General features: G+C 41.5%; 1 protein-coding gene across 1 annotated transcript; it reads right to left on the bottom strand.

The window, feature by feature from the left end:
* Nucleotides 1-903: 903 nt before the first annotated feature.
* KERA (keratocan) lies at nucleotides 904-37,762 on the bottom strand. Its single transcript, XM_040408757.1, has 3 exons — nucleotides 37,534-37,762; nucleotides 35,460-36,352; nucleotides 904-1,607 (listed from the first exon to the last, which is right to left on the bottom strand). The coding sequence occupies exons 2-3, from the start codon at nucleotides 36,343-36,345 to the stop codon at nucleotides 1,438-1,440; spliced, it is 1,056 nt and encodes a 351-aa protein (XP_040264691.1). The 5' UTR covers nucleotides 36,346-36,352; nucleotides 37,534-37,762; the 3' UTR covers nucleotides 904-1,437.
* Between the last annotated feature and the right edge of the window lie 34,327 nt (nucleotides 37,763-72,089).

Consider the following 72,089-nt stretch of genomic DNA (forward strand, 5'->3'; position numbering starts at 1 on the left):
TGTTTTGTTTTTTGCCTTCCTTAACTTGCAGCATAACAGGCTGGATGTACAGATGTCTTTTTTCAGCCTTATAAACTATGTTACTATGTACATGATGTAAACTGTAGTGAAGGTAATCTTCTTACAAGTGACAGAATTTGTTCTGCCTTCTGATCCTGAGCTGTGTCATGTGCCCAACTCTCTGATCTCCAACTTACACAGGACAGGAAGTTAGTTACTTCTCTATTCTTTACTCTGAGACTGACATTGAGGCTCCTATAGGAACATATAGAGAAACTGGCTTCCTGTCCACACATGACACATGGTCACATGACATCGCTGAAAAGCAGAATGGAAGGGATAACTCACAAATACCGTCACTAGGAGGAAACGTACCTTCACCACAGTTTACATCATGTACCTTTCTAACAGGTCAGATAATAAACATTTTTGTGGGAGTGTTACCTTGATAAACTGAAGTCATTTCTGTGTTCTTTCTGTTTAATAATCTGAATTCAACCTGAATCCAAAGTGCTCTGATAGCCTCAAAAACTCTTTCTCCTCTCTCTTTTTCTCTTCCCCCAAATTAAATTGCACAAAATTCAGGATTGTTAGAATCCAAATTTTTGGATAAATTGGGATTGAATTTCTGAATTTTAGAGTCAATTCGCTTATCTCTATCCTTACCTATTTTTCCTAGAGCATAGCCCAAATGTTCTAATCGAATAATTTACTCTAGGAAATGTCTTCATTGTAATGTATAGTTTTTTGTATACTTGCTTTTGTATAACAAAGCTTAATAAAAGAAGAGAATATAAACAAATTATTTTCTTTTACTTTAATTTTGTACAGATTTGCATGTCAGTTGTCACCATTTACACAAACAAAACAGATAACAGAGTGCATAAACATTAATCTATTAAATTACCGTGGTGCATGCTTTCCATATTCAGTACATCATGGTAAAACACCTAGTCAGTCAGATATATATTGCCCTACTACTAACATCTGTATTGAATTCCTAGCATTAATACATAATTATTGTACAGAGTCCCATAAGGAAATATGATTTTAACAATGATGAAAAATCACTAGTATACAAAGTGAGGGATACCATAATTACCATGGTTTAATCTAACACAATACCTAACATTACATAATAAAACAATAGTCTACACTCTTGGAACCTCACTGTTTATAGCATAATCTAAAAAAGCTCACACCTTTTGAATATACAGGACCTGGAACATTTGGATCCAGGAAAGCTGATTTCTTGGATGATTTAGATGTTTTAATATATGATTATCCTGAAAGCAGAGCAATTAGTATACAAAAATATGTTGCCCCTCCCCATTAAATTCATACAAAAATCGCATGGTAGATTACTATGAACCTCAAATGATCTACATTTATCTAAATTAATTAACTGGTCAATTAGTTTAATGTAATTGTAGATACCTAAATAACTATGGACTGAAGAAGTCTAAAGCAAATCATAATATCTAATGGTATTGGTGGTTGAATTTCATTTCCATCCAGACGTAAATAACGAAGACGGGGTCCATGTGGAAAATGTGGGTCGTGTTCATCTTTCACTACATTAGGACATATTATTGTTCCATTTATGTCTGAAAAACACAAGACAGTTTAATAAATAATTTTTTTGTTTTTAAGTGTTGCATTTTGACAATATCTGTTCAAACATTACTCTACAGTTTCTTTACCATGACCTATGGCATATACAGAAAGTCTGAGACAATATATAAAGTAGCGGATATCTTTTTGATTTTTTTTTACAATGTCTGTAGATTATTAAAAATCATAACATACAAAGCAGCTAGCAGCTATTTGGAGAATTAAGAACAAGCAACTACAGTACTGTGTAAAGGTTTTAGGCAGATGTGGTCAAAACGCTGCAAAATATTATGTCCATAGTGTGTTGTTTCCAGCTCGCTTATATCTCAGCACCTCGTGTGCATGGAACAAACAGGTGAGACCTTGATGCATAAAGTTCAGCCTGCTATGATTAAGAACTGTTTGTTCGAATAGCGTAAACAATGGTCGTAAGGTGGATGAATTGTCCTTGTCTGATGTATTGAAGCAATGAATAAAGATAAAAACGACACATCTTGAAAGTGAGTACTGGAACTTCCTTTTTTTCAAAACACTGCAGTCTGAATGCTTTCAGAAGTATAAGTATTACCCGTATTTTTTTGTCAATTTTGAAAATGTAAAGTGAATGAAAAATAGACAAATCTAAATCAAATCAATATTTGGCGTGACCACCTTTCACCTTCAAACCGCATCAATTGCTCTAGGTATACTTGCATATAGATTATTGAAGGAACTCAGCTTCCTTAGATCTTTCTGTCTCGTGATCCCAGATAGACTCTATGATTTGAGATCAGGGCTCTATGAAGGCCATATCATCACTTCCGGGACTCCTTGCTCATCTTTACTCTGAAGATAGTTCTAAATTACATTGCTTGCATGCTTGTGGTCATTTTTCTGCTGCAGCATCAATTTGGAGCCAATCAGACACCTCCCTGATGGTTTTGCATGATTGATACGTGTCTGTCTGCATTTCTCAACTCTGAGGACACCATGAATCTTGACCAAATCCCCAATTCTATTTGCTGAAATGCAGCCCCAAATGGAACTGCCATCATGCTTCACTGTTATCTGTAGACACTCATTATTGTACCACTCACCAGCAAACAAAACTTCCCTCTGTTACAGCTAAATATTTCACATTTTGACTCATCAAGTCAGAGCACATGCTGGCATTTTTCTGCACCACAGTTCCTATGTCTTATTGCATAGTTGAGTCACCTGGCCTTGTTTCTATGTCAAAGCTCTGACTTTTTCCTCGCAATTCTTCCATGAAGACCACTTCTCTGAGCTGATGGCAATGCTGAACATCTTCTGATTTTGAAGGGAAGTAAGCACTAAGCATGATGTGTCTTGCAAGTTTGCAGCTGCTGTTCAGAAAATAGAGTTGGGGATTGGGTCAGGATTACTGATGTTCTCAATGCTGAGAAATATAGACAGATACTTATCCTTCATTCAATACCATTAGGGAGGCTTTTGATTAGCTCAAAATCTATTTGGCAGAAGGATAATGACCCCCAAATATAAATATCAATATTATTAAGAACTACCTTCAATATAAAGAAGACCAAGGAGTCCTGGAAGCTATAATATGGTCCCCCACAGAGCCCTGATCTTGAAATCATCACATTTTTCTGTGATTACATTAAGAGATGGAAGGATTTGAGCAAACATACATCCACAGAATACTTCTCCCGGCATTATATAGGCTTTGTGTTCCTTTTTGGAAGAAATTCTAATTTAAATATCTTTACCAGAGACTCAAAGGTAAGCAAATTAGCTTCCCTTTGTGAAAAAGCAACAATTAAAAAATTCAAAGCTACCACCAAGTCAAAATCTTATTATAAAAAAGCACTGATTGAACAGTTTGAGGCTACCAAAATGGGGAAATCTTATTATAAAACACACTGATAGAACAGTTTGAGGCCACCACCAGGGGAAAATCTTATTATGAAAAATACAATACACCTATCTATATGAATTGGTCTCCATAATAAGAAAGAGCAGCACAAGACCCCAACAAAGGCTGCTCACTAAGCTAACCAGGGCAACCTTCTCTTGAGACACTAATTTTTTTGTCCTTTTGGAAGGAGAACTGACTTGCACATCCCATTCAGTGAAACATAGAAACATAGAATGTGTCGGCAGATAAGAACCATTTGGCCCATCTAGTCTGCCCAATATACTAAATACTATGGATAGCCCCTGGCCCTATCTTATATGAAGGATGGCCTTATGCCTATCCCATGCATGCTTAAACTCCTCCACTGTATTTGCAGCTGCCACTTCTGCATCCACTACTCTCTCAGTAAAGTAATACTTCCTGATATTACTTTTAAACCTTTGCCCCTCTAATTTAAAACTATGTCCTCTTGTAGCAGTTTTTCTTCTTTTAAATATTCTTTCCTCTTTTACCTTGTTGATTCCCTTTATGTATTTAAAAGTTTCTATCATATCCCCTCTGTCTCGTCTTTCTCCCAAGCTATACATGTTAAGGTCAAGTTTTATCCTGCAATCCATGTACCAGTTTAGTAGCTCTTCTCTGAACTCTCTCCAAAGTATCAATATCCTTCTGGAGATATGGTCTCCAGTACTGAGCACAATACTCCAAATGAGGTCTCACTAGTGCTCTGTAGAGCGGCATGAGCACCTCCCTCTTTCTACTGGTAATTCCTCTTGCTATACACCCAAGCATTCTGCTAGCATTTCCTGCTGCTCTGTGACATTGTCTGCCTACCTTTAAGTCTTCTGAAATAATGATCCCTAAATCCCTTTCCTCAGATACTGAGGTTAGGACTGTATCACTGATTTTATATTCTGCTCTTGGGTTTTTACACCCCAGGTGCATTATCTTGCACTTATCAACATTAAATTTTAGTTGCCAGATTTTTGACCATTCCTCTAGTTTTCCTAAGTCCTTTTCCATTTGGTGTATTCCTCCAGGAACATCAACCCTGTTACAAATCTTTGTGTCATCAGCAAAAAGACACACCTTACCATTGAGGCCTTCTGCAATTTCGCTGACAAAGATATTAAACAATATGGGTCCCAGAACAGATCCCTGAGGTACCCCACTGGTAACAAGACCTTGGTCTGAATATACTCCATTGACTACAACCCTCTGTTGCCTGTCCCTCAGCCACTGCCTAATCCATTCAACAATATGGGAGTCCAAGCCCAATGACTGCACTTTATTGATAAGCCTTCTATGTGGGACAGTATCAAAAGCCTTACTAAAGTCTAGATAAGCGATGTCTACTGCACCTCCTCCATCTATTATTTTAGTCACCCAATCAAAAAAATCAATAAGATTAGTTTGACATGATCTCCCTGAAGTAAACCCATGCTGTTTTTCATCTTTCAATCCATGGGATTTTAGATGGTCCACAATCCTCTCCTTAAGTATGGTTTCCATTAATTTCCCCACTATTGATGTCAGGCTTACTGGCCTATAGTTGCCGATTCCTCCCTACTACCTTTCTTGTGAATGGGCACAACATTTGCTAATTTCCAATCTTCTGGGACGACTCCTGTTGCCAGTGATTGGTTAAATAAATCTGTTAATGGTTTTGCTAGTTCACCGCTGAGCTCTTTTAATAGCTTTGGGTGTATCCCATCAGGCCCCTGTGACTTATTTGTATTAATTTTAGACAGTTGACTTAGGGTAATATGGAGCGCTCTCTCTTTTTTTTTTTTATCAGCCTGTCACTCGAGTCATGTTTATTGTACTTATTTTTGTAGTATATTATGTATGTAAATTCATTTTAATATGTACAATGCAAGTGCATCATGTTTTAAAATATGTGATGATCAACTTCAAGAATAGTGTGAATGAAACCTTATTCAGATGAAAAGCACTGATATTATATGGCCTTGCATGAAACCATAGACATTAAGTACATTAAATGCAAACACTATTGGGAAAGTCAAAAACATTGTAAATGCCATCCTGGCCAAATGGTTTGCCAAGATATCACAGGAATCAAAAACATTCAATTTTCAGGCAGAAGACCTATGGGATTAAACATATTTTACCACTCAAAAAAAGATATAAGTAATAGATGACAGAGTAGACGTTTTAATATGACAACAGAAAGGAACACATATAAGACAACCAACACAGAGTGAATTGTAAAAGGAGGGACAGTACAAAGGAAGGTTTCCGAAGTGTTAATGACAGTGAGTCTGAAGTTTAAGTCTACTTTCACACTCGTGTTTTGGCTTTCCGTTTGTGAGATCCGTTCAGGGCTCTCACAAACGGTCCAAAACGGATCAGTTTGCATTCTAATTCTGTCCGTTACCCCTGATGAAGCCAGATTAGCTGGCGAAGCATGTTGGGGGACAGTGTTTAGTGTTTTAGTTTCTGATGCCTTTGTCAGCTCAAGCAAGTAGTGCAGCTCAATACTAGCGGTATCTACTTTCACACTCGCGTTTTGGCTTTCCGTTTGTGAGATCCGTTCAGGGCTCTCACAAGCGGTCCAAAACGGATCAGTTTGCATTCTAATTCTGTCCGTTACCCCTGATGAAGCCAGATTAGCTGGCGAAGCATGTTGGGGGACAGTGTTTAGTGTTTTAGTTTCTGATGCCTTTGTCAGCTCAAGCAAGTAGTGCAGCTCAATACTAGCGGTATCTGTCAAAGAGTGAACAGTGTTTGATACATAGAATCACCTATCAATATAGGACGGTGCTGTACTGGTCTGTTAATACAAAGTCCAAGTGTGTGACGATATGGGGAGTGCACCCCGGTGGACATTGCAGTCACAACAAATAAGCTTTACAACTGACAGGGCATTAGATAGTTTTACCCCTTTTCTAGCTCACATTCACTTATACTTAGGACTTTTAAATAAAGTTAGCAAAATTTAAGTTTTAATATCTGGGACAAGTGAGGTTATTAGCCTAGCAAGGCGTTAGTTTGGTGGTTTATGTAAACCCTTCCCAGATAGGGTTGTGTGTGATTATTATAGAACGCATCAGTTTGCATCAGTTCAGTCTCCATACGGATCCGTCCTGGCACACAATGTAAGTCAATGGGGACGGATCCGTTTTCTATGACACAATCTGGCACAATAGAAAACGGATCCGTCCTCCATTGCCTTTCAATGGTGTTCAAGACGGATCCGTATTGACTAAGGTAAAGATAATACAAACGGATCTGTTCAGAACGGATGCAGACGGTTGCATTATCTGAACGGATCCGTCCATGACGGATCAGCACAAAACCCGAGTGTGAATGTAGCCTAAGACAACTAATAGGTAAAGCTATTAATTAAGAAATCCTAGAAAAGTCATCAAAGAAGGTCAAAAGGACAATTATTTGAGCCTGTGATCTTTTCTCAAATTCATCCTTTTAAAATGGATACTGAGGAAATATATTGAAGACATTTGTCTGAAGAAAACTTGCTTTAATATGAGCATAAACTCTACTGGTGTCACTTTCTGGAATATACAAATGACATTTGCCACAGCCTCTATTGTAAGGTCTTATATCAGTCTGAACTGCTTGAGGCTATTGAAACTTGAAAAAAATACACAATTACTGAGCTCAAGAATGAACATGTCCTTATACTAACTTGTTTGTATTTTTTATGGAGAACTACGTATGTCAACACATTAGATGGATGGGGGTTATGGAAAAGCACAAATGACTACATGGCTACTACTACTTTGAACTGGGAACCAGGTCAGGGCCAGGAGCCTCTTGATGCTTTGGTTTATTGCGGGTTTCAGGCCATATAAATTACTGAATTTAATTTGTTATATGACATGAGGACTAAGGTATATTATCATATTATAAACAGCATGAACAATGTAGCAGAACATGTGATTTTAAAGTGAGACAGATAGTGCCTATAAAATAATGGAGAATTATAAACTTTTCTTTGCATCTGTTATTTTTTTTTTGTAGACCCATTCTAACCATGCCTATTCTTGTCCGCAAAAGGAAAAAAATCTTTTTTGCAGAACGGCAGAATAGACATGCAGATGAATGGATCTGCATCCAATCTGAATAAAATGAATGGGGCCTTAAACTAATGTGAATACATGTCCTATTTAACCCATCTCCACGTCCTCACAGCCTCCACGCCTTTCAAGGGGGCCATTTTTAGAAGGGCATCTGTGAAAAACGGCCATGAAAAATGGACCATTTTGGCATTTTCCATCACTGTCATGTAACATAAATCTTCAATCAGAATCATGATTGAATGATTATGTGCAGTATTTTTATCCAGCTGAAGTCACATCTTCTACCTAAATCCTAAATGAGTAAATTAGACATGCTCTAATACGTTTGTGTAAGTTATAATTCATTTCAAACAATTTTAATGCATTGTGGTATCCATTGCAACACTTTGCTTACGTGTTTTCTAATACTGGTGGTGCTTCTCATGAAGAAAATATGAATATAAGCCTGGGGGACATGAGTAATCAGAGAGAACATCTCCCGTTCAGCCTTGCAAGGCATGAAAGAATGGAGAGAGAAAAAATACCATATCTCAGTGTTTGAATCTAATTGCTAATTAGCAACGGGACATATCTTCTTGCCCTTGGGTGTGTTTGAAAGTGGTTTTGTTATAAACTTGTTGAAAGATTATTAAATTTAGAGAAAAAATAAAGCCCTGTAGCTTGGAGGAATGCATAGCAATAGTTAAATGGAATGTGTCACCAATTTGTTTTGTCTGATTACAGATCTTTTTTTTTTTACTTTATTTTCTAAGCATGATTATGAGGGCAGCCATCTTGCCTGAACTGTTGCTAACAGCATTTAAAGATAGTCTTTACAGCAGCTACCATGGGCCATAGACTCAATGTACAGGAGAGGAGGACCTCACTGACTTCAATGGTAGAGTATTCTAGGTATGCTCATTGACCTATGCAGAGGTCAGGAGGGAGTAGGTAAGTTTTTATCTGTGTTATCTATCTATTAACTATAGTATATGTCTATCTATCTATCTATCTGGCTTAAGAAATGCTCCACTATAGAGCCGAAACGTTGCGCTTCTTGCATGGGTGAATAAACGCTTTTGTTCATTTTTCTATTTAAGCCTATTTCCATTTTTTGGCGAGTGTCTTGTCCCTTTGGGCTTGCACCTCTTTTTGCATATGTTCTCTCTTTATCATGTGCTGACATTTTCTCCTTTTTGTATCTATCTATCTATCTATCTATCTATCTATATATCTGTGATATCTATGATTCCAATCCTGCTTGTAATGATAAACAGATAACTGCAGTAAAGTGATCTGTGCAGACCAAGAAGTGGAGCCTATTATTATTAATATAGATATTGGTATAGAAAATTAAAAATGACCACCAAAACGTCTTTAAAACATATTTAACATAAAAACATGGCCAGTGTGATGACATCATGATGCACCGTGCAAGATTTTGCACAGGATCTTCAATGAAGATGGCCGCAGCACCCTCTTTACGCATCTGAGCGGTTTAAAGACATGGGGGGAGGCGCAATCGCCGTTCCCCATCATTGTGCCTGCTACTTACAAAGATATGCACTTTGTGATGAAGTAATTTGTAACAAAGCAAAATTTATTTGTGAAAGTCAGTGAAGCAGCTGAATCAAAGTTTTAATAACTTCACTTATCTCTAGTTTTAGCAATTTTTTAATAGTAGAATATAGGGGCAATGCAGGGACAGTGCAGGGACAGTGTAGGGAGATCATAAGGAGAATTTTTAGACAATGTAGGGAGAGCATAGGAAGACTGCAGGGACAGTGCAGGCTCTATGTAATTGCCCTGCACATCTAGTTTCACTGCTGTGCCATTGATTCTTAATCTGTTCTGTTAAACATACCGTATACTGACTGTGTTCAGACTTAGTCTCAATAGCCTGTCTAATATATATGTGAGTGTACCTAGTACATTTGCTGCGCTATTCATAATTAATCTGTTCTGTTATACATAGACTGATGGTGCATCATGCTAATTTTCAAGAGGCGGCGCCAGCCTCTTCATAACTTCGGCGGATCCTGCGCAAGTTCTAAATCTAAGACAGCTTCCTATCTGGCTTACATTCAGACCTTTTTCTACACCTAAAACAGGCGTAGAAAATGGTAAATGAGATGGGCCTACCGGTCAGTCCCGTCTGCTTCCCCACCCACACCATGCCCAGTTTTTTAGACCTGGTGTGAACAGGGAGAAGTCGCGGATTGCGGTGCAACTAACCATTGTGCCACAATCTGCGCCTCAAATACGCATAATATAGGGAAATTTCAGCTTATTAAATGACCCGCTATGTCCAACTTACAGTTGCTTGGGCCCTCAAAAGGAACAGGCAGTGGCAAAAATGTAGCACAGGTAGCAGTAGAAGAAGGGGTGGTGGTAGCAGCAGCGGCAGCAACAAGCCACAGTTGCCACTGTCATCAAGCGGTCGTGTTTTGACCAACAACCCAGCTGTACTGGAATAGTTGACTCACTCTTCAACATTGTCTCAGGTGACAACAGATACACATAGCCAGGAATAGGTGGGTTCCTTGGACACCACACTTAATTGGCATGGCCCAGGAACAACCTCTGTGCCCTCACCTGTTCTGCAACTGCCTCTTTCTTTTGTTGCTCCTTCTGCTCGGGAAGTAATGCATGCTGCTGACTCCACTTTTCAGCGAGGATGAGCTTAGTGAGGACAGTCAATATCTACAGGCCAGCACAAACTTGGTGGATTGGTCCGCTGCGTCCTCCCTTAGGTATGCAACTAGCGATGATGACAATTGGGTGGGAGCACATGTTGCGAGCGGTCAGGGACGTGGTCATGAGACTGGGGAGGGTGAAATAAGTGACGAACAGTGATGAGCGGCAGGGGCAATATTCGAATTTGAGATATTTTGTGAATATTTGGGCGAATATTCGTCATATATTCGCGAATTCGAGAATTCGTGATCTCCAGTCATTATTTTCTTGATTGCGAAAATCGGCAATAGAAAAATTTGCAATAAAAATTCACGATACGAAAATTTGCGATCAACACTACTTCTAAAGTCAAACATATTGCAGCCTTCTCATTGGCCAACAAGCAGGAAGCAGTGAGGGATCATGGATACTGATGAAAAGAAATCTAGAATATTTGCGATTATGAATATAAAGCACTATATTCTAGATATTCGCGAATTCTCGAAGTGGCAATATTTGTGATGAAAATTTGCGATTAGAATATTCGCGATCAGCACTACTGACGATAATGAACAGAGATTAGTGGATGATGATGTAGCCAATTGCATCATCATTATCAGGGTGTAAGGGTGGCAGCAAACCTGTGAGAGACCATCAGGGTGCAAGCGTGCCAATGATCCCGTAGTGTGGAAGCAGTGGGATATCTGGAGCCAAACGTGCCCAGGGTAGACCGTCTGCTACTCAGGTGCCTACCTGTTAGGAAAGAACTAGTAGTGCATGGGTTCATAAAGGCAGTGGCAGGCAGTCAGCAAGGAGTGTTAGGGGTAAAATACCATGCTTGACAGTGTGGGAATTTTTTATTAATTTGCTGGAGGACGTCAGCGTGGCAGTATGCATGATATGTGGGCAGAAGGTGAAGAGTGGTCAGGGTGCTAATAGAGTCACACCGGGGAGAAACTGCTCTGTGTTATCAACCAAGAAATCGAATCCTGGCTGTCCCCTCGCCAACTGGAGATAGGAACCATGGTTACCGATAATGGGAAGAACATTATGTCTGCTCTGCGTTAGAGACGACTGTCTTCAATCTGGTTGTAATCCGAAACAAGGAAAATGTACATGCACTTCAGCCACTCATACTGTGCAAAACGCACCCTCCTTTAGCTGCAAAGGCAGAATGGTGTTCCCCTACATCGCCTCATATGCAACGCTTCCACACGTTGGAACTCCACGCTCCACATGTTGGACCGAAGTTATGAGCAAAAGAAACCCATGACTGATTTCTTGATGATATAATAAAGATCACAGCAGTAGAGTATTTCTTTAGTTTGCGATTTATTTAATGCGACAATAACGTGTTAACGCGTTCTCGGCTGAATTAGCCTTCATCAGACACATTGCCGCTTGATGGTGGAAGTCAGACACATAAATAGATAGGGTGCTGTCAGCACCCTATCTATTTATGTGTCTGACTTCAACCATCAAGCGGCAATGTGTCTGATGAAGGCTAATTCAGCCGAGAACGCGTTAACACGTTATTGTCGCATTAAATAAATCGCAAACTAAAGAAATCCTCTACTGCTGTGATCTTTATTATATTACGATTGGGGTGGGAACCCTATACACAGCAGAAGCCCGGTGTGAACAAATTTGTTCTATATATTGATTTCTTGATGATGCAGATGGACAGGACTACTCCCCGGTGTAACTTTGACTTTAGCCAGTGGCAGCTCAGGCACGACACCTGTTGTTAGCTGAGGCCCTTTGAAGAGGCCACTTTATTTGTCAGTCGCCGGGACTATGGTATGAATGATGTCATTCCACTCTTTCATGTCAAGGAGGGGATGCTGATAAATCTGACTGGCGAGGGGACAGGAGATGTGGTGCAAACATCTCATGATCACCTGAGCCCTGTGGAGGCTGAACTGGCACAAGAGGAGGAAGAGGAGGAATTCTACACAGAACTAGGTGGTTTATATACCCAAGCGACAGGAGAGGAGAAGGAGGAGCATAAGAAGCTAGAGGGCGATCTAATAGACCATTCTCCAGGTCAGTATTAACCCCTTCCCTCCAGCCCTAGTGTTAAAGGCATACTTGGAAAACATTACATAGAGTGTTACAAAACATATAGGGTAATACAGAATCACATACATGTACCTATTACATCCATTGATTTCTCCTCTGATGTAGATATTCTCTTTTCCTTATATTCTCCATTCAGAGCAGGCAACCATGATGATTTCTTTCAGCCATCTCTTGTCTATGCAGAGTTTAGGACACAGACATCGTAGTTTCTTACTTTTCCATCCTCCTCCCCATCTTCTGAAAACCCTAACCTGCAACCCCTAATACTTTTCCCACTGTGCTCCCCAATACTATACTGCAGAAACAGTCCCCTGAAAATACTAGAACCACACAGATAGCCCCCCCTTTCAATAATTACTGGCACACAGCACCCTTAAAAATAACTGAGCCCAGCAAATACTTCCCCTGACACTTATAGTGCTGTAAACATAGTGTCTGCCAAAAATAATTGTGCTAAGCTGATACTGTGCCAGGGTGCTCTGTAACAGTCCTACCAAAAGTCCCACCAATAGTAATTATTCTCTGACAGAGTGCACTAGGTGGTAACATTGCCCCATCAATAATAATGTCCTTAATTTTGCCCCAGAAGTAATAATGCCCCGTAGTGCCCATACTAGTAATCATGTTCTCCGTAGTCCTCCAGTAGTAACAAAGCCCACCATAATGCCCCTCAGTAGTAATAACTCCCCCTTATAACATGTGCCAGTGCAAAAATGATCCCTTATAATGTGTTCCAGTCCAAAAGATACTCCCTTTTAATGCCCCCAGTAGAACGAATGTCCCCATAGTGGCTCCCTTATAATATGTGCCAGTACAAAAATGCTCCCTTATAATGTGTGCCAGTACATAAAGGACCCCCTTATGTGTGCCAGTACAAAAAATGCTCTTTTATAACGTGTGCCGGTACAAAACAATTACCCCCTTTTAGTGCCGCCAGTAGAACGAATGATCCCATAGTGGCTCCATAATGTGTGCCAGTACAAAAATGCCCCTTTTTAGAGTCCCCAATGTCCTCATAGTTCTTCCCCCAGGTTCAAAATAATGACCCCCACCCATTGTAGCTGAACAGCATGCTACCAAATAAAAGAATTACACCCAAATACTTATTGTACCTCTATTCTGCTGTCAGCAATGCGGTGCAGGTCACAGACCTCTTCCGGGCTGTGCCCTGAGCTGTATGCAGCCCAGCCTCTGATGACACCGGCCTCTGATACTAGGAGTAAAGCCTATTAGAGGGAGTGTCGGGGCAGGGATACATCACACCCATGCCCTGCTGCAGCATTAAATTATACCGCTGTCCTGAGAACAGCAATACAGTTGAATATGCAAAGATGAGCGCTTCCACAATGGAAGCACTCATTGCCTACGGTCCTTCAGCTGCCCCCCACTTGTCTGGCGCTGCCTGAGGCAATCGCCTCACCTCGCCTCATTGGCGGTGCACCCCTGCCCACCTTCTGCTCAACATACATGTGCAGGGCTGGTGCAGATTTTTAGAGAAGTAATGATGGCTTGGGACTCTCCACCTTGGCTCTGCACAAGCCATCAGTTCTCTGAAATGGGCAGAGTCAACCACATGGAAAGGACTGTAGCACCAGCAACTAGGCTTCTGTGCCATTGGATTGGAGCGCATGCATACTATTGTCTTTTTGCAATCATCTCTGTGATTGAATGCTGGTGAAATGCATGATGAGGAGGAGCATCAGGATCAGTAGATGATGTGAAGGAAACATAGCTCCCTTCTGCTGAGGTGGTGGAATCTTGACTGCTGAGTCTAAGTAGCAGATGCCACACTTGCACCCTCCTCGCTCAGCCGCACGCTGCCACCCTGCCACTGTTTCGTGTGCAGCTGCCACCCTCACCCACTGATGATGCCCCCTCTTCTTCCAGCTCCCACGTGTGATTGGTTACATCATCATCCACTACTGTCTGCTCCTCACTTATATCATGCTTACCAGTCCCATGGCCGCATCCCTGACCTCTCCCAATGCCTGTTACCAAGCGACTCTCATTGTTGCTACGTGCAAAGAAGAAGCAGTGGATCTCTCCTCCAAATCTGGGCTGGGTAGTAGCTACTGACTGTCCTTAATAAGCTTGTCCTTGCTGAAAAGTGGAGCAGACCCAGTAGCATACAATACCTCCCAAGCAAAAGGAGCAGAAAAAGAAAGAGGTAGGTTCAGGACAGATGAGGGCACAGAGCTCGTTCCTGGGCCATGCCAACTAAGCGTGTTGTCAGAGGAACCCACCGACTTCTGACTGTGGGTGTCTGATATCAGTTGAGATGATGTTGAAGACCGAGTAAACCATTTATGGACAGCTGGATTGCTTGTCAAAGCATTACCACTGGATGATACTGACAGCTGTGGCCTGTTGCTATGGCTGCTGCTACCACTTCCCTTCTTCTGCTGCTACTTCTGATGGCCCTGTCTGTTGGACATACTGTACTGTATCAGTAACTGTATATGTAAAATAAGTTATTCAATGTTAATGTTGACACCCCAATAACAGTAGTATTAGACAGCTTTTTCACCCCAACTAGAGAATCATGCCTAATGGGATTGCTTATCTAAGAAACAAAAGGGGCACCTCAATAACAGTAAAAATAGACGGCTTATTCAGTTTTAGAAAAAAGACGTAGTAGAATTGCTTATCTATTAAACAAGGTGGGCACCCAAATAATGGTTAGATTAAACAAGCTTATTCGCCCCAATTTAAGAATCAAAGCATAATATAATTGTGTACTACTAAACAAGGGATAAACCCCAATAACACTAAAATTACACAGCTTATTCAGTTTTAGAAAAAAGACGTAGTAGAATTGCTTATCTATTAAACAAGGTGGGCACCCAAATAATGGTTAGATTAAACAAGCTTATTCGCCCCAATTTAAGAATCAAAGCATAATATAATTGTGTATCTATAAAACAAGTGGGGCACCCCAATAGCAGTAAAATTACACAGCTTATTTACCCTAATTTGAGAATAAAGGTGTAATAGAATTGCTTTATCTATTACACAAGGTGGGCACCCCAATAACAGTTAAATTAGACGGTGTATTCACTCCAATTCAAGAAGCATGGAGTAATAGAATTGCTTATCTATTAAGCAATGTGGTCACTGTTCAATTAGATAGTTCTGTGCAGGGATTGATGCAAACTGAGCTTTCTCCAGTAAATTCTTTCAGCTTCTGATTACATATTCTGCACTGTTCCTGCAGTCTACTTATGCTCCCCTTACAGTGTGTAAAAACCCTCCCTATGATCTCCCTACACTGTTCCTACACTGTCCCTGCAGTCTCCTTAGCCAAGATTCTACAATTAAAGATTTATTAAACACTGTCCCTAGCTCTTGTCACGTCTCTCCCTATGCTCAGTTCACTGTAAAATGGGTGAGGTCAGGCGGGATTAGGATTTTTATAGGGCTGTGACATCACAGGGGTTGGCTAGCTACTCATTGGCTGACTGCACTGCATTATGGGTGATCTCTTGTTCCTGGACTTCTTGTTTTTACTTTGTAACACGTCGGTGCCAATATAGGAAAAAAGCGATTTGTTACCACGAAGCGGCAGGAAATTCGGATTCGTTGCGAATCAAATTTTTCCTAAACTTCAGATCGAATTCCACTTTGGATGCTTTGATTTGCTCAACACTAGTAGCCATGAGCGTTGTGATAGGGGCACTGGTAGCCATGGCAACAGAGGCACTTGAGGCAAATACAGAGGAGGGAATCAGGAGGGTAGCCAAGGAGCCCACAATGACATATCACAGTGTAATAAAAGTGGCAGAGAGGGTAAAGACTAAAATTATGATTGTGTGTTGGACAGGACCTAAGAGGTGGAGTAGGGTGCTCAGTAGCAGGTGACATCAGAGGAGGAGTATGGTTGCGGCAATAAAAAGTGGATGCAGCTTAGAGTCAAAATTTTAACAACAAAAAAAAATTAACAGGATTAGATTTGCTTTTATTGTGGTCGGATTAGAAAGTGGTGGTACTGGTGCTGATACTGTGGACATAGGCTCAAAAAGTGCCAGAACTAGGCTAAGCTTTTGCTGCTGTAGAAACGTGTGAATACCTCCCTTCTGGCAGTTAAAAACACTAATGTGTGCAAGATCTGCTGGATGAAAATAAACCATGGCCGTTCAAACACAAACATAGGCACCACAGCTCTCTTGTAGCACATGAAGCAACATCACCATATCTAGTGGGAAAATATAACTGACTACAAGCAATCAGGACTATCCTTCTCCCAGTCTCCTTTGTAGCAGCCAAGCCACATCTATATTCAGTACAGTGTGTTTGTCATTGTCATCAGTTATCTCTTCTCCCACACAGACTCCGCCTCCTGCTACTCTGCTCTGTTGACAAACATCTATAATGGAATGTGTAGCCATTAAAGAACTCTTTGCGCCCAGCAATCTGGGGAACAATAGTGAAATAATGTGAGCCACTGAGCCTCACTTAAAGCTACCTAGCCACCATTATTTCTCAAAAAAAAAAAACATTCCTGCCTTGTACGTTTATGTGGCAGAGAATGTGGGCTGCCTCTTTGCAATCGTCACTGTGCAGTAAGATGCATGCAAATTGCTGTATTACCAGAATACACTGTGTTTGCAGCTTGCCGCAGCTTTTGTCGAACAGATGCCTTCTGCCTAGGTGTCTGACCAGGAGAACCCTTTTTACCCCTCACCGAGTCATCCCCTCTGACTTTCTCTGCTACCACAAGTAGCAGAAGCCATATCAGCTAATTTAGTCTCATGATCATAATGGAGTAACTTTTTTATGTGCTGCTCTAGGCTGAAGTAAATCAGCAAACAGAGATGGGTCGCCTGAACAACCAGGTTCAGTCCTACCTGGACTGTGACCTTTCTTCAGCACATATAGTGTTCCTTGACTTTAGTCCAAATTAATTAGGCATGGATCCATGAGGATTTTAACAGTGACTGAGGAAATTGAATAGATTCACCATTGCTAATGGCGGCTATTTATCATGCCACTGCTACTGTCTGCCTGCCTACCATAAGTTTCCGTACTTTATTACCCCTAATACTACCGGTGCTGTTGCAGCTTCTACTCCCCCTACTGCCACTACTATTACCCTTACACAGTCAGCCACAACTACTACTACCCAATACAGACACACAAACATCTATTGCCCTTTCTGTTCCATGCTGTGTTGCTACTGCTGCCACTACTATTTCTGCCATATGTCACTATTACCTCTGCACACCTTACCCTTTCCACATTCACAAAGTACGCTTCTGCTCCCAAATAAAAGAGATAATTTTTCCAGGCTTGTTCAGAACAAGCTGCTGTATCTTATGACATTAACACTTGTATGCATATAAACAAGGGCAGACATCTGCCTCCATTAGGGCATAATGTTTGGATGCGTGTTCAGAACATACAATTTCTTCTGGCACTACTGAGTGTGTATAAATTTGGGCAAGCATCTACTCCCGTTAAGGCATACTTTTTAAATGTTTGTTGAGAACACTTATATTTCCAGATTAAATTGTGTGTGTTTAAATACTAGCTGCCCCCAAAAAGGTAAAATTTTAGGAATGTTTTTCAATTTTAAAAAGCATAACAAATGTTGTTCCTTTCAAAGTTATACTGTAGAGGGTGTTGTTCGATGTAGATTAGGTGTCAACCAACATTCCTATTCCTTCAGAATCCAACTTGGTCCTGGCAGACTTCCACCTATCACAAAGTGATGGTACATCATACCAATATCCGACAATATTCTGTTATTTGATAAATAGGGTTTTCTATCATCTCTAGTACAAAATTATATCTGATCCTGATTCTTAGCAGCCCAGTAAGTTATTCAATGAGGGGAAGTACTCACATGACTGGTATGCTTAAACAGTTTACTGGATAAAAAAGACTTTATCACAGCTGTGACTGCTAAGTATGTCTAAGTTTACAAAACCTACTCTTAAAGAGGTTGTCCGGGTACTGAACTGAACCTGGACATACCCACATTATCATCCAGGCAGCCCCCCTAATATGAGCATCTGAGCATTTCAGTTTTAAGTGGGCTTCTGAATAAGTGGAGTTTAAAGAACTGGAGTACTGGTGCTGAGTGTGATTTTGTTGGGGTGATTGCAAATTGTTGCATATATGTAGTTTGTAGAAAAGGTCCTTGTGAGTTTAGTGCTTGCATTTTGGTACTGACATTATTTGAACCCATTTTCTTTTCTCTGCTGTGTACCTGGTAAAGGGGAGTGGTTTGTGCTTCCTGGTGCTATTAATTGCACTGTTGGACTCTTCCTGAGCTTGCTCTACTGGGCTTGCTGCACTAAGTGAGCTTCTGAATAAGTGGAGTTTAAAGAACCGGAGTGCTGGTGCTGAGTGTGATTTTGTGGGAGTGATTGCAAATAGTTGCATATAGTTTATGGAAAAGGTCCTTGTGAGTTAAGTGCTTGCATTTTGGTACTGACATTGTTTAACCACTTCACATCCAGGCCATTTACCCCCTTCCTGACAGAGCCTAATTTTGCAAATCTGACATGTGTCACTTTATGTGGTAATAACTTTGGAATTCTTTTACTTATCCAAGCCATTCTGAGATGGTTTTCCCGTGACACATTGTACATCATGACAGTGGTAAATTTGGGTCGATATATTTCACCTTTATTTAAAAAAAATAATCCAAAATTTACCAAAAAGTTTGGAAAATTCACATTTTAAAAATTTTCAATTTCCCTGCTCTTAAAACAAAAAGTGATACCTCATAAAATATTTATTACTTAACATTCCCCATATGTCTACGTTATGTTGGCATGATTTTGTAAATGTAATTTTATTTTTTAGGACGTTAGAAGGCTTAGAATTTTAGAAGCAATTATTAAAAATTCTAAGAAAATTTCCAAAACCTACTTTTTAAGGACCAGTTCAGGTCTCAAGTCACTTTGTGGGGCTTACATAGCACTCCACCGGACACCATCAACACTGTAGTCCCCACTTCTAGCATTACAGCTTGGCTGGGGTCTCGCTGTCCTCCACCCACCCTGGGCCCAAGACCAGGATTCAGCTTCCAGTGGGTAGAACCGTGTTGTAATCCCAGGGGAGTATAATACCAATAGCAATCCCCAGAGTAGTCCAACAACACAACTCAATCAAACATGAACAGCATGCAAACAGACATCCCCTCCTCAGTGTCTTAATAAAAGAATAGTGAGAGAGGAGACACATGTCATGGGATTATCTCCTGAGTGTATCATAGGGTGATCTATGCCTCTACACCAGAGCCGGCTACTCCTTGAGTCAGCTATCTTAATCCCATTACTAACACAATAGAACAAAGGGACAAATAAACTAACACATTCATTGGGAGTCTCAGTGCAGAGTTAACCCTTTTTGCATTGCGGGATTCACACTCTGCACCTTTAATGGGCAATAGGAAAGATGTGGGCTATAACTCCACACATAAATCAGGGTTAATAGTTCCTTGTAACCCCAAGAGGTCTGAGGGGGGTCTCCATAGTTCTAGGTCCATAGTCCGTAGGAAGAAGGCTAGCCCTCAGGCTTCTCCAGCAGCCCCATTGACGGTTCAGTCCATCACAGAAACCCCCCATAGAAACATAGAAACATAGAATGTGTCGGCAGATAAGAACCATTTGGCCCATTTAGTCTGCCCAATATACTGAATACTATGAATTTCCCCTGGCCCAATCTTATATGAAGGATGGCCTTATGCTTATCCAATGCATGCTTAAACTCCGTCACTGTATTTGCAGCTACCACTTCTGCAGGAAGGCTATTCCATGCATCCACTACTCTCTCAGTAAAGTAATGCTTCCTGATATTACTTTTAAACCTTTGCCCCTCTAATTTAAAACTATGTCCTCTTGTAGCAGTTTTTCTTCTTTTAAATATTCTCTCCTCTTTTACCTTGTTAATTCCCATAAATGACCTCATTGTAGAAACTAGACCCCTCAAGTTACTCAAAACTTATTTTACAAACTTTGTTAACCCTTTAGGTGTTCCACAAGAATTAAAGGAAAATGGAGATGACATATCTAAATTTCATTTTATTGCCAGATTTTCCATTCTTATTTTTTTTTTTTTTAACACATCGAGGGTTAACAGCCAAACAAAACTCAATATTTATTACCCTGATTCTGAGGTTTACAGAAACACCCCAGATATGGTCATAAACTGCAGGGCGCAGAAGAAATGGAAGGCAGATTTTGCTGAACTGGTTTTTAGATGCCATGTCCCATTAAAGCCCCCCTGATGCACCCTTACAGTAGAAACTCCCAAAAAGTGACCCCATTTTGGAAGCTAGGGGATAAGGTGCCAGTTTTATTGGTACTATGTTGGGGTACATATGATTTTTAATTGCTCTATATTACGTTTTTTGTGAGGCACTGTTTTTATTTTTTATTTTTTACAACATTCATCTGACAGGGTAGATCATGTGCTATTTTTATAGAGCAGGTTGTTACAGACGCAATTATATCAAATATGCCTACTTTCTTTGTTTGTTTGTTTCAGTTTTACATAATAAAGCATTTTTGAAAAACAATTATGTTTTTTTGTCTCAATTTTCTAAACGCCTTATTTTTTTTATTTTTCTGCCGATCGTCTTGTGCAGGGGCTCATTTTTTGCAGGAAGAGTTGACGTTAATATTGGTGCCATTTTTGGATACATATGATTTTTTGATCATTTATTACTACACTTTATGGGGCAAGGTGACCAAAAAATTGGTAATTTTGGCACCGTTTTTACTTATTTTTCCAGCGTTCACCTGAGGGGTTAGGTCATGTGATATTTTTATAGAGAAGATCGTTACGGATGTGGCAATACCTAATATGTATACTTTTTCTTATTTATTTAGGTTTTACACAATAATAGCATTTTTGACCGATTGTCTTAGATTCATTTTTTGCAGGATGAGGTGACAGCTTGAAACATAGAAACATAGATTTATGTAGGGGCTGATTTTTGGGGGGCTGAGGTGATGGTTTTATTGGTATCATTTTGTGGGACATGCGCCTTTTTTGATGAGTTTACATGAGAAAACTGTATATAAAGGTTATTGAATATTATGTTAGAACAATCAGAAAACCTTTTGTCACCCTAATGATAATGATCTAGGTGCACAGGTCCACCCAAGCTATCCAACAGTTATGAAACAACTTTGAGGCTTACTGGCTCTCAGTCAGATAAGAGCTAGTTTTGAATGTCTCGTAGTGCACAAGGCTGCCATTGTAAGGTATGCTGACTGTATCTGTCGCATGGATATATTGTTGGCTTGCACATACCTGGTGTGAGGAATATGAATTAATATTTACTGTCAGCCATGTCCTCACACCCCCATTTGCTGACAGATAGTGGAGGTAGTGAACTCCACAGGAGGGCCCTGCTTCAAAGCCCCCAGCCCTGATTGTCATTTGTGCACCTCTTGGCATGTTCAGTGTACATGCAAAATACGTTTCCACCCCCCTAGCCATCTGAGTGTCAGTTGGCAAGGAAGAAAGCCCCAGGGGATCCAGGCTGAAAGGAGAAGGCACACCTCAGTCTACCAGTTTGGAGCCAAGCTGAATCCTGCAGGAAAACCCCCAGCATGGGGTATCCGCCCTTGCTCAGGATCAATGAGACCTCCCAGACATGTTGGCACCTACCTTTTATAAGGAATTATGAATCGCCTGGCCATCGTAGGCGCCAAACGGATACATATTTGTGTCCCGGTGGCCACTATGTACGTTCCCATGGTCTTTGTTTAATGGGACGAGGTCAGGGGAGGGAGATATCCATATCTCCCCATAGAAACCACATAACGGTACCAGGTTTGGGCTCTACTTGTAGCCGGAACCCAGTCAGGTCTATTGGTCCCAGAACCATCTCCCTGTGACCCTCTGGTCTGGAGCTATGAACCCTAAAGGGTTTTGTGGGTCATTTGCTGCCAGCCCAGAAGAGGGGGAGTGGACCCCTCCCTGAGGCCGGGAGGTCAGGGGCTGGCTACAGGTTAAAAGTCTGGTGCCAGCAAGCAGGCGGGTCTTTCTCTGAAGAGGGGTCACATCCTACAAATGTGTTTAGAGGGACCCAGGAAATAGCTGAGATCACGGCCCTTCATGTGGACTCCAGCAAAGAACATCTCACAACCAAAAGGAACTTCCATCTTACCCGGTAACTGACTTTTACACTGCTTAACCCTGTTGTAACCATATAACCTGTAATCTGTAACCTCAGACCACTGTATATATTCTCTGTGTATATTGTGTTAAATCTAGTGTGCCCTTACGGCGATTAAATCTATAATTTAATCTTGTGCTATCTTGTATCTCGATCACGAATCCCCATGTCCGTGTTTTGGCCTAGTTATAAGCTACGCGTGTTGGTTTCTGACCCTATATAATCCCGTTAGTGGACCGGGCTTATATCAACTGGTGGCAGATTTCCCAGGCTGAGACCGCGCTGTTTTCACTGCGGCAGTGAAAAGGCTCTCTCAGCTTGTTGCCTCTCTGTGCCCGCGTGGACAGGAGGTGTGTGTGTAAACTGTACCAACCTGACCTTGCGTGCTCCTCTGGAGGGCATAACTTCACGTTTTTGGTAAACTCGTGACCATACCACGTCTCGGGAGCTCGACGTAGTTGACGTCAAGCGGGCACGAGGTGTGGTATTCATCACACCTGGATTTTGTCATATAGCCTTTGTGTGGTTGTCTATTGTATGTCATAGGTAGTGGGAGTCCAAGATGGATCCAGACATCCTTCCCATGCTGTTTCTAAACCACTTTGGTGGTGTTTCCATCAATTTCTAACCTTTTTCTGTGAACCAGACACTCTCTCTTCTTTAGAGCAGGGGGTGTTTGGTTTAATCCTCGGGTCTCCCATTGATTTTCAATGTGCTCAAGCATACACAGTATTCGGCCAAACACTGTGATGTGCCAAGCATAGCTATGCTCGAGCTGGACTGCTGTTCGGCCGAATACTGTGTAGGCTGTGTATAACACAATAATAGCATTTTTGAAACAAAAAAATAATGTTTTAATGTTTCCATGTTCTGAGATCTATAGATTTTATATTTTTTGAGTAATTTTCTTATGTAGGGGCAAATTTTTTGCGGGCTGAGGTGATGGTTTTATTGGTATCATTTTGTAGGACATACGCCTTTTTTATCACTTGGAGTTGCACTTTTTGTGATGTAAAGTGACAGAACTAGATTTTTTTGACACAGTCTTTATATTTTTTTTTATGGTGTTTATCAGACAGGGTGGATCATGTGATATATTTATAGAGCCCGTCATTATGGACGCGGAAATACCAAATATGTCAATTTTTTTATTTTTTCTATTTTTTTATTTTTTTTATTACTTAATTGGGGAATTTTTTTTTTTTACATGTGATACCTTTTTTTTGTATTTTTTTTAAAAACCTTTTTTATTTTCTTATTTTTTATTTTTTTATTTTACACTTTGCGTCCCCCATAAGATCATACAAGACCTCTGGGGGACATTTTTAACTTCACTTTATTCATTTTTTTACTATTGATTTCTCCTGTAACTGGGGCTGACATAGTAGCACCAGTTACAGTGGAAATACGGCCCCCAGAGAGGCTGTATAGCAGTATACAGCGCTGTACTGACCACTGAGGAAGGAGTGAACACTGGGACCCCGAAACACATCTGGTGCTACATCCCCCACTTTTGCTGCACGGAAAGACTGAGTACCAACTATCGACTGCCATCGACCAGAGGTGTGTTGCTTTAATCGACGAAATTTGACAACATAGAAGTTCGGAGGACTAACAAACAGAAGGCCGGTAATTACTGACCTAGGTGTCGACGAAAGTCCACCAATGTGATCCATATTAGCAAGAATCTCCCGATAAAATAGTGATACAAATAACGGAGGCACGTTTGGGGAGTGAGAACATCTCGAGGTCTGGCAAAAAGTCAAGTCGATTTAAAGGTAAAGTGACTTGCAAGTTGTTTAGTAGCAGGACGCCGCTGTATCAGGTGTGGGCAAATCGCCATATGAACATTGTTTCTTGATCTCGAAAATTCATCGGACACTATTAACTGACTTTCTGCAGGACATTGTATAGAATCGATTTTTAGGATCGACTTTCATTACCATCGTTTTTTTAGGGCTATATATCCCTTCCATCGACATTGGGTCGAATATTTTATCGAATATTTTATCGATTATTGTATTTGTCATTTTTTGAGCATAAGTATGGTCTCCACTATATTGTTTATATTCGTATGAGGCTGTCATCTATTATCTATAGAGCTAATATTTGCATTTTAGGCTGCTATTCGTTATTGATTTTATTGTGTGCTGAGCCAATAGTGCCATTAAATAAAATTATATTCTTTGTGCATACATATGGTCCCGGATTTCTTTGAGTGCCCTGTCCATATTCATTAATTTTTCATATTTAATCCCTAATCGAGTGAGTGTTCTCGATTGGACAGGTGCACCTATTTGGTTCCCGGGTTTCTTTAGTGCGACATTCCAATTGCATATTGGAAATACCAAATATGTCTATTTTATTTTATTTTTTCTATTTTTAAATTTTTTTTATTACTTAATTGGGGAATTTTTATTTTTTTACATGTGAAACCTTTTTTTTGTATTTTTTAAAAACCTTTTTTATTTTTTTATTTTTTATCTTTTCATTTTACACTTTGCCTCCCCCATAAGGTCATACAAGACCTCTGGGGGACATTTTTAACTTCACATTTTTTTTTTTTCACTATTGATTTCTCCTGTAACTGGGGCTGACATAGTAGCACCAGTTACAGTGGAAATACAGCCCCCAGAGAGGCTGTACAGCAGTATACAGCGCTGTACTGCCTCAGTGCAGGGCTGATCGAGGTCTATGAAAGACCCGACAGCTCCTGCACTCTCCCAGCCTCGCCAATCACATGACCACCTGGCTGGGACAGGAAGCGCATAGACAGCGATATAGAAGGCAGAGACACCTGCGAACTGTCCCTGCTCTCTCCCTGGGGTGCCCTGATGTCACAGACAGCGGGCCCCCTGCTCGGCAGCTGCACAATTAGCGTGCAGCTGCCATCTCTGAAGGGACGTTCCAGAACATCCATTCAGAGATAAACATCCACCCATAGGAGTTTATATTCTATGGGCGGATGTGAAGTGGTTAAACCCATTTTCTTTTCTCTGCTATGTACCTGGTTAAGGGGAGTGGTTTGTGCTCCAAGGTGCTATTAATTGCACTGTTGGACTCTTCCTGAGCTTACTGTACTGGGCTTGCTGCACTAAGTGGGCTTTTGAATAAGTGGAGTTTAAAGAACCAGAGTTTAAGACAAGGGGCAAGAAACTAAGGTTTGATACATTTTCCTTGTGTATTGTTGGCTTGATTCTAGCAAGTTCTCCAACTACAGCAGACAGGGTCTAAATCTAAACTTGCATTTACTGTTTTCCTTCCTTCTTTACTGTTTATTTCCATTTAAACATGTGCTTCATAGACAATGCTTCTAAGTGTGTGTCCTTTGCAATGTATGCGTGCCTTGAAGAGCCATTTGGGGGAGAATGCATTTCCACTAGATACAAGCATGTTGCATATTTGGAGGCCCAGATCTTGGATCTAAATAGGCAACCTTAAATACTTAGGGGCATTGCAAACCTGGAAAGAGGATTAGACATCACTGTGCAGGCACTGACTGGGGTCAGTGAAATGGAAGTGGGAGGAGGAGGGCAAGATCAGGACTATCAGGTCAGCACTTGAGTCCTGAGTCCTAAGCTGGAACGCCCTAGTAAATATGCCTGCTTGGCTGATATTAGGGATGAAAGCCCAGGGCCAGCAACACTGCAGCAGGGCGTTTCTCCTAGCAACCAGGAAAATGACAGCTGAAGGAAGGATGGTAAAAGGAGTGCAGCAAAGGTCAGACAGATGCTGGTGGTAGGGGACTCTATTATTAGGAGGACAGACAGTGTCATCTGTCACCGATATCGTGAATGCCAAACAGTGTATTGTCTTCTGGGCGCTCGGGTTCGGCATATTGTGGATTGGATTGACAGATTGCTGGGTGGGGCTGCGGAAGACCCGGCGGTCATGGTACACATTGGCACTAATGACAAAGTCAGGGGGAGATAGAAGGTCCTTTAAAAATAATTTTAGGGAACTAGGAGAGAAGCTCAAGTCCAGGACCTCCAAGGTAGTGTTTTCACAAATACTACCAGTGCCATGAGTGTCACTAGAGAGACAACGGGAGCTTAGGTAGTTAAATAAGTGGCTTAAAAGCTGGTGCAGGAAAGAAGGGTTTGGGTTCATGGAGAACTGGGATGACTTCTCTGTCAGCTACAGACTCTACAGTTGGGACGGGCTGCACCTTAATGGGGAGGGTGCAACTGCTCTGGTGGAAAAAATGGTTAGATGGCTGGAGGAGCTTTAAAACGACGACCTGGGGGGGTGGGGGTCATACTAATAAGAGGGTAGATAGTGTATATAGAGAGTGGGATATAGGAGGGGACATTGTGTATTTAGTGGGGGCTGGGTTTAGTGAGAAAAGTAGGGAGAAGACTGGGCATGAATCTGAAGACAAGTGTGAAAGAGGCAATTGTGGGTGCGGATGGTGAGGAAGTAAAAACCCTATGGGTGGAAGTTCAAAGGGATATAAACACTGAAAAAATAATACTTGGTGTAATCTATAGACCCCCTAACATCACAGAGGAGATAGAAGCTCAACTGCATAACCAAATAGAGGAGGCTGCACAGGCTGGTACAGTGGTGATAATGGGAGATTTTAACTTCCCAGACATTGACTGGGGTTATAGTCCTGCCTCAACCGTAAAGGGGAGATTCCTCAACTTGCTGCAGGACAACTTTATGGGCCAGTTTCTAGAAGCTCCCACTAGGAGCAGTGCTCTATTGAATCTGGTAATCTCTAATGATGCAGAGCTTGTTGGAAATGTTACTGTTCGAGAAACACTAGGTAATAGTGACCACAATATAATTATATTCCCCCTAAATTATAAAAAGCAAATTCTGTCAGGCAGAGCAAAAACACTGAATTTTAAAAAGGCTAATTTCCCTGGGTTGAGGGTAGCATTTTAGAGCATAGACTGGGAGCAGCTACTGTCACATAATATTAATGAGTATAAATGGGAGAGCTATTAATCCACATTGAGTAATTTATTCCTCTAGGTAACAAGTATAAACGGCCAAAATTAAACCCTCCATGGCTTATAGCTACTGAAAAATAGGCAATACATTACAAAAAAGGGCAATTAACAAATACAAATCTGAGGGGTCAGCTGTAGATTTTGAAGTTTACAAAGGCCTTAATCAAATCTGTAAAAAGGAGATCAAATTTGCAAAAATACAAAATGAACAGCAGGTGGCAAAAGAGAGCAAATCAAATTAAATATATAAATGTTAAAAAACCAAGGTCTGAGCAGGTAGGAGTCCTAAATAATGGTAAAAGGGGGTTAGTCACTGAAGATAACGAAAAGGCAGAGTTAATAAATGTGTTTTTAGCTCTGTATATACAAAAGAAAATAAAGGAGCTGATATCTCTGGTGCTGGGGCTGTTAGTACATCCAATAATACTCAATTGGCTAACTGTAGATATGGTCCAAGCTAAATTAAATAAGGTAAATGTGAACAAGGCTCCAGGTCCAGATGGATTACACCCAAGAGTTCTTAAAGAGCTCAGTTCAATCATTGATGTGCCCCTGTTTATAATTTTTTAAGATTCTCTAGATACTGGTACAGTGCCAAGTGATTGGCGCAAGGCAAATATGGTGCCCATATTCAAAAAAGGATCTAGGTCCTCCACAGGTAATTATAGACCAGTTAGTTTAACTTCTCTTGTGGGAAAAATGTTTGAAGGACTCTTAAGGGACTATATACAGTAGTATGTGACTGCAAATAATATTATAACATGGGTTTAAAAAGGACAGAAGTTGTCAGACTAACCTGATTTGTTTTTATGAGGAGGTGAGTAGAAGCCTGGACAGAGGGGTAGCTGTGGATGTAGTGTTTCTGTATTTTGCAAAGGCTTTTGATACTGTCTCTCATAGACGTTTAATAGGTAAAGTAAGGTCTATAGGCTTGGAAAGTATAGTTTGTAATTGGATTGAAAACTGGCTGAATGACCGTGTCCAGAGAGTTGTGGTCAATGATTCCTATTCAGAATGGTCCCAGGTTATAAGTGGTGTGCCCCAGGGATCAGTGCTGGGTCCTCTATTATTTAATTTCTTAATGATATCGAGGACGAGATTAATAACACCATTTCTATTTTTGCAGATGACACTAAGCTATGTGGTACTGTGCAGTCTATGGAAGATGTCCATAAAATACAAGCTGACTTGAACACTCTGAGTGATTGGGCATCAACTTGGCAAATGACGTTCAATGTGGATAAATGTAAAGTTATGTATCTTGGTAGTAATAATCTCTGTGCTTCATATGTCCTAGGGGATGTAACACTGAGAGAGTCACTTATAGAGAAGGATTTGGGTGTCCTTGTCGATCGTAGATTAAATAACAGCATACAATGTCAATCAGCTGCTTTTAAGGCGACCAGGATATTGTCATGCATTAAATGAGGCATGGACTCGCGGGGCAGGGATGTAATACTACCACTCTACAAAACGTTGGTGCAGCCTCATCCTGGAATATGCAGTTCAGTTCTGGGCACCAGTACATAGAAAGGACGCTCTGCAGCTGGAAAAAGTACAGAGAAGAGCGACTAAACTAATAAGGGCTTAGTTATGAAGAAAGCTTAAAATAATTAAATCTATTTAGTCTTGAGAAGAGACATCTAAGGGGGGACATGATTAACCTATACAAATATATAAATGTGCCATACAAAAAATACAGTGAAAAACTGTTCCATGTAAAATGTGCTCAAAAGACAAGGGTGCACTGCCTCCGACTGGAGAAGAAAAAGTTCAGTCTCCAGAAGCGTCAAAGCTTCTTTACTGTAAGAACTGTGAATCTGCGGAATAGAATTCCTTAGGACGTGCTCATAGCAGGAACAGTGGACAGTTTTAAAAAAGGGTTTAGATAAATTCTTGAAAGTAAATGACATTAATGCTTATGAAAATGTGTAGAAATCTGAGTCTAACTTCCTTCTGGGATTCGTGTCCCCACCTTTCCCTTGGTTGAACTTGATGGACTTATGTCTTTTTTCAACCGTATTAACTATGTACCCATGTGATGTCCCAGGCTCTCCATAGGTACTGCTAGGTGGAGATTTCAGCCCTGGACAACCCCTTTAACCAATCTGTAGGCCTAGGAGTACATAAACTCACTCAAATACATGTGCTGCTTGTTTTCCATAAGGCAAGCACAAAGTATATATTTAGATGAGAATAAAACTTGGATTTACATTTGTTATTTAATTCACCTGTCTGTGTCACAGATGGAAAAGAAAAATTAAATGCTGTTAAGCAGAAACACACTGAAAATGAGAAAAACTGGACCACTAAAAGTACAGTGTACTAAAGTAACACTGATCATTTAGGTTCTTGTGGCCATTTCACAGATAAAGATAGCAAAAATGCTACTTGTAACGTAATGTAGTACTGGATAGTGATGAGCGGCAGGGGTCATATTCGAATTCGGGATATTTCGCGAATATTTTGTAGAATATTCGTTGAAAATTCACAAATTCGAAAATTCACAATTTTTTTTTTTTACTCAAAAAATCGGAAAGGTAATGATTGTGTAATATGCAAATTTTCGTATTCGAATTTTTTATTGAGAATTTTTCAATTTACAACTATTAGACAAAGAAGATTATAGCACTATATTAGCTAAATTGCTCTATATTCGATTTTTTTCGAATATTCTCTATAGTGCTATAACTTAGTTTTTTCGAATATTCGTAATATTCTAAAACAAGAATATAGCGAATATTCTAAAAAAACGAATATAGAGCAAAATTCGCAAACACTACTACTCCTAAAGTCAAGTATATTGCAGCCTTCTTATTGGCCCACAAGCTAGAAGCAGTGAGGGATCATGTGTACTGATAAAAAAAAAAAAATCGAAAAGAAATTCGAAAAAAAAATCCAAAAAAAAAAATCCAAAAAAAAAATCTAAATTACGAATATATGTAACTATATTCGAAATATTCACAAATTTTCGAAGTACCTATATTCGCGATAAAAATTCGAAATTCGAATATTTGTGATCAACACTAGTACTGGATCACAAATTAAAAAAGTTTAATAATGCATTTTTGTTTGCTGCTCTGTCACAGATGACAGAACACTGAAATAATATGACACTGAATGTGGTCATGTCTTAAATCTTAAAAAAAGAATCCTAAATTTACAGTGCAATCTATCAATGGTGTACTTGCTGCCTAGGTCTTCTGCACTTCTGACTATGGCACTCTGACACCATACAAGTTCTCAGAATTGTAGCTAGGTAACTAGGCTTTCTTTAATCTTGGATAAAGTCTCAGTTTGCTTCCATAGCACTGGTCACTCTCCATTCTGTAAATGCTACCTTAGTGCTAATGCACTAACATTTGGTGGTTGGAATTATTTGTAGCATGATTTAAAGGGCACTTCTGACTGACAGTTATTACAACCATACGCAGAGATATATTGTAAAGGAATTCTTTAATATGGATTACCATAACGTTTATGCAGCTTCCTGGAATACGGTACCTTGTAGAAAAAGAAATCAAGAAATATTGAATGCTAAACAAATTAAACATTGCCTATTATGTTTGGAGTGAGCTAGATGGCATCTCTAGTAAAAAAAAAAAGGAATGAAATCTTTAAACTCAGTCCGGTATGTCTCACTTTGTGTAACGGAAGTGGATGTGGATCTGCTGTGCCTATCAAACATATTTGACTTGGAGCTACTCCTAAGTGCATTATCTAAGTAGCCATCCTTGGTTTTCACCCTACAACCCCTATACAAGGATCTGGACTTCGCTGCTGGGGAACCACCAGGCTGAAACCTATTAGAGTAGTCTCCGTTCAGAAGATTGCTGATCCAGGTTGGTCAAAACAAACCCATGTGAAACAGATCAGGCAAAACTGTAGTGATGGACAGACTGAGCTCAGGACAGGCAGAGTTTGTGAAATACAAAGTCAGTCACAGGGTCAGGCAGTGACGTGCCTAGGGTGTTTGGCACCCGGGGCAGGTCCTTTCTCTGGCACCCCCCCCCCCCAATACTTAAAAAAAAATTGTACCCCCTCACAGTAGTATTGCCCTCATTGTACAACCTTGACCGTAGTTTTGTACAGATGTGTGCTCCCTCACAGTAGTTATTCCCACATTGTGTCCTCTCACAGTAGTTATGCCCACATTGTGCCCCCTCACAGTAATAATCCCCATTGTGCCCTCCTCACAGTAATAATCCCCATTGTGTCCCCTTCATAGTAATAATCCCCATTGTGCCCCCTTTATAGTAATAATGCCCACTGTGCCCCCTTCATAGTAATAATGCCCATTTTGCCACTTCACAGTAATAATGCCCATTGTGCCATCTTAATAGTAGTAATCCCCACTGTGCTAGTAATGCCCTCTGTGCCCCCATCATAGTACAAATCCCCATTGTGCCCCCTTCACAGTAATATTGCCCACTGTGCCCCCTCCATAGTAGAAATTCCCATTGTGCCCCCTTCACATTAGTAATGCCCTCTGTGCCCTCAGCCCCCAGCTGTTTGAAGAGAGAGCAGCGCTCATATGAGAGCTGCTTTCTCTGTTTTGTTCACCTGCTCGCCGTAGCATTTGCAGTGATGTGCAGGTAAACAGAGCAGAGAAGGCAGCACTCATACAAAAAAAAAGTGGACAACCCCTTTAAAGACATACTTGAAAAACATTACATACAGCGCTACAGAACATACAGGGTCATACAGCGCCACATACCTCTTACATCCAGTGACTTCTCTTCTCTGATGTAGATATTCTCTTTCCTCTTCCTCTCCTGTTAGACCAGACCACCATGGAGACTTTTTTCAGCCACGCCTCGCTCTCTGCAGAGTTTAACAGACATCTTACTTTCCTACTTTTCCATCATCCTCCCACCTTCTCAATACCCCATCCTGCCACCCCCAATGCTGTGTCCACTGTGTTCCCCAATACTTTCCTGCAGAAACAGTCCCCCTGAAAATACTGGTACTACACAGATGTACAAAAACACCCCTTTATATTGTGGCTAGTAATTAAAAAAAAACACCTTCCTTTCAGATCAGACCCCCATATAAAACCCTAAATGAGATCCCCCAATCTCAGACCAAGCCCCTTTTAGACCTCTATATCAGACCCCATATAAGACTCCAGTTTTAAACCTCAGATCAGACCCCCATTAGACCTCCATATAAAACCCCAACCCAATATGAGACCTCAGATAAGACCGCCATATAAGACCCCCATTAGACCTCCAGACCCACATATCAGACCTTAGACCAGACCCCCATATCAGACCTCCAGACCCCTATCAGACCTCCAGACTTCCACTAGACCTCCAGACCCCCATATCTGACCCCATTAGACCTCCAGACCCCATTAGACCTCCAGACCCCCAATCAGACCCCCATTAGACCTCTAGACCCCCCAGTCAGACCTCCATACCCCCAATCAGACCCCCATTAGACCTCTAAACCCCCCAGTCAGACCTCCATACCCTCAATCAGACCCCCATTAGACCTCCAGACCTCCATTAGACCTCCAGACCCCCCATTCAGACCTCCAGACCCCCAATCAGACCCCCATTAGACCTCTAGACCCCCCAGTCAAAAGTCCAGACCCCAATCAGACCCCTATTAGACCAATAGACCCCCCAGTCAGACCTCCAGACGCCCCATTAGACCTCTAGACCCCCAATCAGACCCCCATTAGACCTCCATACCCCCAATCAGACCCCCATTAGACCTCCAGACCCCCAGTCAGACCTCCATACCCCCAATCAGACCCCCATTAGACCTTCAGACCTCCATTAGACCTCCAGACCCCCCCAGTCAGACCTCCATACCCCCAATCAGACCCCCATTAGACCTCTATACCCCCCAAGTCAGACCTTCATACCCCCAATCAGACTCCTATTAGACCTCTAGACCCCACAGTCAGACCTACATAACACCAATCAGACCCCCATTAGACCTCCATTAGATCTCCAGACCCCCCAGTCAGACCTCCAGACCCCAATCAGACACCCATTAGACCTCTAGAACACCCAGTAAGTTCTCCAGACCCCCAATCAGACCCCCATTAGACCTCCAGACCCCGCAGTCAGACCTCCAGACCCCTAATCAGACCCATATTAGACCTCTAGACCCCCGAGTCAGACTTCCAGACCCCCAATCAGACCCACATTAGACCTCCATACCCTCAATCAGACCCCCATTAGACCTCCAGACCCCATTAGACTTTCAGACCCCCAAACAGACCCCCAGTCAGACTTCAAGACCCCTTATTAGACCACTCCAGACCCCCCAGTCAGACCTCCTGACCCCCCCAGTCAGACCACTCCAGACCCCCCATTGACCACTCCAGACCCCCATTAGACCTCTCCAGACCCCCCAGCAGACCTCTATATCAGACCTCATATCAGACTGTAAAATTATAAAGTCACTTACCTCTGAGCTCTCCTGTCACCACTCTCCCTGTCTTGGCTGTCTTCTCTTCTCAGGACCCACGCTGCAGTCACCTGACCTCCTGCAGCGTCAGGTCAGAGTGCACTCTGTACGTCCTGATGCTGCAGGCAGCCAGGACACAGCAGCGTCGGCCCTAAGAAGAGCGAGCAGAAGGAGCGGTAAGTACTGGACAGCACTTCTCTCCCCCTCCTCCTGCAGACTAGTGAGCGCTTCCATTATAGAAGCGCTCACTAGTATTCCCTTTATAAGATGCACTGCATCTTATAAAGGGAAAAACAATGAGCGCTTCCATCTGTATTGATGGAAACGCTCATTGCTCCCTGGCACCCCCCTGAGAGCTGGCTCAGCCGGCACCAGGGGTGGAAAGCCCCCCTTTCCCCCCCGCACCTTGGCACACCACTGGGGTCAGGATGGTAGCTCAAGGTTATTATGAAGTTCAGGCAGAAATCAGGCCAAGCAGCAAAGTCTCAAATCCAAAGTTCAAGGAAAAGTCATAACACAGGCAAACAAACAAGGATTGTACACTTTTGCATGACACTAGAATATCAGAACCTATTGCTCAGACCTATTACACAGGTGAAGGTGTCTTAAAGTCTCTAAGGTGGGCAACCATTGGCTAGAGAAAAGTAAGGTGCGGGTCGGCCGTTTAGGGAGAGCATACGTGAGTGCACCCTACAGGTGGAGAGAGGTGAGGCTGGCAGGAAGGAGAAGGCCCCAGCCCGCATGGAGTGGCAGTACTATGGAGATGCCTGCTCGGAATAGGCACTGCTAGAAGCACAGAGTGACGGACTGGGTGAGCTTTCCATCTGCCACAGATGTGCCAGAGAATCTGCATTAACATTAGCCCTATAGTCATTAAAAAGCACTTGTTAACAAAAAATGCAATACAATTTGCAGACAGCATGTTATAAAGCAGTAGAAGCTGAGCGGATTGATATATACGTTTGTGGGAAAAGAGTTGTTGTAGATTTTAAAATCTGTAGCACAGCCATTCTGCACAGATTTTTTCCACTGCATATTAATATGATATGATATAACCAATTCACTTACATTTTATGAATTACTCCATATGATAAGTTCTTAACAAATCCTGAATTTGAAAATGCCTAAATGGGTAAATGTTGCACCAGCTGTTGTATCTGAAAAAATCTTACATAGAAATAATTTTTATAGTAAATCTTCAGTGGCGTTGCGTCATGTTTAGACTGTTTTGCCAAAATACTGCTTTTGAGTTGCTCACAATTAGGGAGGAGCGAATAACGGATGGATCCGTTATGCTGGTCATAGACTTCTATTATGACGGAATGCATAACGGAATGCCTCTAAAGGCATTCCGTCATGGAATTGCATTATGGTCCGTGGTAACAGAATCCATAATGCAATTCACCATATACCGAACCCAAACTCGAACTTCAAAACTTAAAGTTCGCTCATCCCTATTCACAATCATGATTATAATACCTATACTAGTGAACTTTGATGTATTATATCATTCTTAGGCCTAAAGCATTGCACCTGTTTCCATATCATTATTCACTAGACCTTCTGGTTTCAGTTACACCTGATACTCTTAAAGATTCATCCTCAAGTATTTGTTACCATACAGTAAAAAAATTACTTACTTTTAATCTTGTTGTGATCAAGATAAAGGCGCTCCAGATGGCCATTAACAGGGGGCAGAGTTGCTAGTTCATTGTGTGACAACTGCAAGTCTAGGAGGGAAGTTACATTAAATACATTTGCTGGTATACCCTTGTCAGATAACTTGTTGTAGTTGAGCCTAATAAATGAGATTCTTGGCACATTATTAAAGTAGTCGTCAGGTATTGACTCAATATTATTCTTGTCTAAATACAATTGTACGGTATTAGAAGGTAGGCCTGCTGGCATTTTCTTAAGTTCATTTTTGGCCACATTGAGCTGCATCAGATTTTTGAGTCCTGCAAATGCATCATCTTGAAAGGAACCATCTTTGAGCTTGTTCTGATGTAAATCCAGTAAAGTAAGGTTTTCTAAATTGCTAAAAACACCTTCAGGAATCTTTGAGATTTTATTTTTTGCTAAACGAAGTTGTTCTAAGCTGCTTGGTAATGGGGCAGGCACTTCTTCTAAATCATTGTCCTCTAGAAACAGGTAAAGTACATTCTTCATTGCTCCAAAGAAATTATTTTCAATACTTTGACTTGTGATTTTATTTTTGTTTAAATTGATCCACCTAAGTTGTGTAGCGTTGGAAAATTGCTTTTCGTTAAGCGACTCAATTTCATTGTTTTGCAGATACAAGTACCAAATTCTTGACGGGATGCGAGGAACTTCTTTCAAACCTTTGTTTTCACAGTATAAGGCACGTGGAAAGCTAGGAGGGCAAGAACACTCTTTTGGACAGTCATTGGAAAGCAAATAAGCAGGTTCCAGGTCAAAATAGTCATAAACTTGATTTTCAACAGCAGTAAAAAAAATAGTGGCCACAAAAAGTATAACCGTTCTACGAAAGATATGTGTGTCCATTGTCGACCTTAAAAATGATAATGAATAATGTTATTTACATTTTGACAATGGAAGTCTCCAACTCTATAATTACATTTTTAGCAACTATATTTCCATTGTGAAATCATTTGATTTGGTATTGCATGCAGGCCTTACTTTATATGCCTGTGACACTGCCTTGTAAATGTCTGCAGTGTATTGTAAACATTAAACCTCATTCAGAAGACCAGATGTTTTAATCTTTACATCACAGTCAACTTGAGCTTGAATGAACTCACTACATCATCTAATGTCTTTTTTTTCATAGTCCCAAAAGGTTTACAATGAAAGGCTCTTTATTGTTTTAAATTTCCATGAATGAGTGTGATGTGTGGGTAGTGGAATTAATCTAATAGGAACATAGACAACAGAAATTAACTCTTTTAAATCAAGGAGGATTTCTCAAATGTATTCACATGTTATGCCTTTCCATCCTCCAGCCTGAAAATTCATCTGGATAGCAGTTTCAATAAATATGCTTTGAGATCAAAGGGCATTCAGACAGCTGTTTCTGGTGTATGACTCTAAAAACCTGGAATAAACTATGAGAATACTTGCCCTCCAGCTATATGAATACCCCTAGACAAACAATCATTTTAATCATATCTTTGAGCATGTTGCTTTGCTTAAATTGTAATTGTAAGTAACAGAATGGGGAAAAGGTTAAAACACAAAAATTACATTAATTGGGTTTTCTATCTATTTATCTTTTGTATCTATCTATCTATCTATTTATTTATCTATCTATCTGGTAATGTGGTACAAATAAATAAAATGGTTAAAAAAATACTGTATATTAAAAAAAAATACAGAAACCAAAAAGTACTACATGCTATTTAAAATAAATGAGTAAAGTTTAACATCCTTTATACATGATATTAGCTTTCTGAACATCCCATTCTTATTCTGTAAATTAAGCTCAATCCCAATGAAATACTGCTGTTTCATTAATGATGCCTATCTATTATACATCAACATCTCATCAAGTGACTTACACAAGCAGGGTCACGTGAATAACAGTTCTACATGTCATTTGACAATACAAGTATTTCCAAATCTGGATTCTCTCCAAAAACAACTATATGAACAAACATTATTACCATGCTTAAACTGATTAGAGCTGTAATTCAAAGTATTATAGTCCTAGCTATAACATTGTGAAATATTTACCTTTTATATGTGGAATGTAGATGTTCTTCCTCACACTTGTTGATGCCTCTTAGGATTCACCTTAAAGTGGAAACTCTTGGCTCTTAGCAGAATGTTTTGATCATGTCCTTTGAGATTTAACTGCCTCTTACATCAACTCTTCTCTTATTACACTCACAAGTTGCTTCTTAAGTTACTTGGATAATGTAATCATAGCCATTGTGCCTGCTCAGCTGATGTTTTAGGCTTACCTCTTATTTCCTGACTGTTCAGTTGGTTTGTGTCGCTCCCTGGTCAGACTATGACAGAAGTAAAATGCCTAAGTTTATGAATGCTGACTACCTATTACATATGCACCAGTGACTACAACAGTTAACCCATAAAGCAGCTTTAGACATTTAAGCACCTAGGAGGACATGCTGGGATTTTAAATAAGTTGCTGCAGAGAACATGTACTAATCTGTTTTATCATTCAAAAATTGGTACAAATTTAAGCCTGTTACCGTAGTATATTACTTGTAAAGAAATAATACATTTCAATAAAGTAAAATGCGTGCTTATTAACAAAATGCTATTGGTGTGTATAGAGTAAATAGTTTATATTGTATATATCTAATCTGGAGCAATTGTGTATGTTTAGTGAAACTTTGGGCAGAACCTGTGACAGATGACGTTTATTGTAAGATATTGTGTAAAGATATTTATGCCTTTAAACCAAGTAAAAAATACAATAAGTATCACAAAAACCTAATGACCAACATGCTGGTGTGTGTCTCTATCTTAACCCTTTCCCGAAATGTAACATATATGTATGGTGCACTTATCAGGTGGGAAAAGGAACTGTTGCTAACAGCCAGGCCCCTACTATATCCGTGGGCATTAGTGAGAACTCGGATGCCGGTAGATTAAACCCTGAGATGCTGTGGTCAATGCTGACCACAGCATCTAAGAGGCTTGTAGATGTATAGGCTCCCTCTCTGCCCGTTGGCTCCCCACAATGCAATCACGGGGTGCCAATGGTTTTCATAGCACCTGAAAGCTTTACAAAGGTCTTTGGTCCTGCCATGTACAGAAGTTCAGGTTGGGTCTTATAGGCAATTGTCAATGTACTGCATTGAAACAGCGATAAGACCCTCAAAATTTGAAGTCCCATAGTGGGACTAAAATAAAAACAGTTTTATAAATAATAGGTTTCAAGTGTAAAAAAAAGCCCCCTTCCCCTCATCAAGCCATTTAATTTTTTGTAATTAACAATTTAATTAATTTTGTTAAAAAACAAAAAAATAGACATATTAGTCTGCCGTCTGTAACAACTAGCTCTAGAAAAATATCACAAGATCTACCCCATTAGGTGAACGTCATAAAAAGTAAATAGAAACTATTAAACAACAGCCAATTTTTTCGTCACCTTGTCTCCCAGAAAAACATAATATGAAGCAATCCAAAACATTTTATGTACCCCAAAACAGCAAAAATGAAAATGTCAACTCATCCCATGAAAAACCCTCACACAAGACCGTTGCCAGAATTTTTTTTAAAAATATGGCCCTCACCTCAGAAAATAACACAAAAAGCATGATTTTTTTTTCAAAAATGCTTTAATTGTGTAAAAGTAGCAAAACTTTAAAAATCCCTCAAATTAATAGGTCTTTAATCATAGTTTCCAGTAAGCATGAATTTTTCCCACACAGTGTATGCCACATTAACAAAACCCAAAACTCAATGGCATAATTGCTGCGTTTTCTTTATCTGCTTCCTAAAAAGTGAGATAAAAACTTACATGTATCCCATACATGGTGCCCAAGAATCATTCCAGAAAAACCTGCCCTACAAAAACATAATGGTGCTCCTTCCCTTCTGAGTCCTGCAATGTGCCCATACAGCAGTTTCCGACCACATATGAGGTGTTGCCTTATTTAGGAGAAAATGGGTAAGAAATTGCGCTGTGCTTTTTCTCTTGTTTTCCCTTGTGAAAATGAAAATGTGGGCTAAAGCAAAATTTTATTGGGAAAAAATGTAATAATTAATTTCCATAGCCAAATGTCTCTAAATCCAATGAAACGCCTTGAGGGATGAAGTTTCCAAAGTGGGCCACTGTTTGGAGGTACATTAGGGTCTCTTCAAATGAGACATGATGTCCGAAAACCATCCCAGCAAAATCTGCATTCCAAAAGTCAAATGGCGCTCCTTCCCTTCTGAACCCTGTAGTGTGCCTATACAAGACAGGTTTATTATCACATATAGGGTGTTTCTGTATTTAGGAAAAAATGGGTAAGAAATTGGGGAGTAATTTTTCTCTGGTTACCCCTTGCAAAAATAAAAAAGTTGCTGCTAAAGCAAAATTTTATTGGAAGAAATAAAATTCTTCATTTTCATAGCCAAGTGTCTCTAAATTCAATGAAAGGCCTATTGGGTCAATATACGCTCAATACACCACCCAAAAAATTCCTTGAGGGATGTAGTTTCAAAATGAAGTCACTTTTGCAGTATTTCAACGGATCACTGCAAATGTGACATGGCACCCAAATGCCATTCCAGTAAAATATGCCCTCCAAAAAGCATATGGTACTCCAGCCTTTCTTAGCAATGTTGCATTCCCATGCGTCTGTAAACTGCAGAATTAGTGTAATAAATATTGAGGTTTGTTTTTTGCTGTTAACCCTTGCTATGTTACAGGGAAAAAATGGATTAAAATAGAAAATCTGCACAGATTTTTTTTACATTTCACCTCCATTTTGCTATTATTCCTCTGGAACATCTAAAGAGTTAACACATTTTTTGAAATATGTTTTTAATACTTTGAGGGGTGTACAGTAGTTTCTAAAATATGGTCATTTATGGGTAGTTTCTGTTATTTAAGCCCCTCAAAGCCACTTCAAAATGGAATTGATCCTTAACAAATTCCAAATAAAAAAAAAATTACATTTACAAATTGTGCCAACATAAAATAGATATATGGTGAATGTTAATAATAACTATTTTGTAAGGTATCACTATCTGAAAATTCACATTTAATATCTGTAAGTTTTGGGGTTTTGTTAATAAATAAAGATAACATAAAGAGTAAGAACCAAAATTTACCACTAACAAGTGCCATGTGTCATGAAAAACATAATTACTTGGATAAGTAAAAGCATTTCACAGTCATTACCACATAAAATGAAACATGACAGATTTGCAAAAATAGTTTCGGTCAGGAAGGTGAAAACTGTCTGTTTAGAAGGAGTTAACTGGGTTATCTTAGCAAGTCAACTTCTTTCCATATTACCTATTTGGGCAAAATGAACTTCGTCTATAACTACATGAGCCCTCTATGAGCAAAGAGCCACTAACTATCAGCAACGGTGGATCCTGTCTCCACTAGAATATGGTCATCCATTAATTAATGGCTTATAAATAATATTACAAAAAGTATAATTGGCATAGCTACCTGACCCTATAACAGTTAATTGCAGATCCTGCAGGTATCAGATTATCACTAGGAACCTAGGGACCTGGCCTCTTCAATACTAAGTGATCAGTAGTGTTGATCGAGCACCAAAGTGCTCGAGTAGAAAATCTCGGGATGCTCGGGTGTTCTACCGAGCAACCGAGCACCCGAGCACAATGGAAGTCAAAGGGAGAACCTGAGCATTAAACCAGGCACCCACTGCGCTGAAGAGGGGAGGGTGTCTGGTTCAGATGAAAAGGTCAAAAATTGATGGAAACACCACTGAAATGGTTCGGGAACAGCATGGGGAGGATGTCTGGATGCATCTTGGACTCCCATGTCGCTGCTGGGAACGATGTTGTCCGAGTAGTAAGCCACTTTTACAGACTGACAATAATACGCACAAAACCGAAGATAAAATCAATTTTAGAAGAAAGATTGTTGGGAAACATTCTTTCCTGTATATTTACTTGTATCTAAAGTGCAACTGCTGCCAAAAATTACAAGGAAGAGGCACTCCGATACAACCTGTATATCACATTGTGGTACAATTGTTCAGGTAGGTAGTTCTACACTCATAAAGCCTATGCACTAAGTGAAAGGGCTGCTAAAAATTACAAGGAAACGGCACTCCAATATACCTTTTATTACACATAAAGGATTGCATCATACACACCCTTAAAAAATTATGATTAATGGCCTGCTGGTGACCCTCAAAAACATTAGGAGCAAGGGCCTGCTGGTGACCCTCTTAAACATTAGGGGTGAGGACCTGCTGCTGATCTGACCATCTAAAAAATTAGGGGTGAGGGTCTGCTGCTGAGCCGACCATCTAAAACATTAAGGGTGAGGGCCTGCTGCTGAGCTGACCATCTAAAAAACTATGGGTGAGGGCCTGCTGCTGAGATGATCATCTAAAACATTATGGGTAAGGGCCTGCTGCTGAGCTGACCATCTAAAACATTATGGGCGAGGGACTGCTGCCGAGCTGACCATCTAAAACATTATGGGCGAGGGACTGCTGCCGAGCTGACCATCTAAAACATTATGGGCGAGGGCCTGCTGCTGAGCTGATCATCTAAAACATTATGGGCGAGGGCCTGCTGCTGAGCTGACCATCTAAAACATTAGGGGTGAGGGTCTGCTGCTGAGCTGACCATCTGAAACATTAGGTGTAAGGGTCTGCTGCTTAGTTGAGTCTCTAAAACATTAGCGGCTAGTGCTTGCTGCTGATCTGACCATCAAAAAATTATGGTAGAGGGCCTGCTGCTGATCTGACCATCAAAAAAATTATGGTTGAGGGCCTGCTGCTGAGCTGACCCTTTAAAACATTAGGAGCGAGGGCAGCCTAATAAGCATGTTGATATGATGGAGGAGGACGAGAAAAGGAATATTTAACCATATACCTTTTTTTGTGGTGGAAGGGGTGCATGGGAATACAGGGTATTCAATACACCATAAAAGACACATTTAAAGTGCCTTTATGTTCACCGGCTTTCCTCTGGTGGAGTAGATAAGTCAGGGGCACTCCAGGCCTTGTTCATTTTGATAAGAGTCAACCTGTCAGCATTTTCGGTTGAAAGGCAGGTGCGCTTATCAGTTATTATGCCCCCAGCAGCACTAAATACCCGCTCTGACAAAACGCTGGCGGCAGGGCAGGCCAGCACCTCCAAGGTGTAGAGCGCCAGTTCGTGCCATGTGTCCAGCTTGGACACCCAATAGTTGTAAGGCACAGAGGGATTATTGAGGATGCTGACACGGTCTGCTACTTCACCATCTTCCAAAACTTTTCTCTCCTTGTGACACTAGGCTGCGCATCAGGATGAGGTTGCTGGTGAGGTGTCATGAAACTGTCCCAGGCCTTGTAGAGTGTTGCCTTGCCTCTGTTGGAACTGCTGTGTGTTCCCCTCGTCTCCCCTCCTCGGTTGCCCAAGGAACTACGTACTCTGCTGCCAGCGTTGTCAGCTGGAAATTTTTGGAGCAATTTTTCCACAAGGACCTTCTGGTATTGCACCATTTTGCTTGTCCCCTTCACCACAGGAATGAGAGATGAGAAGTTCTCTTTGTAGCGGGGGTCGAGAAGGGTGAACAACCAGTAATCGGTGTTGGCCAAAATGCGCATAACGCGAGGGTCACGGGAAAGGCAGCATAACAAAGTCAGCCATGTGTGCCAGAGTCCCAACAGACAAGACTTTGCTGCCCTCATCAGGAGGATGACTCTCAATCTCCTCATCCTCTTCCTCCTTTTCGGCCCATCCATGCTGAACAGATGGAATAAACCTGCTGTGCTTACTACTCTCTGTAGCGGAGGCAACTGTCTCCTGCTCCTCCTCCTCTTCATTATCCAATTTGCGCTGAGAAGACGAAAGGAGGGTGGTCTGGCTATCACCCTGTGTACTGTCTTCCCCCATTTCCACCTCTTCCACATGCAAAGCGTCCTCCTTCATTGTGAGCAGCAAGCATTTCAGTAGACACAGAAGTCGGATGGGTACGCTGATAATAATGGCATCGCCGCTCATCATCTGTGTTGATTCCTCAAAGTTGCGTAAAACCTCACAGAGGTCAGACATCCATGCCCACTCGTCGCTTGTGAAGAGTGGAAGCTGACTGGAAAGGCAATGACCATGTTGCAGCTGGTATTCCACTACTGCCCTCTGCTGCTCACAAAGCCTGGCCAACATGTGTAATGTGGAGTTCCAGTGCGTGCTCATGTCGCACAACAGTCGGTAAGCTGGCAATTGCAAGCGCTGCTGCCGCGTTGCCAGACCGGCGGCAGATGTAGATGACTTTCGGAAATGAGCACACACGCGGCGCACCTTCCCCAGTAGCTCAGTCTAATTGGGGAAGGTTTTGAGAAACCACTGAACCACTAAGTTTAACACTTGGGCTAGGCATGGTATATGTGTGAGCTTGCCGAGTTCCAAAGCCACCACCAAGTTATGGCCATTATCAACCTGGTTGTAGGTTGAGTGGCAAGAGCCACAGCTCAGTCTGGTCCCTTATACCCTGCCACAGCTCTGCGGCGGTGTGCTGTTTGTCATCTAAACATATTAGTTTAAGCACAGCCTGTTGCCGCTTCCCCACTGCAATACTACACTGCTTCCAGCTACTGACTGATGGCTGACTAGTGTTGCAAGATGATAATTCAGAGGTGAAAGTGGAGGAGGAGGTGGAGGAGGAGAAGGGGGGGTCGCAGCCACTAATGTAGGTGGTGGCGGAAATCCTGATGGAATTAGGGCCCGCAATCCTTGGCGTTGGTAGCACCTGTGTCATCCCAGGGTATATCTCGCTCCTGGCCTCCACAACGTTCACCCAGTGTGCCGTCAGGGAAATGTAGCGTTCCTGGCCACAAACATTTGTCCATGTGTCAGTTGTTAAGTGGTCCTTTCCAATATCTGCGTTGGTCAGGGCACGGGTGATGTTACGGGACACATGCTGTTGTAAGGTGGGGACGGCACACCGGGAAAAATTGAGGTGGCTGGGGACTGAGTAAAGAGGGACTCCCGCCGCCATCAGGCAGCGGAAAGCCTCAGTGGCCTCAAGCTTAAATGGCAACATTTCCAGGGCCATCAATTTGGAAATGTGCACATTTAGTGCTATGGCCTGTGGGTGGGTGGCTTGGTATTTGCGCTTTCGTTCAAAGGCCTGTGGTATGGACATCTGTACGCTGCGCTGGGACACAGAAGTGGAGGTGCTAGCTGATGGTGCTTGCGAAGGTCCAAGTGCAGGGCGGGAAGCATCCATGCCTGTGTCTTGGACAGGGGATTGGCCAGCAGGTAACACAGGGGAAGAGGAGGCAGTGGTGTGACCCGCAGACACTGATTGTGGACCCAGGCATTCGGCCCACCTATTAGGGTGCTTTGATGCAATGTGGCGGATCATGCTGGTGGTGGTGAGGTTGCTAGTGTTCACGCCCCTGCTCATTTTGGTATGGCACAGGTTGCAAATGACAATTCTTTAATCGTCCGCACTTTCCTCAAAAAAGCGCCAGACTGCGGAATACCTAGCCCTTGGCAAAGGATATTTCCGCAAGGAGGTGCTCCAGGGATCAGTTGCGGGCCTGTTTGGTGTGGCCCGCCTTCTCCCTTTTGTCACCCCACTGCCTCTTCCAGCCTGTTGCGGTGCTGCGGATACCTCCCCCTCTTTACTGCTGTCCTTGCTCAGCCTGCTCCGCCCTGCAAACTGGGACATGAAGCTAGGTATCGTGGATGAGTGTGTTTCTTGTGCTCTGGCAGCAGGCACAGTTTCACCGCGCCCATGGCCACAGCCTCTGCGTGCACCATCAGCATCACAGCCACTTGCCCATCCCTTACTGCTCGTAGTCAGCATATTAAATGGTATATATGCTTGCAAGTATGTCATATGTACAGTAGCACATGTTTTGTAAATGTATGCGCAAATAAATTAAACTGAATGTCCCTTATATTTCGGATCTGCAAACGTTATATTGGAGATGAAGTGCAGGTAATGTCGCTGCCACCAGCAGCGAAAAAATTTGACTGAATGTCACTGATATTTAGGATGTGCAAACGTTATACAGGAGATGTAGCGCAGGTAATGTCACTGCCACCAGCAGAGAAAAAATGAGACTGTATGTCACTGATATTTATGATGCGCAAATGTTATACAGGAGATGTAGCGCAGGTAATGTCGCTGTCACAGCTGAGATTTTTTTTAACTGAATGTCACTGATATTTATGATGCGCAAACGTTATACAGGAGATGTAGCACAGGTAATGTCGCTGCCACCAGCAGAGAAAAAATTACACTGAATGTCACAGATATTTATGATGTGCAAACGTTATACAGGAGATGTAGCGTAGGTAATGTCGCTGTCACCAGCTGTAAAATTTTTTTAACTGAATGTCACTGATATTTATGATGCGCAAATGTTATACAGGAGATGTAGCGCAGGTAATGTCGCTGTCACAGCTGAGATTTTTTTTAACTGAATGTCACTGATATTTATGATGCGCAAACGTTATACAGGAGATGTAGCGCAGGTAATGTCGCTGCCACCAGCAGAGAAAAAATTTGACTGAATGTCACTGATATTTAGAATGTGCAAACGTTATACAGGAGATGTAGTGCAGGTAATGTAACTGTCCGCAGCGGACACCGTCTACGTAAAAAGTACACTGGATGTCACTGATATTTTTAGTATACGCACACATTACACAGGAGATGTAGCGCAGATAAAGTACATTGGATGTCACAGATAGTGATGAGTGGCAGGGGCAATATTCAAATTTGCAATATTTTGTGAATTTTTGGTAGAATATTCATCATATATTCGCGAATTCGAGATTATTTTCTTGATCGCGAAAAATTGGCAATGTAATATTCGCATAATGCGCGCGAAATACAGGCCTGGGTCACTATAGCTACATTTTTCAAGCTGCTAAAAATTTCCTGAGACTGGAGAAAATGGTTGGCACGGCAGAACATTACAATAGTTTTTTATGCAGCTACACTATATCACTATCTAACCTACACTGACTATCTGTATTATCTAACCTCCCACTAACTATCTTTATTATATATATAAACTAACTAACTAACTATCTAATGTAATGACACAAGAAAGCAGAGAACACAGCAATAACACTGCTGTCTCTCTCAGATCTGCAAAATACGGCATACAAGGGCTGCTGGGGAGTTTCTTATATAGTAAGGGGTAGGAAACTCTCCTATTGGTTGCTAGGGATGTTGCTAAGCTCAGACAAAGACATTGCAGCCTTCTCATTTGCCCACAAGCAAGAAGGTAGGTTACTGATGAAAAATAAAACTAGAATATTCGAAATTACGAATATTTATCACTATATTCTAAATATTCACAAATTTTCGAAGTGCCGATATTCGCAATTAATATTCGCTGTTCGAATATTCGAGCCCAACACTACTCACAGAAATTTTTAGTATGCACACGCATTAACAGGAGATATAGCGCAGATAATGTCGCTGTTCGCAGCGTCTACGGAAAAAGTACACTGGATGTCACAGATATTTTTAGGATGCGCACACGTTATACAAGAGATGTAGCACAGGTAATGTCACTGCCACCAGCAGAGAAAAAATTAGACTGTATGTCACTGATATTTATGATGCGCAAACGTTATACAGGAGATGTAGCGCAGGTAATGTCGCTGTCACCAGCTGTACATTTTTTTTAACTGAATGTCACTGATATTTATGATGCGCAAACGTTATACAGGAGATGTAGCGCAGGTAATGTAACTGTCCGCAGCGGACACTGTCTACGGAAAAAGTACACTGGATGTCACAGATATTTTAAGGGTGCGCACACGTTACACAGGAGATGTAGCGCAGATAATGTCACTGTCTGCAGCGGCCAAACTATTTAGCACAGGTTGCGCTAAAAATATTTATTGCTGCCAGATACAACAATAGTCCTTAAAAGGACTTTTGGGTCTCTAACAATTGCACGCAATTTAGCGCAGGTTGCGCTAATAATATATATTGCTTCCATATACAACAATAGTCCTTAAAAGGACTTTTGGGTCTCTAAACGCACGCAATTTAGTGCAGGTTGAGCTAAAAATATATATTGCTGCCAGACACAATAATTGTCCTTAAAAGGACTTTTGGGTCTCTAACACCAACCCTGCCTAACAAAAAAATAAAATATAATTCCCTACACTATCTGTCCCTTCAACAGCACAGCTCTCCCTGACTAAGACTGGCCGAACCATGTGTTATCGGGTGCTTTATAGCACCTGATGATGCGTTCTGGCCAGCCAATCACTGTAATGCCAGTAACCAACATGGCTACGGCATTACGGCAAGTGGCACTTACTTGAAAGTGTATTGGCTGCGTAGCAGCCAACAAACGTGCGGGGAGGAGACTTGAGCATGGCGCTCAAGCACACGCAGTATTCGGCTGAACACCCCGATGTGCCGAGCATCGCGATGCTCGAGCCGAACTGGTTTTTGGCCGAGCCTGCTCGATCATCACTAGTGATCAGCTGTTATTTCTGGGGATACTTGGGCTGGTCCTTCAATGCAGTCTAGTAGAACAAAACCAGTTAAAAAAACATTTATTGACATTTATTTAGGCTAGACCTACAAACCAACATTGGTCACACAAACTCAGACATATACAACTCCATTTTAAATTTACTCTCAGAACTTTGGGGATATTTTTCAAAATTGGTGTAAAGGAAAATGGTATATGGCACATCCTGCAACTGCTATGGGAGGAAGCCAGGGGAGGCCTGAGCTCATGAATCGTATGCATTTTTAAATATATTTTAACAACTTCCAGACCAGGCCATTTAACCCTTTCCTGACCAAGCCTAACTTTGCAAATCTGACATGTCATTTTTTGTGGTAATAACTTTGGAATGGTTTTACTTAGTGTACTTTCACACTAGCGTTATTCTTTTCCGGCATTGAGTTCCGTTCTAGGGGCTCAATACCGGAAAAGAACTGATCATTTTTTTCCTAATGCATTCTGAATGGAGTGCAATCCATTCAGGATGCATCAGGATGTCTTCAGTTCAGTCTTTTTGCCTTTTCAGGACGGAGATAATACTGCAGCATGCTGCGGTTTTATCTCCGTTCAAAAGTACGGAACACTTGTTGTAATGCCGGATCCGGCATTTTTTCCCATTGACATGCATTAATGCCGGATCCAGTCCCGAGTGTTCCAGCAAAACGGATCCGGCATTGCGGTCTGCCCATGCTCAAAAAAATAAATGCCGGATCCGTTTTTCCGGATGACACAGAGAGATGGATCCGGCATTTCAATGTATTTGTTATACGGATCAGGACAAATGCCATCAGTTTGCATACGATGGAACTGCCTGCTGGAATCCTCTGCCGCAAGTGTGAAAGTACCCTTATCCAAGCCATTTTGAGACATGACACATTATACGTCATGATGATGATAAATTTGAGACAATATGTTTTACCTTTACTTATAAGAAAATACCAAATTTACCAAAAATTTTGAAAAATTCACAATTTTTTAATTAGAATTTCTCTGCTTTTAAAACATATAGTGATACCTCATAAAATAGTTATTAATTAACATTCACCATATGTCTACTCTGTTGGAATCATTTGGTAACATTTTTTAACTTTTTTAAGATGTTAGAAGGTTTTAAATTTTAGAAGCAATTTTTGAAATTTTCAAGAAAATTTACCAAATAAATTTTTTATAGATCAATGCAGTTCTGAAGTCACTTTGAGTAACTGACATAATAGAAACCATCCATATATTACCCTCTTCAAACTATTCAAAACTGAATTTAGAAATGTTGTTGGATATTCCACAGTAATTAAAGCAAAATGTAGGTGAATTTTAAAAATTTCACTTTTTTTGTTGTTGAAGATTTTCCATTTTAATCTATTTATTCCTCTAACATGTCAAGGGTTAAAACAAAAAAACTAATCTTAATACTTCTTAATTACCCTACACAGGCGCTTACACTTATTTTACCTAACGCTGCGGTACCGCAGCGGTATCGCCACTGCTGCTAATCAAAGGAATGATGTGTGTAATATGTCTATTAGGTACTGCGCGATATGCTTCCTGTATGGCTCCCCTCCCTGTCAGTGCTCACAAGCCCGCAGTGTACAGTGATTCAGATACCCACGAATTGGTAAATACCTGATTCTGGGTGTTCATCTGTTTGGCTGTCTGTCCTGCATCTTTCTTGATTTTCTTTTTCTTTTGTCACGTCCAGGATAAAGGGAGATGCAGGAGGCTGGATCCTATTGGTTTAGGCTTAAAGTTGAGCTTGCCCCGGCCGCGTTTCGAATAGTACGCTATTCTTCGTCAGGGATCCCTGACGAAGAATAGCGTACTATTCGAAACCCGTTGGAGTAATTCTGGTCCTCCTAGCCTACCGTAGCTGTTGCCGTGACGTCACGCAGCGCTCCGTGCGAGCGCGAGTAAGCGGCCTTTTTAAAAATTGAGCTGTGCCACTGGCCGGGGCAAGCTCAACTTTAAGCCTAAACCAATAGGATCCAGCCTCCTGATATGATAACTTCAATAATATTGAATATAGTGCTATATATTCGTTTATTAGAATATTTTTTTCCATTTGAAGTCATGATTCCTCCCTGCTCAAGTTGCTTGTTGGCCAATGACTAATTGGCCCACAAGCAAGAAGCAGGGAGGAATCATGTGTTCAGATGGAAAAAATTACGAATATTCTTAAAAACAAATATATAGCACTACAGTATATTCTAAATATTCGCGAATTCTCGAAGTGGCGATATTCGAGATAAAAATTTGCTTTTCGAATATTCGTGCTCAACACTAGAAACTGAGCCAAACGGATCCGTCCTGGCACACAATGTAAGTCAAGGGGGACGGGTCTGTCGGAATATTTATGCTGTCTCCGATTAACAGTCTATATTATTTATGTAAATAAATTAGAATCTGTAATGAAGGAGATTCTAATCTATTATCATAAATACCAAGCTAAAAACAAGATCGTGATCTGCGCTAAGTTGGTCGACAAAAAAAAGGCGGTGGTAAATCAAAATATATATTTATTAAATAACAATAAAACAAATTAATATATATAAAAATCGGTGACAATATAATTATAAAGTCAATCAATGATAGGCAAATCCTTTAAGAAAGTCAAAGTACTCTAGAGTATATATCTATCCACTACAATGCCTTATAACGTTAATACCTTCTGATATACTTTAAATCAATTTGATACCTGATTTCTCTCAGCCGACAAATGTCTGAATAAACCCAAATCTGGTTTAGTTCAGATTTCCTTCTTTTTTTTTAATCTATACAGATATATATATATATATATATATATATATATATACATAATCAACCATACCAGCCTAGAACTGAACTCAGTTCTTTGGAGATTATACCATGTTCTCACCAGTATATATATATATAATCTCCCTGGATTGGATTAAGATTTTTAGGATGATACTAAAAATCTGGATTTTTTGAGTAAAAAAAAAAGACGAATATTCGAAAAAAGAATATATAGCACTACATTCAAAATATTTGCAAATTCTCGAAGTTGCGATATTCGCGATAAATATTCGTAATTCGAATATTCACTCTTAACACTAGTGGTCAAGCGGTTGGATCTGATGGATCAAGATGTCTCCAGATGTGTCTTCCAAGATATTCAAGATGTTCCCCTCCAGAGGTGTGTTCAGATGATCAGGAAGCTCCTCTCTGTCACTCCATACCCTCTTTTTATCTCATTAGAAATGGGTTTGGTTTGGTCTGATCATTTACTAGTGACATCATTACTAGCACCTCCTACCGGTTTCGCAATACATTCCTTAATTCTATTCTACCACCAGATGGCACCAGAGGTCCACGTATACATTTTGGGAATTAATTCGGATTTTACTTATTAACTGATTTCCCAAACAGGACTTAAAAGGAAAACAATGGAATGTTGACTCTTACCAAATAATTATATGTACCCTTTTGTTACCTTCCAGTCTAGTCACAAAATCCAAAGTCCTAACTATTCATGGCATTACCCACATCTGCTTGTGGACAAACATATACAGTAGTTACATACTTACATAGTTAATACGGTTGAAAAAAGACAAACGTCCATGAAGTTCAACCAAGAGATAGGTGGGGACGCAAATCCCAGAAGGAAGTGAGTCTCAGATTTCTACACGTTTTCATAAGCATTAATGTTTTTTACTTTTAAGAATTCATCTAAACCCTTTTTGAAACAGTCCACTGTTCCTGCTGTGACCACATTCTGAGGAAGTCTATTCCACAGATTCACAGATCTTACAGTAAAGAAGCTTCTGGAGACTGAACTTTTTCTTCTTTAGTCGGAGGCAGTGCCCCCTTGTCTTTTGAGCACATTTTACATGGAACAGCTTTTCCATGTAATGGCCCATTTATATACTTGTAAAGGTTAATCATGTCCCCCCTTAGACGTCTCTTCTCAAGACTAAATAAATGCAATTATTTTAATCTTTCTCATAACTAAGACCCTCCATGCCCGTTATAATTTTAGTCGCTCTCCTCTGTACTTTTTTCAGCTGCAGTGCATCCTTTCTATGTACTGGCAGCGATGGACTGGCCATCGGGAGTACCGGGAGAATCCCGGTGGGCCGATCGAATTATGGGCCGGCCAGGGCCGCCATCAGGGGCAGGGGGGTAAAGCTCCAGTAACAGCAGGGCAGTGTGGGGGCGGCGGCGCGGCGCTCACTCACTGACGTCACACGCCTGCTCCTCCCACTAGGCGGCGCAGGCGCGTGACGTCAGTGAGTGAGCGCTGCCGCCCGCACTTGTTACTGGAGGCTCAGGCTGGAGGCGGGAGCTGAATGAATGTAAGCCTGTAAGGTACTGTAGTAAAGACTAAAGAGATGAGATGAGCGCTGCCTGTGTTAAAATTAAAGTTACTGTCTGCAGCCTGCACTGCAGCCGGATCGGATACCGATTTATTAATGTATACTACTGTGAGTGGCGGGGAGGGGGATCTATGGATGACGGCACTGTTATAGGGAGGGGGATCCGTGGATGGCACTGTTATGGGGGGGGGTCTGTCATGTGGATGACACTTATGGGGGGGGTCTGTGGATGACACTTATGGGGGGGATCTGTGGATGGCACCATTATGGAGGGGGATCTGTGGATGACACTGTTATGGAGGGGGATCTGTGGATGACACTTATGGAGGGGATCTGTGGATGGCACCATTATGAAGGGGGATCTGTGGATGACACTGTTATGGAGGGGGATCTGTGGATGGCACCGTTATGGAAGGGGATCTGTGGATGGCACCGTTATGGAGGGGGATCTGTGGATGGCACCGTTATGGGGAATCTGTGGATGATACATACCGTATATAACATCTTATGCTATATGTTTTTACTTATGTTTTTTTTTTAGTGTGTTTGGGAAAAATAAAGTGGGCCGGTCTGGCTGAAGTCCAGGGCCACTTTATTGTCCCAGTCCATCCCTGTGTACTGGTGCCCAGAACTGAACTGCATATTCCAGATAAGGCCGCACCAGCGCTTTGTAAAGTGGTAGTATTACATCCCTGCCCCGCGAGTCCATGCCTCATTTAATGCATGACAATATCCTGGTGGCCTTAGAAGCAGCTGATTGACATTATATACTGTAATTTAATCTACCATCCACAAGGACACCCAAATCCTTCTCTATAAGTGACTTCCCCAGTGTTACATCACCTAGGAAATATGAAGCACAGAGATTAGTACTACCAAGATGCATAACTTTACATTTGTCCACATTGAACCTCATTTGCCAAGTTGATGCCCAATCACTCAGAGTGTTCAAGTCAGCTTGTAGTTTTTGGACATCTTCCATGGATCGTACAGTTCTACACAGCTTATTGTCATCTGCAAAAATAGATATGGTGCTATTAAACCCGTCCTCAATATCATTAATAAATAAATAAATTAAATAATAAAGGGCTCAGCACTGAACCTTGGGGTACACCACTTATAACCTGGGACCATTCTGAATAAGAATCATTAACAACAACTCTCTAGACACGGTCCTTCAGCCAGTTTTCAATCCAATTACAAACTATACTTTCTAAGCCAATAGACCTTACTTTACTTATTAAGCGTCTGTGAGGGGCAGTATCAAAAGCCTTTGCAAAATACAGAAACACTACATCCACAGCCGCCCCTCTGTCCAGACTACTACTCACCTCCTCATAAAAACAAATCAGGTTAGTCTGATAACTTCTGTCCTTGGTAAACCCATGCTGGTTATCAACATAGTGTTGCTCAGTCATTGTCTCTTACAACCAGTCTGTTAAATATGTTAAACCTTCTGTCCACACTTCCAGAAGGGATATTTAGAATTACTCCTTCACCAGTTTTTCCTCACTTAAACCACAAAACCTATAAACCATATTAATCTTACTTTATACTAAATCATATATTAACCTAATCATGATTTTTATATTATTACATTTCTATAACTTACTCATTTAGGGCACAACATCTAACATGGTAATACATATGATTTCTTCTCCATGCATTTCAAAGAAAACAATGACCTTTGGACATTTCTTTGCTTAAGTCTGTGTGTACTCTCCTGTGGAGCCTGTCAATACCATTCTATTCGTCCTATTGTTATAAACAGGATTCATATAATCCCTTTTAAGTCCTTTTTCTCTAAAGATATACAGTATACACCTTTGCAAACAGTCTTACACAATTACCTAACTAGAGTTAATTATTTAAATTTAATAAGACTTGAATTCGTCTTCTGCCCTCTTTAAAAATCTGAAAAAGATGGCTGACATTTATCACAGATATCAAGATATCAAAGGCTATAGATATGTGATGGATTCTTTTATGTCCAAAAGTTCTGACAGATCCGTTTTCTCTGACACAATCTGGCACAATAGACAACGGATCCGTCTCCCATTGACTTTCAATGGTGTTCAAGACGGATCCGTCTTGGCTATGTTAAAGATAATTCAAACAAATCCGTTCTGAACGGATCCAGACGTTTGTATTATCTGAATGGATCCGTCTGTGCAGATCCATGATGGATCAGCACAAAACGCGAGTGTGAAAGTAGCCTTACTATGAATACCTGTTGGCGGTGATCTGTTAAATGCTCGGCCCATGTAAAAGGGTTCTTAAATGCCATCTGCCAAACTCCTTGTATGTCTTTTTCTGCTGCCTGGTCGTATCTATTTCTAACAGTTGCTTTAGACATGGAGACAGCCAAGTAACTTAACCCCTTAAAGCAAACCTGGTTTCTTTGGACCAAATGCCGAAGTCCCATTATCAAATCTGACGTCACTTTTGTGGTAATTACTTTGGAATGCTTTTACTTATCCAAGAAATTCTGAGACTGTTTTCTCATGACATTTCAAACTTCAAGTTAGTGGCGAATTCGGGTTGATATGTATTGACTTGATGTATAAAAAAATCCCAAATTTACAGAACATTTGGAAAAATTTTCTAAATATGAATTTCTCTCCTTGCAAAATAGTTAATAATCAACATTCCTCACCTGTATTTTTTAGGAAGCCATTTTTTATGTTTTCAAGAAAATTTTCAAAACTGTCTTTTTTAAGGACCAATTCAGTTCTAAAGTCATTTTAAAGGGCTTTTGTAGTAGAAATAACCACAAATGACCATGATCATTTTGGAACCTACACCCCTAAAATTATTCAAAACTGATATTTAATTTTTTTTTTTTGTTAACATTTTCCATTTTAATCCATTTAATCCATTTTTTTAACATAGCAAGGGCTAACAGCAAAACAATCCTCAATATTTATTACCTTGATTCTGCAGTTTACAGAAACACCCCATATGTGGTTGTAAATCTCTTCATGGGCACATGGAAGAGGTCAGAAGTAAAGGAGTGCTATATTATTTTTAAAGGGGGCTTTGTTGGAATGGTTTCAGGTACCATGCCACATTTGAAGAGACTCTAAAGGCACACCTAGAAAGTAAACCCACAAAAAGTAACCTCATTTTGGAAACTACATCCCTCAAGAAATTGATCGAAAGGTGCAGTGAGTGCTTTGACCCAACAAGCATTTCACAACATTTAGAATCACTTGGTTATGAAAATGAAAAAGTAGATTTTATCTCCAATAAAATGTTGCTTTAGCCCCAAATTAGTCAATTTCACAAGATGTAACAGGTGAAAATGCACCCCACAATTTGTTATGTATTTTTTCCTGAATATGACAAGACTCCATATGGGGCCATGAACTGCTGTTTGGGGACATGGCAGAGCTCAGAAGGGAAGGAGTGGCATAGGGATTTTCTAACCTGGAATTTGCTGAAATTGTTTTTTGAGGCCGTAACATTTTTTTTGTGTTGACTGTGCTAATGCTAATGGTAATTTTATTCTGTGGGTTGATATGGTTATGGGGATACCAAATTTATATAGATTGTTTATGCTTTACTACTTTTGAAGCATTAAATAACTTTTTTTATTAAAATTAAGATATATTTTGCAGCGCCATACATCAGTATCAGTAGAGTTTTGTTTTTTGACCAATGTAACTGTGTGAGGGCTTATTTATTTGTGTGATGGGCTGTACCATTTTGGGGTACATATGACTTTTTGATTGATATTTATGCTATTTGTTAGGAGGTGAGGTGGGCAAAAATAGCAATTCTGTCCGTGTTTTTTTCAATGGGGTTCCTCTTGCGTTATATATGAAAATTTATATAACTTTTTTCATGTTTTGCTAATTACTCTCGAAGCTCACTCTTGCTGAAAGTGCCAAGCCCACTAAATTTTGATTGACAAGGGCAGTCAGTGAAAATGTGATCACACCTGGTCCTGTCAATTAAACTGAAGAGTAGAGATGGCCTTGCGGTTCGCCCGGCGGTTGTTTCGCGGCAAACTTTGCGTGTTCGCAATTCGCCGAACATGCGAACATATGGAGAAATTCGCGCTCGCCATATTCTTTTACATTATGAAGAACTTTGACCCATGACACATCCATCAGGTGGTACAGGACAGTCAATTGAGACATTTCAGCACATGAACATACCCCCTACCTTATAAATAAACCTGATCTGGCCGCCATTTTACATTCAGTGTTTTGCCAGTGTAGGGAGAGGTTGCTGTGTGGAGCAGGGACAGGCTTATAGGGACACCAAACGTTAGCTAATAGGGCCACAAAAGTCATTTTAAGGACTAGTATAGGTGTGCTATCTATATGTGTGATACACAGAGGGGTGCGATATACTTATAATATACTTTTATAATGAGTCAAAAACACATAGATCTATATAGTGATCACCTGGAAGTCAAGGGCCTAGGGGCTAGGGGCTTACTAGGACCATTTTTACATAGGGTAAGGTTCCGGACGGGGTCTCTCTTAGCAGGGCGGGTGGTCTGTGGTTAGGCTATCAGGGCCAGAATAGCACCCCCCTGTAGGGCAATATCAGGGACAGTTCTTTGCCACCCTGTCCTTCAATACCACATCATCATCTAGCCCAGGGATAGATGTTTTTTGCTTTCCCTCCGGGATTCATGGATGTGCACTGGAACCCCCTGGATTGTGGTAGGACATATGGTTTCTGATTTGGTGCCGCCGAGCACCTGATTTAGTGCCGCTGAGCACTTGTTATTGCCTACCACATCTATGCTTTTTGCTTAAAGGGGTTCTGCACTTTGTTTTAACTGATGATCTATCCTCTGGATAGATCATCAGCATCTGATCGGTGGGGGTCCGACGCCCTGGACCCCTGCCGATCAGCTGTTTGAGAAGGCAGCGGCGAACCAGCAGCGCCGCAGCCTTCTTGCTGTTTACCGCTGGCCCAGTGATGTCACGACTAGTATCAACTATCGTGGGCGGGGCTCAGCTCTGTTCACTTGAATGGAGCTTAGCCCCACCCACGCTACTTGATACTAGTCATGACATCACTGGGCCGGTGGTAAACAGTGAAAAGGCCGCGCCGCTGCTGGAGTGCCGCTGCCTTCTCAAACAGCTGATCAGCGGGGGTCCTGGGTGTCGCACCCCTGCCGATCAGATGCTGATGATCTATCCAGAAGATAGATCATCAGTTAAAACAAAGTGCAGAACCCCTTTAACTTTAATAATTTAATTTATTTTCATTTTGAGGGATATCTTTTCCATTCACACATCTGAAAAATGGGTCCGCATCCGTTCCGCAATTTTGCAGATCGGGTGCAGACCCATTCATTTTCAATGGGGCCGGAATGTGCTGTCCGCATCCACGTTTGCGGATCTGCACTTCCGCATTTGTGCTTCCGTTTCCCCCAAAAAAATAGAACATGTCCTATTCTTCTCCGCAATTGCAGACAAGATTAGGCATTTTCTATTATAGTGCCGGCGATGTGCGGTCCACAAATTGCGGAATGCACATTGCCGGTGTCCGTGTTTTGCGGATCTGCAAAACACTTACGGACGTGTGAATGGACCCTCATAGTAAAATTATTAAAGGTTACGTTTTATCTTTATGTATATTCTAATGGATTGCCTTCCTTGTACAATGTTATAATATACTTTCTATGTTAGAAAGTATATTATAGTGCATTTGTATTGTGCAGCAGTTGTGTGCGGATCTGCTGCAATACTACAGGTATATAGAGGGACAAGCCCCCCAAAAAACTGATTGAAGCGGGGTGTTATATACCAATATACTTTCTTTATAGTGCATTTGGGTACTGTATAGTGCATTTGCGCATGCGCATACGCGAAAGTTATATTGCCGATATTTCGCATTAAAAAAAATAGTGAATGGAGATCGCAAATTCGAATAATACATCTGGTATGTCACTGTCCATGTTGTGGGACTATTTGTGCACTTCTAGTAATTATTTCTTGGCTGCAAATATGAGCTGAAGGTTTTTCAGGTTCGCCTGCCATTACAATGAATGGGACCCGCCGCGAACTTGCGGTTCGTGAACATTTGATCGCGTTTGTGAACCGTCCCGGCAGATGTTTGTCCATCACTACTGAAGAGGGCTTGGCAGTTGTCGAGAGAGCAGAGCCTCTAGGCCAGTGATGTTCAACCTGCGGCCCTCCAGGTGTTGCAAAACTACAACTACCAGCATGCCATATTAGCTGTTAGCTGTTAAGGCATACTGGGAGTTGTAGTTTTAGAACAGCTGGAGGTCTGCAGGTTGGAAATCCCTGCTCTAGGTGTAACTGCACCATCCACATCCTAGAAGATCATTTGCATGTATTAAAACTTTTTTTCAGCAATGTGTGCACATATGACCATGGGGCCAACACAGATGTCTTCAGCTGCCAAGCAATGTCAGCCATTTTCATTGGTACAAATCTTCTTCCCTTTAATTGTAATGTCTGTGGCCAGCAATGTCTGAGAATTTAGCTATCCACTAGACAGAGAGGATCTGCTTATTGGCCTGCCAAGTCTTGTGACATTTGGTGCACACCCCACTGGTGATGCAGCTCCATTTCTTTTGGTGCTGCCAAAGCCACAACATGTCAGGGGCACATCAAGCAAAATAGATATAAATGAGGCAAACACATGAGTGTCTTTCTTTTACAGCAGTGTATGCTCTACATGGGAAACAAAAAATAGCTGGAGTGGTTCTTTAATTTTGTGGTCTGGTCTGGGGTCTGATTTAATTGTGGGAACTGGTTTAAGGGATGAATCAATGCCTTTCTTGTCCCATTCCTGCATTTTTACTTCAGGTTGTGCATTAAAAAAGTTAGCAGTAGGGCCCTGCACTTTGGCCTTGTACATATACAGTACAGACCAAAAGTTTGGACACACCTTCTCATTTAAAGAGTTTTCTTTATTTTCATGACTATGAAAATTGTAGATTCACACTGAAGGCATCAAAACTATGAATTAACACATGTGGAATTATATACATAACAAACAAGTGTGAAACAACTGAAAATATGTCATATTCTAGGTTCTTCAAAGTAGCCACCTTTTGCTTTGATTACTGCTTTGCACACTCTTGGCATTCTCTTGATGAGCTTCAAGAGGTAGTCCCCTGAAATGGTTTTCACTTCACAGGTGTGCCCTGTCAGGTTTAATAAGTGGGATTTCTTGCCTTATAAATGGGGTTGGGACCATCAGTTGCGTTGAGGAGAAGTCAGGTGGCTACACAGCTGATAGTCCTACTGAATAGACTGTTAGAATTTGTATTATGGCAAGAAAAAAGCAGCTAAGTAAAGAAAAACGAGTGGCCATCATTACTTTAAGAAATGAAGGTCAGTCAGTCAGCTGAAAAATTGGGAAAACTTTGAAAGTAAGGGCTATTTGACCATGAAGAAGAGTGATGGGGTGCTGCGCCAGATGACCTGGCCTCCACAGTCATCGGACCTGAACCCAATCGAGATGGTTTGGGGTGAGCTGGAACGCAAAGTGAAGGCAAAAGGGCCAACAAGTGCTAAGCATCTCTGGGAACTCCTTCAAGACTGTTGGAAGACCATTTCAGGGGACTACCTCTTGAAGCTCATCAAGAGAATGCCAAGAGTGTGCAAAGCAGTAATCAAAGCAAAAGGTGGCTACTTTGAAGAACCTAGAATATTACATATTTTCAGTTGTTTTACACTTGTTTGTTATGTATATAATTCCACATGTGTTAATTCATAGTTTTGATGCCTTCATAGTCATGAAAATAAAGAAAACTCTTTGAACGAGAAGGTGTGTCCAAACTTTTGGTCTGTACTGTATACTCCATTCTGCCCATTTGCCTTGTTCATTCTGAATGGTGTTGTAAAACAAAATAAGATATGTATCTGAGCTATTGGATTTTCAAAATTCAAATGTTTTTTAAACTAAAATATGTGGATGCAGATGCTTACTACTGGTAGACACATTCTACCTCTTAGGACAGCTGCCCATGACCACCTTTTTCCTGCTCTCCTATGTGGGCATGGATGCCATGCTAGTCACCATCCTGCTTCCTCCATGTTTCTGTTTAGTACCCTAGCATCTGTCCCGTTCTGTCTCTTAAAGGGTGTCTCCTTCAGAATTCTCCCTCAGTCAATGGCTAGGGGTCCATGAGTAATTAAGGTGTCCCCTCCAAGCAGAGGGTGCCTGAGCTTTAACGTTTCTGGGGACCAGCAAACGTGTTAAAGTCTAGTGCTACTACAATTGTGCCTGTGTTTATCCTGCATTTATTGCTGTTTGTGCTGTAGTCCTGTACCTGCCTTGCCGGTGAGCTCCTACACTTCCAGTTTCAGTTCTGTTCTTGATTAAGTTGGGCCTGTTCATCTGATTTGTGTTCCTTTCAAGTACCCAGCCTGTCTTCCCTGCCTGTGTCTTCACTACCACCCAGCCTGCTGGTTTGTCTTCATTCATCCACATTACCATTGTGCAGGCTGTATCTTGAAAATCTGCATTTCAGACCTAGTGACTTTTTAGACTGCTCCTGTGGTTTACCTGCAGTTTTTGTGCGCTTTCTGTATCTTGAGTTTCTGGGGCCTGCATTAGGGTCCCTGACCTCAGTTGGTCAGCTGCAAACTATATCGGGATTATCACAGGAAGTAGCAATCGGGTTGCTTCCCTGCTGTGAAGGTCAGATAACTGTACAGGGGTTAAAGGGTGAATACCAGAGGAGCACCTGAATTATTCCCTTATGGTTAGCCCAATGCCAAGCCGGATAGCTGGTACAGATGGGTCCACACTCGCTGATCCGTAACCCTACCATATCACTTATCAGATTCTTAAAAGAGCTGATCCAGATAGAATGTTGTTATCTGTTGTAATAACTGTACCCTGCTGCAATATCTGAAGGACTTTGGGCACAGCAATTCAGAGAAGAGAGCACCATTCTTCAAACTCCCAGTGGCCTGCACCTTGCTGATCCTGCACATTTACTTTGTGTTGACTTTACAGTTTTGTATTCTGCCTGTCAAAGGAGTCTGAAATTTATGGGTGTGCAAGCTAAGAGCTGTAGATAGCAATTGAAATATGCCTTTGACCATACAGTAAAATAACTTTTAATCTGGCAGATTTAGGAACTGAGCATATAGTTACAGTCTTAGAAAAGGAACAAACTTCAGCATCAGAAGTTCACAGCAGATCCCTAGCATAGGCAGCAGTCCATAATCACCCAGTTGGATCTCAGGAAATTTACCTCTTTCAGTAGGTCTAACTCCAACCACAGATCCTTATTGTTAACTAACTACTAACAGGTGTTCCATGGCTAACCAACTGCCACAAACTGACAGACTGACTTCCAGGGTTCTAGCTCCCCTTGTTTATGACCTGTTTCCACTTAGGACATAGCTTGAGAGGTATAACACTTCATACATATGATGTCTGACCTCAGCCAAGACATGAGCCCACCATCACAGTCTTAAAGGTAAAGTACACACAAAATACAGTGCCAGCAATAAAGTGTGTTAGATTTTACATTCAATCTTCTAACCCAACACAACTTGTTTAACGGCTTCAGAGTATTTCCGTTTTAGCAATGGGCTTACCTAACTGCAAATAACTAATTAATTTCTGGGCCTACCTACATGTATTTGACATTATTCTTCATGGTACACCTTAGACCTTTCTTTTGTGACATTAGACGACAGATATAATATTAAAAAAATATTTAAAGGGAACCTGTCATCAAGTTTATGCTGACCTCACTGAGGGCAACATAAAATGGTGACAGAAATGCAGATTTCAGCGGTGTGTTACTCATGAGCTAAAAGTAAGTGGTTGCCGAAAACCAGGATCATAATCATTGCAGCCCAGGCCTTGAAAAGAGTCAAATCTACCTGATAAGAGTCACGGTTATTCATAATCTCCTGCTCTCCACCCATCTGCTGATGATTGGCAGTTCTCTCCTAGAGAGAAAGGGAGAAAACTAGGTAGAAGCCTGTCAGTCATCAGCAGGTGGGCAGGAGAGCAGGAATTCATGAATAACCAGGACTCTTCTCAGGTGGCCGTGACTCTTTTCCAGGCCCAGTCTGCAATGGTTGTGATGTTGGTTCTCGGCAACTACTTATTTTTAACTTTTAAATGACAGACCGCTGAAATCAACTCACCTGTCTCTACTTTATGCTGCCGTTAGTATGGACAGCATAAAGTTGATGACAGGTTCCCTTTAAGGAAAAACTGAAAATAATGAAATAATTTATATTTTCCTTTGCTTATCAATTTTCTTTTATGTTACAAAAGATTTCAAGACCAAACATTTCTAAAAAAAACATTATTGTATGTTTGTACTGTGAAAATGGAGTCTATTTGTGTTACTTATCTACTGGCTGGGCTCATTGCAAGACTTCAAAGGACTGGAGCGCATTTTGGAATTTGGCAGCCTCATTTTCCTTTGCTGGTTCTATGGCACCTTAGTGACAGTACAGATGTTGGACACTGCTTAAAAACTCCTTCTAAGTTACTTTTTTTATGTTGTCCCCCTAAGGTATTCATCTTGGATAAATTTGCACATTTAAAAGCTTTTGTTTGTTTTCTTTTACATTTTTTTAATAAATTAAAAATATGCGTGGGTTTGTACATTTTACACACAAAAAATCCTGCTATACTAAATATAGCTAAAATAAATACCTACATTTGTATATTTTTTTATGAAAGAGAAAGGGGAAAAGATGTGTGTATATTTGTATATTTTACACAAAGTAACTTTTGCTAAAACTAATAAATATATATTTTGTTATGAACAAAAAAAGGGAAAAAACGCATGTATGTGTGTGTGTACGTAGGCTGCTATACTATTGCTAAAAATACAGTATATAGTTATACGTGTTTTTATTTTCTTCATTTCACAATTTTTTTTTATGTGAAAAAGTGAATTAATGCCTTCCTGCCACAAGGGGTTATTTAACAGGCTGCTGGCTCACAGTTAATTTTAAAGCTATCAGGGGGTGCTCTCACATCAAGAAGAGCAGGCACCTGCCAGATTTTTCACTTTACATTGTGATGGATCACTGTAACACCCTGTTACAGTGATAACACGCAGGAAGACCATTTTGGCTGGTCTCGGGGATACTTACTGTGACAACAGCTGTCTAATGACCATGCAGTCACAGAGATCTGCAGCACCATGGGGCACTGGCAGATCAGAATGTAACCTAACACTTCTACGCATAGGGTTACAGATAGGAGCTTACCGCCACTACATATATACTGTAGTTGCGTGGCAGTAAGCAACAGGTTAATATAGCATATTGCAGCATATATGACATAACATGGCAAAACATAACAAGACATTGGACACCGGTTGCTTTACTGGCTGTTACAGTTTAAGAATACACTTGCGAAGAGTTGGGATTCAGTGGTCTAACAGTTCTCATTAGAGCACTCCCCTCCACCCTGTCTTCTTGTCTAAATTGCTGACCATCTCTTTTTCCTGATCTCAGCCAGTTTGATGATATTTAACAGATTTGTTAAAAGCAGTTTTATATATTTGTACATTAAATGCATGAAAACAGCATCTTTACTGACACAGGGACAGCATAGATCATTAACTGTTTGCGGGGAATTCATTTTGTTGGCTTGCAATATTTCTACCCATAAAATGTTGAGACACATTCTGTAAAATAGATATGCATGAATATAGTATACTAACATCAATGGATGTTTTAAATGACTTAAGTTGCCTGGTTGCTATTTGAGACATTACTCAATCATAAACTGTATTCGTCTGGCACTGGAGGAAATGATAAGTCATTTTTGGCATTAACTAAAAGACTTTAGAAAAAAATTACACAACATCATAAACAAAGCTACATGGAAAAGAACTACGTGGAGAATAAGAACAGCTCTAGGCTAGTTTACTTGCTTTTGTTTAGAAAGTGACCAATCAATGTAATTGGATGGATGATACAAGTCAATAAATCTTTTTTTATGAGAAACTTCAGATTCTGGCTTTGTATGACATCAGCTGTAGTCCTGATAGAAATTATGTGAGTTACTTGTAAATTCCAAATAAATTTTTACAAAAAGAGACTCCAGATTCTCAGAATTGGCATTTTTTCCTGTCTACCTTCCAAAAACCCCAATTTTTTATTTTTTTTATTCACATAGCCATATGAGGACTTTTTGATGGCACCATTTAATTAACCATCTCTTGTATTGGAAAACAGGAAAAAATTATTTGTGGGGTGAAATTGAAAACAACAATACAATCCTGCCAATTTTTTTTAGATTCTGTCATTACACTATGTACTATGTGCAAAAAATGACATTATTATTCTGAGGATAATTACGATTACAGTGATACCAAATGTATATAGTTTTTATTATGTTTTACAACTTTGAAAAAAATACAAATATATATTGATTGCATTATCATTTTCTGACACCCATAACTTTTATTTATATTTCCATTTACAGAACTGTGTGTGGGCTTGTTTTTTGAAGGGCGAATTGTAGTTTGGAGTATTATCATTTTGGGTTACATATGCCTTTTTGATCACTTTTTATTCCGTTTTTTTGGAGGGACAAGGTGACCAAACAAGTGAATTGTGCATTTTTCCTTTTTTTCTATGGCGTTCACTAAGCAGGAAAAATATTTTGATATTTTAATGGTTAGGGCATTTTCAGTTGCAGCAATAACTGGTAACTGGTATGTTGATTTTTTTTTATTGTTTATTTACATATGTAACATTGGGAAGGTGAGTGATTTGAATTTCTAATATTTACATTAGTTGTTTTTTTTTACTTTTAAATATTAGTCCCCTTAGGGGATTTGTACATGTATTCTTCTGATCACTTGTACCATAGACTGCAATATAATACTATTGTAGTCTATGGGATTTTCACAGGCTGCCTGTCAGGTTGTGGTTGGGCACAACTCTACAGACAGTTCAATATGACAGTGTTGGGAGCCTTTAAAAGGCCCTAGACTGTCATAGCTACTGTTTAGAGCCCTGTGATTTCTCTGCGGATACAGGGAGAGCACCCTACCTCTGTTTAACCACACAGAAGATGTAGATGTCAGCGAAATGTGAGAGAGTAAAAGACCATCAATGGTGCCAGACTATACCCCGGCAGCCCTGTAAGATGCAGAAACTCCCCCAAACTGTAGATGCAATAGCCTGCTCCATGATACAATATAATAACTACAATTAGTCATTAAAAAGGTCAGAATTTGCATAATTCAAAGATCAATGCTTAAAGTGATGCATAAACCAAAATAAGTAGATATGAATACCATATACAGTAGCATGCAAAAGCTAGTTCACCCCTGGTCAAAAATACAGTTATTGTTACTGAGAACAGTTATCCAGGAAATGGATATATGGTCTATTTTCAGGATAGGTCATCAATATCAGATCTGCGGGGGTCTGACTACTGGCACTCCCTCCGATGAGCTGTTTGAAGAGACTGTGGTCATCTGGTGAGCTCAGCACTCTTTTCATAGCTTACCAAGCACAGAGTCATACATTGCATACTGGCTATGCTTGGTATTGCAGCTCATTCCCATTCAAGTGCCTGGGCCATGTGACTGATGTACGAGGACATCACTGGTCTAGAGCTCACTGAGCACCACGTCTTCTTGGAACAGCTGTTCAGAGGGGGGTCCCAGGCATCAATCTAATATTGATGACTTACACTGGAATTTCATTGAACACATTATTCCCCCAATCCTTGAAATGTTCCCAGTGCTATTGGCTGCAACCCAACCCCAAAGCATGATTGACCCCCCCCCCCCCCCGCTTAATGGTTGGAGAGGTGTTCTTTTCATCAAATTCTGTGCCCTTTTTTCTACAAACATACCTTTGCTCATTGTAGCCAGAGAGTTCTATGTTAATCTCATCGATCCAACACTTGTTTCCAAAATGCATCAGGCTTGTTTAAATGTTCTTTTGCAAACTTCTGATGCTGAATTTTCTGACACAGAAGAGGTTTTCTTCTAAAGACTTATGAAGACCAGAGATGAGCGAATTTATCAAAAACTCGATTTGGTCGGTTCGCCAAATTTTCCGAAAATATTTGATTCGATCCGAATTTTTTGGTGGCGAATCATGTTAAAAAACAGCTATTTCCTCGCTGCAGAGAGCCTGTAAAGTGGTGTAGAACACTGTGCCTTGCAGTAACATGCATAGGGAGTCTGCTGTGGTAGTGAAACAATACTGTGAGTCAGTATGACATGCAGATGACAGGCGTCGCTCTTAGAATCACTTCACACTTCACTCATTTGGACAATTGTGGGGCCAAAACTGACCAAATAACCCAAGTGTCAACTCAGCCTTATAGGTCAGTGTTAGCGCCAGGTATAAAGAACCATGCAGAGGACCAAGATCCTACTATAGCGTGAAAAAGCTCACTCCTTTTACACAGTTTTTAGCTGATTCCACATAGATGTCTACAGAACTTGTTCTATTAAATGCTTATACAAGTAGAGCCCCTCTGACAGAGTGGAGAGGGTGTCAGCAGTAAGTTTGTGTTGACGTCACTGATTATTTTGCCCTTCCTCTGATCCATTAGAACAATAACCCCCAAAAAACTGATCTTGTCTGTTAAGCATCCGCCTTCACTTGGTCAGTAATCCATCAGTATTGCTAAAGCCAAAAAAAACAGGCGTGGATCCAAAACAGAGATGACATGTGAATGGAATATTTGCATGTCTTCTGTGTTTTGTACCCACTCCTGCTTTTGGCTACCATATCATAAGCCAATTGTGATGCAAATTAGGAATAATGTCATACAGGCCTTACAGCTGCTACATAGATAAGATCCGTTGTGCGTCTCATTTTTCCTTTCTTCTGACAGATCCAAAGAAGGGTCAAATAAATGATTATGTCAACCAGGCCAAAAAGACAAAATAGTGGCCCATAGCAAGAGTTGAAAAAATAAAAAACAGGAGACAGCACGTCCAAAGTGGTGGAATTTAATCCGGATCTTGTTATTTACGCTGAATTGGGGGTATTTTTACCAACCCCCTGGAGACGTGCACCCACCACACTGATACCAAGGAGTGCTGTTCATCCCTGTTTTTTTGCAAAATAGTGGCCCAGTCATGGAGTGGTGAGGTATCAGCAGAATGAGGAGTCCACAGAGTTGCCCAGTGACATAGTGTTAAGGTGGCAGCAGCATGAGGAGACCACAGAGTGGCCCAGTAACATATTGGTGAGATGGCAGCGGCATGTGGACACCACAGAGTGGTGAGGTGGCAGCAGCATGAGAAGACCACAGAGTGGTGAGGCGGCATCAGCATGAGGAGACCACAGAGTGGCCTAGTGACATAGTGGAGAGGTGGCAGCAGCATGAGGAGACCACAGACTGGCTCAGTGACATAGTGGGGAGGTGGGGGCAATACCAGTACCAGGTGAAGATGTTCGGTGGCTGTAGGAGCACCTGGCAACAGGTGTGGCATCAGGCGGGTTGCAGCATCAGAATAGTAGCTGAAGCAGGTAACCAGAAGAAACAGGTCACTTTTGTCAAAGTGTAGGTGTGGCACCATGGATGATCTATTCTGATGCATCAGGCACTGGTGTTTGAAAATCCTGGCTGATCCACACCTGATTCATCTTTACAAAGGTCAGTTTCTCCACATTTTGGATGGACATATGAGTTCTCTTTGGGGTAACTATGGCCCCCACCGCACTAAACACCCACTCTGATGCCACACTGCTGGCCGGGCAGGAAAGCTTGTCCAGGGCAATCTTGGCCATTTGCGGCCACAAATTGAGTTTGTCTGCCCAGTAGTACAGAGGATCTTCGATGTGGGGTTGCAGGGTTCAGTCTAAGTATGCCACAACCTGCTGGTTCAGGTACTGCTCTATGTCTACCTACTGCTGGTGGTGAGTAGTTTCTTCAGTAGGTGGGTGAAGAAAACTGCTCATCAGCGACTCTAGACTTAAGTTGCTGCTGATGGAGCTGGTGCCACTCCTGTCCCCCCCCACCCCTGCAGCCATGGCAGTAACACGTGAGTGAAGAGGGCCTCCCGGTCAGACCTGCGTGAGGATGGACGATTGCGCACAAAGGCAGCGGCCAACTGACTACATTATATGTCTCGATAGTCATTACGTTTGTCCTCCCTCTCAGTGGGTGTAAAAAAGCCCCCATTTCGGACCGGTAGTGAGGGTCTAACATGGTGGAGAGCCAGTAGTCATCCCTCTGCCGAATGGTGACAATTCGGCTGTCACTATGCAATAAACTGAGCATGCATCAGGCCATTTGTGCAAGTGACTTGGAGGGACTCCCTGCCTCCATCTCCACTGCATACTGCCATGGTGTGTCTGGGTCATCTGCTTCATCTTCTTAATTGCCCTGTAGCTCCTCCGGCTGCTCCTGCTCCTCCTCTCCTGTCACCTGTGTAGAAAAAACAGCCATTTACCTACACATTGCTTGTGCTCGAATGTCCTCCTTCTCACGTTGAGCCCGCACAGGGCTCATGTGGCCGTGAGATGTAGTCGCCACATTTCCAGTCCCCTGTTCAGTCAGATTTAGCAACATCTGTTCCAGGACATGAATCAGTGGAATGACATTGTTCATCCTGTAGTCCTGGCGACTGACAAATAAAGTGGCCTCTTCAATGGGCCTGAGCAAACGGCAGGTGTTGGGGGTATGCCGTTCTGCCGCTGCAGCTCAAGGAGGGTGTGCTTTGCGGTGTACGAGTTGCTGAAGTGCATGCAAAGTTTCCTGGCAATTTTTAGGATGTCTTGCAAATGGGGTGAAGAGTTCAGGAACCGCTTGACAACCAGATTAAACACGTGAACCATGCAAGGCGCATGGCTTAGCCCTCCTTGACGCAGTGCCGACACCATGTTCTTCCCGTTGTCGGTCACCATGGTTCTGATTTTAAGTTGTCGAGGAGAAAGCCAGGATTTGATTTCTTGATGGACGCGGAGCAGTTCCTCCGTTGTGTGACTCAGTTTGCCCAGGCAAACTAGGTGCAGAACAGCGTGACAACGCCATGCCCTGCATGTGTGGTATGCTGGTAGAGCACTGTGAATTGTCCCTGCAGTAGAGGCTGAGGACATGGTGGAGGATGAAGAGGCAGAGGAGGATATTGTCGCAGGACCAAAGGCATGAGAACGTGAAGGTGGAAGCGGCATTACCTGGCCAAGATGCTTGTGTGGCTGGGCAGGAACCACATTTACCCAGTGGGCAGTAAAGGACATATATTGTCCTTGACCGTAGTTACAGCTCCACACGTTGGCGCTGCCGTGCACTTTGAAAGACACCGACAGGCTCAAGGACTGGCCCAGCTTCTGTTCTACATATGTGTGCAGGGCTGGTACTGCCTTTTTGGCAAAGAAATGACGGCTTGGTACTCTCCACATCGGCTCGGCACAAGCCATAAGTTCTCTGGAAGGTGCAGAGTCCACCACTTGGAAAGGGAGGGAATGCAGCACCAGCAACTGTCACGGCCTATGATGTACGCCGTGCCACTGTTGCCACGCTTGCTGTTGCCGGTGACAACATGTTGCTGTTTTGGCAGTGTCACGGGTTTTGCTGTGTGCGCCGTGAATTGCTGGCCACGCATGCTGTTGTCTACGGCAACCTGTTGCCTTTTGCCTGTGTGTGCAATACCCCTTTAAGTAGTTGTACTCCAGTCTTGGTGTGTGCTGGAGTTATGCTCCTTGTCTAGATGCAGTGGCGTACCAAGGGGGGAGGGGGGGGCGGCCCGCCCCGGGTGCCACTCACAAGGGGGGTGCCAGCCGCGACTGAGGATAAAAAAAAAAAATGTGGCGAGTGGGCCAGGCGTGGCGCTGTGATAGGGGCAGGGCTCCAGATGGTCTCTCCCTCCCCCTGTGCTGCTGCCGCCTCGGCCAATAAGAAGAGGGACAGGGCCGGGGGAGGGGCTGTGGCCACTGCGCCACCAATGAAGATAACTGACCTGTTAATACAAATGCAGGAGGCGGGTGCCGGAATCAAATAGCCGGCACCCGACCTCTATGACAGGGAGCTGCGATCAGCCTCATCAGCGGCAGTTAACCCCTCAGGTGCCGCTCCCTGTCATAGAGGTCGGGTGCCGCTATTTGATTCCGGCACCCGCCTCCTGCATTTGTATTAACAGGTCAGTTATCTTCATTAACATTGAGTGCGGCCCCCCCCCCCCCAGTATAATAAACATTGAGTGCGGCCCCCCCAGTCTAATAAACATTGAGTGCGGCCCCCCCAGTATAATAAACATTGGTGGGCAGTGGGCAGTGCCAATGAGGGTTAAAAAATAGAAAATTAACTCACCTCCTCCAATTGATCGCGTAGCTGCTGCCGGTCTCCTTGTAATTTCTTCAGGACCTGTGGTGACGTCACTGAGCTCCAGCCTCTATCACATGGTCCATTACCATGGTGATGGATCATGTGATGTATCATGTGATGAGCTCAGTGACATCACCACAGGTCCTGAAGAAAGTACATGAGACCGGCTGCTACGCGATCAATTGGAGGTGGTGAGTTAATTTTTATTTATTTTTTTAACCCTCATTGGCACTGCCCACCAATGTTTATTATGTTGGGGGGGGGCGCACTGTGCCACCAATGTTTATTATACTGGGGTGTTGGGGGGGGGGCGCACTGCACCACCAATGTTTATATGTTTATTATGCTAGGGAGGGGGGGCGCACTGCCCACCAATGTTTATTATGTTGGGGGGGCACACTGCGCCACCAATGTTTATTATACTAGGGTGTTGGGGGGGCGCACTGCACCACCAATGTTTATATGTTTATTATGCTAGGGAGGGGGGGCGCACTGCCCACCAATGTTTATTATGTTGGGGGGGCACACTGCGCCACCAATGTTTATTATACTAGGGTGTTGGGGGGGCGCACTGCACCACCAATGTTTATATGTTTATTATACTAGGGAGGGGGGGCGCACTGCGCCACCAATGTTTATTATGTTGGTGGGGCGCACTGCGCCACCAATGTTTATTATACTGGGGTTTAAGGGGGTGCAGGTTTTTATTTTATTAAGGAAGGGTTAAGGGGTCTATTAAGGGGTGGTTAATGGGTTTTATTAAGGGGGGTTAATGGGTTTATTTCGTTAAGCGGGTGTGCAGAGGTTTATTTTATTAAGGGGTTTTATTTTTATTTATAAATATTATTGAAAACATTTAAAAAAGTTTGTGCATGTTTTCTTAACTTTCTTGGGGGGAAGGGGGGGGGGGTGCCAAACAAAGGGTTCACCCCGGGTGCCAAATGCTCTAGGTACGCCCCTGTCTAGATGTTCAATGTTATCCCGGTGTCTCCTTCCCTTCCTGTCCATATTTGTATGGAGTGGGTTAAGTTCAGGGTGTTTGTATGTCTAGTTTGGTGTTACATGTCTGTTGGTGTTTGGTGTCATGTTTACTTGACATTCCCCTGTCTTATGTTTATTGCAGCTATGGTGTCCTGGGTTCCTGTGTGGTTTGTGGTGTGTTCTGTGTCCTTTAATGTTGGTGTGGACACCAGCACTTGTGCACGGGTTCCAGTCAGTGTGTCTGTGGCAGGTAAGTGTGTTATAGTGTTGATCACGAATATTCGAATTTCGAATTTTTATCGCGAATATAGGTACTTCGAAAATTCGCGAAAATTTCGAATATATTTATATTTGTGGCCGGGGCTATACGTGAAAAGAACCTATCGCTCTGAGGTACGTCCCAACAGAACCAGCGACTTGAGTTGTGCCATAACCGCTTCCGTCGAGAGTCCACCTGAAAGAGGGCATACCCTATGGGAGAGTGAAAGGAAAAGGGCGGGCTGGGAGGGGAACACTGCTACCGTCCGTCCCCTGGAGAGAGGTGCGTGCCAGATATAGGGCAGGGCGCCCCTCCCAC

The sequence above is a fragment of the Bufo bufo genome, chromosome 1 (genome assembly GCF_905171765.1).
Source record: "Bufo bufo chromosome 1, aBufBuf1.1, whole genome shotgun sequence".
NCBI lineage: Eukaryota > Metazoa > Chordata > Amphibia > Anura > Bufonidae > Bufo > Bufo bufo.

Bases quoted from the DNA above. Each gene is read 5' to 3' on its own strand.
- KERA (XM_040408757.1), bottom strand. From the start codon at position 36,345: ATGGACACACATATCTTTCGTAGAACGGTTATACTTTTTGTGGCCACT. The intron at 1,608-35,459 runs GTAAGTAATTTT...TGTGTTTTTCAG, and splicing joins TGATCACAACAAGATTAAAA to ACATAAATGGAACAATAATA.